General features: G+C 39.0%; 3 protein-coding genes across 3 annotated transcripts; all 3 read left to right on the forward strand.

Moving 5' to 3' along the window:
* Positions 1-52073: 52073 nt before the first annotated feature.
* LOC117373719 (uncharacterized) lies at positions 52074-53638 on the forward strand. Its single transcript, XM_033969810.2, has 4 exons — positions 52074-52126; positions 52611-52944; positions 53027-53116; positions 53276-53638. Exons 2-4 carry the CDS (start codon positions 52623-52625, stop codon positions 53551-53553), a joined length of 690 nt encoding a protein of 229 aa, XP_033825701.1. The 5' UTR covers positions 52074-52126; positions 52611-52622; the 3' UTR covers positions 53554-53638.
* Positions 53639-53931: 293 nt separating this feature from the next.
* Positions 53932-57195, forward strand: LOC117373985 (cysteine sulfinic acid decarboxylase-like). The gene is made up of 14 exons (XM_033970118.2): positions 53932-54040; positions 54113-54249; positions 54336-54462; positions 54534-54624; positions 54699-54921; positions 55087-55166; positions 55242-55296; positions 55398-55514; positions 55594-55658; positions 56005-56086; positions 56164-56363; positions 56447-56498; positions 56591-56680; positions 56760-57195. Exons 1-14 carry the CDS (start codon positions 54016-54018, stop codon positions 56931-56933), a joined length of 1518 nt encoding a protein of 505 aa, XP_033826009.1. The 5' UTR covers positions 53932-54015; the 3' UTR covers positions 56934-57195.
* A 107-nt stretch (positions 57196-57302) lies between these two features.
* LOC117373581 (zinc finger protein 281-like) lies at positions 57303-60082 on the forward strand. Its single transcript, XM_033969642.2, has 6 exons — positions 57303-57387; positions 58013-58231; positions 58322-58450; positions 58526-58652; positions 58740-58858; positions 59058-60082. The coding sequence occupies exons 2-6, from the start codon at positions 58049-58051 to the stop codon at positions 59208-59210; spliced, it is 711 nt and encodes a 236-aa protein (XP_033825533.1). The 5' UTR covers positions 57303-57387; positions 58013-58048; the 3' UTR covers positions 59211-60082.
* Positions 60083-63896: the final 3814 nt, after the last annotated feature.

The following is a 63896-nucleotide window of genomic DNA, read 5'->3' on the forward strand; positions in this document are numbered from 1 at the left end:
TGCGGCAAATTTAAACAGCCCTAGTGAATCACAGTACGATTGTGGAGAAGCAGCCACAGACCTTATGTCTGTGCTGCTGTTGGGACGGCGATCTCTGTTACTGCTGGAAGTGTTTCTACTATTGTTTTATACTGTAAACTTTAACCCAAAAATAATCCATACTGTATCTACACTACAATGTTTTTGTAATATTGTTTGCACCAGGGCTCTTCTTGTTATGACTTCATTGCACCCCAATAAATGGTGAAAAGGGATTAGCATAGTATTAGCATCTGTATTAGTATCTTCAACTAAGATCTGCTGCTCTCAGCCAATCACAACTGGTCTGAGCACCAGTGCTTCTTTCCAGTAAACTCACTGTACTTGTATTTTCAGAGTACATTAAAGTCTTGTAGAATTTATGATTGCACTGAAAGTTAGAAGTGAACAACACTACAACAGTTACTGTTCTGTACTTGTGTATTCCCAAAAGGAGCTAAAGTGGCTGTTGGAAAGTGCATGGCTTAAGACACCTCCTGGAGCCGTTGTGTTTAAACAAGGCTTTCTCTGGATTTGAGGATGAAATGGTAGGTCACTGGAAGGCCAAGTACACAGATTACTATGCAGTCCTGTGGTGAAAAGCACTGGAAGTCCGCAGCAAACACAGCTATTTTTCCACATGGCTGCTCCGCCTGTCAGGGAAAGGCTGGCTCGGATCTCCTCTTCCTTCTCTACGACCCGTTTCAAGACGCACGGCGCTGGGTTAGCTCAGTCAAGCAGAGGTCTGGGTCCTCCAGGGTCTGCATCCCAGGACCGCACTTTTAATTTCACGCTTTTTTCACATGCCCGAGGTCAGCACAATCAGACAAAATGCAGAGGAGCTTAACAGAGAGCAGAAAGGTGAGCTCGCGACACATCACACTGTCACTGGTAATTAGAAATGATGAAATATACTGCAAGGATATGCATCGATTTCTATCTGGAGTGAGGAGAGGAGAATAGTTCTTCGGTTTCACACAGACACTGGGGACTTGGCCCAAACAACCACGAGCTCAAAAGGGGCATCTCTGGAGGAGGTTCGAGGGCAACTGAGGGAACAGTTTAATATTTCACAAGTAAATAAATGAATCACATGTTAAACTGCAAAACTCATATTTAGAGAGTTATATAACAATTATATAAGATCCTTGAATCTAATACATACCTACATAATTACTTGAATTCAGAATGTAAATAAAAAATGTAAATTTGAGTTGTTTTTTTGTTTTTTGTTTTTTTAACAATTCAAATATGTTTTACTATTCAGGCTAGACCAATGTAACGGCCTGTTCACTGGCCTCTCCAAACGAGCGTCAAGGCAGCCGCAGTACATCCAGAACACTACTGCTCAGGTCCTGACTAAAACCAGGAAGTACGAGCACATGCGTCCTGTGCTCAGGTCTCTGCACTAGCTCCTGTGGCTCAGAGAATAGACTTTAAAGCAGCTCTGCTTGTGTACGAGTCTCTCCATGGCCTAGCACCAAAGCACATCTTCAACATGCTAGTGCCATATGAACCATCTCACATTCTGAGGACTCCAGCAGGAGACCTGTCCTTGAGGTCCCCATATTTAGTCCTGACTAAACACAAGGAATCGGCTTTTCATTTTTACGCAGATCTGACACAGGCTTCTTCTTTGAAAATGTTTCAATCCAGGCTCAAAATGGTTCTGTTTAACTGTGAATATGACTGAAAGGTTTTCATTCTGCACTCTAATTTTATGATGATTGTTTGCGGTTATTTATGTTTTGATTTGTTGTTTTGTGATTTTAATGTCTTTCTTATTCTGTAAAGCATTTTGAATTAATTTGTGTATGAATTGTGCTATACAAATACATTTGCCTTGTCTTGCCTTAAGGCCTAAATCAGCAAAGTCAAACTAACAGTTATTCCTTTCCTCTCATAAGACTTCCATCGCTTTTTTTTTTTTTTTTGAAGAAGAAGAAGAAGAAGAACAACAACAACAACAATTTATTATGTTTATAGTTACTAAATTAGTTCCCACACTGGTGTGTACATTCATTTTCCTAGCTCATCTTGCCTCATAATGAGAACTGGAGGTGCCATAACTAAACTGTCTGCTGCCCCCTGTAATACTGTCATAACACAACGTAACCCAACATAACCCATCAGGCTGACAGGCAGAGAGCAGGAAATCCTCTGTGCTTAGACTGAGCCCACAGACTTCAGCTGCTCGAGGAGCAGCTGAATTCACACCTCTCTATTACCAAAGAGGAGAGGGCTGCTAAAACGAGCTAGGATGAAGGAGCAGCCGGACACCATGCTTCCTTGTCCTGTCAAAATCAGCACAACACTGGTTATGTAAGTTAAGACTGTAGCCCACATTTATATATAATGGACACAAAGGGAGCCATGAGAAACAACATCCACAAGGCAAGATGAGACATGCGACTGAATCCACCACAAGGCAAGATTTTGACATATAATAATAATAATAATAATAATAATAATAATAATAATAATAATAATAATAATAATAATAATAATAATAATAATAATAATAATAATAATAATAATAATAATAATAATAATAATATCAATTTTGTACAGTAAGTGAGGCTGCGAATCTGCTCTATCAGCCCCTCTGACCATCACCAACACTCGCACACATACCACTTTCATACCAGGGAATGTAGGTGAAGTGCCATGACTAAGGACACAACGTCAATTTTTGCTACAGGTGCCTCACTGTGGCACGTGGAATTCCCAGCGATCTCCCTTCCAAGTACTATCAGGCTCAACCTTGCTTAGCTTCTGAGATCTGACAAGATCAGGCTTTGACAAGGAGGTTTGGCCACAGACCTGAAAACCTATTGCACAAATAAATCAAGTGTGCAATCCAGTTCACAATTTGGCATCACATTTCTTTTTTTTTTTTTTTCTTTTTTTCTTTTTTTTTGATCTTGTGGCACAAGATCTTGTCCCATCCTCACTGGACACTGAGCAAGCAATCTCCACCTACAGGCACTATAGTAAATCAGATCGAGTACAACTATCAAGTGATGCCCTGAAGTGGCAATTATTGGGTTTACAATTGGAGACGCACCGTGTTTGAGTGACGACTAAATTAACACATGTCCATTTCCAAGACAGGCCTTCAATTTAACTGTAATACACATTTCAAGGTGAATAATAAGTATTAACTGAACTGTCTGGCTGCTGTGGAATGCCACTGAGGTTTGAACTACAACACTGCCTTTATATGAACAATTACACTGCTAACAAGTGTTTTCAGATCTTCTTAAGATTAATCCAACATGCCTGGATTCGATTTGATTTCAATTTCATTTTGTAAAAAGTAAAAAACAAAAAAACTATAAAACAATAAAACAACAAGAAATCCTGTCTAGTTAGTATCAAAAAGCAGGGAGAAGAGTTTTCAGTCTAGTCTTCAATTGCACTAAACATAACTCCATGGTTTTGACAAGAGAACTATATTTAAAGAACAAAATAAGTCACTTTAGAATGAGAAGGAACCTAACAAAACGCTAAGATCCATGCAGAGTTTCCATTATCACTCCTGCCCTATTCTGCATATTGATTTTGCTCACTATTGTACAGTTTAAATTACAGTTGATTGGTCTGTTTGTCTTCCCTCATACTCCCTTTGTTATCTTATATAAGATCTTCAAACATACACATTCACTACTCTCAAAGCGCGTACATGTTGTGTTGTTTAAGAATCCAAATAAACCCATTGTAAAAGGTAAGAGGCTGTTGGTCCCTGGAGGTGCTAAACAACACACAGCAATTCAAAGTAAAAAGCTTCTGTAATCACTGTCTGTCTCATTTTTCTGTTTTTTCTCACACAGTCTTATGCCTTCGCTAGATTCCTGAGCACGGATGCGATCAGCCCTGAGATAAATGGTAATCTCTCTAGGCATTCCCACACATACACAGCCACACACTTACAAACATGGCTGTTGTTAATCCTGAATGTATGTGAATCTCCACGCGAGCAGTAGTATGGAAAATAGGTGTGGGCCGTGCTGTAGTGGTGCGGACCAGAAGGGTGGGGGCAGTGTAAGCGGGAGAGGAAGGAGCTTGGCTTTATTTAATCTCAGCAGAAGTGTCGATAGAGCAGAAAGTTCAGCAAGCTGGATCGCTGGTTAAGCCTCCAGTTTTACTTTAACTGTTCAGCTCTTCTGGCAGCATTTGTGTGAGTGTGTGGGAGAGGGAGGGAGGAAGAGAGGGAGAAAGAGAGAGAAAAGAGAGAGAGAGGGAGAAGGAAGGAGAGAGAGGCTAGTGAAGACATTAAACATAGTGCGACGAAGCCGGAGCCTGGCTCTGCTGCTGGAAGAGATGTATTTAATCAAGTCAGAACAAAGAAGTTGTGTAATTTCCTCCGAGGGCAGAGAGAACACTGGGAGAGACTTTTTTTGTGGAACAATACAATGGTGGTGTGTTGCATAATAGAGGCATTTTTCACTTGACAGCCGTCTCATTCACTTGTGTTTCCTCTCAGTCTGCCTTATACCATTTCAATGTATCTTTATTTTGAGCATATACTGTATTACTGAATTATAATGAGATACATAATTAAAAGGTAAATGTCATATTCAGAGAGCATAGGCATGTTGTGTTGTGTTGTTTGGCCCACAGGCTGCTATGGCACATGCAGGACATTTTATTCTACTCATTAAAACCTTTACACACTGATGCTGTGTTTTTCAGGTTCAACAGTGGGAGGAAATGCATCTAAGACTTCTGCCTCTGGCGTGGTTCAGATGTTTTGTTTGGCCACTATTTCTCAAAAGAGTGGAGCTGACCTTTCCCAAATGCTCTGAAGATGATTTCTGCTCATAACAGTAATAGATGGAGGTGGTGACCATGCGCTCATGGGCCAGTGTGTGCAGTTTAAAACAAAGCAGACGCACACACAGGGTGAGCTGGCCATCTGCTTGTTGTCTTTGGTTTCTTGCCATCCACTAGTAAATATACTTTGAGACTCTTGGGCTGCCATAAAAATACCCACATGTGGAGAACAACATGAAACATGCATTATTCTAATCCTGTGTAATACAGTCCACCAGTGTAAGAAGTGCTTGACTTGATATCTCAGCACCATGTGGCTCTAATGAAAAGTTAAGAAATAAAGTGCACAAAGGGGCGCATGCACACAATCATTTGGGTTACATCTCCATGTCCTTAACGTCCTTGCTGATTAGGTTCTGGTTTAGGTTGAATTTAACCCTGTTTTGTCCTGGTTCGTTTCATCTGTATTTGAACCCAGGCTTTGATATTGGTTACAGCTTCTTAAATCTTTTTGTTGTAAATTATTTTCTTGGATTATTTTATCTTGTGAAAAACATTTCAGTGCAAATGTAATTTCATTTCTTGAATATTATTTTTATTTAGGGCATGAATTCTAGCTTTGTTTGTTTTAAAAGTTGCAGCTGTATACCATGGAAAACTTGGACAAAATAGACAGGCGAGAGAGATTGTTTTGTAGCTAAAGGGGAATATTGACTCTTGTCTCCTCACAGTCTGCATTCACCTGCTTCATTCCCTTAGCTTCTCCATGGCTACATATTTTAACATCACCAGTAGAACTGTCACGCATTTCACTGTCCTATTGTTGTCCTATAGCTTTCCCAAATACATTCTTTCCTTTTATAGCAGTGATGCAAAGTTGGTTATGGACTTTTTATTTTTGTAAACCTTTAAAGAAGACAAGGACCACCCACTAGAACCAAAGAGTAAGCATGTTTGAATGCTGGTACAGGCACAGAGATGCTGGCTGTCTCGTCTTTGTGCAAGTACTAAAAGAATCATCAAAGCCTCAGACCTCACCTTTGTATGCAGCTGTAGAACACTATTCACCACATTGTGACCAGCACAGCTTTGCTTATTCCCACCTATAACTCTAGCTGTATACTTTTTATTAGAACAGCCCTGTACTGCATTATTGAGTGGCTGCTTTGTCAGTGATTCTTTGTGAGCAAAAGTTGCTACTGAATCCATAAACAGCATTTTCACATCTGTGAAATGGGTTTGTATTTACCAGAAACTTCTTGAATCCACTCGGAATAACAATTATGCAAATATCACTAAACTGACCCACACATGACAAGTAAAGCTATAATACAATACAATATAATATAATAATAACTGATGTAAGAATAATGCAATTGGGAAGTGCATCTGACATAAATCACCATCTTAGGTACAGTATATGTAACTTGTGGAGGAAACACTGCCTGCTCTTGTCTTGCATTTATTACACGAATTACATTTATCACACTAATACACTCATACCTTGATAAATTATTCTTTCTCTAAGTGGGGTTGCCCCTCCACAGATCTGACTTGTAACTTGGTTTGGTAGCATCAACTGTTTGCTTCCATGGAGATAACTGTGGAACATTTGAGACAAAATACTGTAATAACATCTCCATTTAAGCAACCAGGCGCCAGATCTTCCAACAGAAAAGTTACATAATGGATCTTTAAGAAAACTAATTTTTTCTTAAATGTTAATCATGTGTCCCCCCCACACACCCCAAGATAAAACTTTATTGAAGTAGGCCCATTTTATTGCCACACAAGAGAGAGAATAATAGTCAATGTAGTGTGTAAACTACTGTCTTAACCTTCCCAGCATCATGCCTTACACCCTGTCTCCTAAATCATTCAGATAGCTTCCTTCCATGCACACCTCCACCTCCCCAGTCCCTCTGCCTCCCAGTCACTAGGGTAAATGAGACTTTGATGTAAACAAACCGCAGTGAAACTCACTAAGCTCTGCCCACGCTTGGCAGAACACAAGGTATAGTCTATTGAGAGGACATTATATAGTAGTATATCATAGTATATCCTGACCAAATATGGCAGTAATTAGATAATGAATATTCACAGGGTTGCACTGGGATCTGGTTTGGGCACAGAAGAATAAAAGTAAATCAAGAATGTTGCCTGGAGATTTATCAAACAATGAGCTCAAAACATGCTTACAGGTAAATGCACAACACAGCAGAGGCAGAGTGAGGATAGATACTTTGAATTATTCTCGGGACAAGATTCTAGATTATTGTATAGAAATGGTTTATGGAGTGAGTGGGTGCGCTGGAGGAAACAATCAATCTCAAAAGTTGATCACTGTATAGTATATTTTGACCATTCTATACGTCCACATTTGAGGAGATGTTTGTTTATTGTACAACTTATGTGTTACATCACAACCATCCAGTTATTTCCACCAAAATCCTTCAAATCCCATGGCTTTTGAAACTTCATCCATTACTGCAGTCTGGGTTGTCCTGTGGGACTGGTGTGATGCACAGAAGACAAAAGCAGGGCAAACTGCCCCATGAGAGACCACAGGCCCGAGGCGTCCCGCTAATAAGTCACAAACAACACAAGAGAAGACAAAATTTCAACCATGTACTTATCCTAGTGTTTAGCAGTGTTTGTGCATCTATCTCCATGGTAATACAGCTCATATGATCTGTCATTTTGTTTGACTGTCAGTTGGATGCAGCTCCTATCTTTCAGCTAACAGTCTGTGGAAGCTTGTCGTCATAATAGAAGAGATAGATGGCCAGGGAGCTTACACACTGCTGCTGTGGCACTTGTTGTGACAGTACACTTAAATTGAACACTTGACTGACATCTCGCGTTATAGGAATATGGTGCTTTTAAAATCCACTACAACCATCTCTGTTAGCCTCATCGGTATGTAAATAGATGGATTTGTAATGAATTTGTAGTTTAATGCAGTCACCAGTTTAGTGATAGCCAGATGGAAATCACAGATGTATTTACACTTTGGACACATTTCAAGGTTGCTCTTTTAATGTACAATTTATCATCTTTAACAGGACATGCCTAAGCGGTCAGTCAGATGCTCCTCTGAAATTCCAAATACTCTTTTAAGCTTCAAGTATCACAGGGGCTTGCAAGCAGGAGCAGTGCAGAGACTTGGACATGCAAATCTGGCACATATTTATACACAAGTAAAAATAGTACAGTGATAGGCTACATTGAGTTATGCACTTCATCTCTCTATTTCGCAAAGTGGTTACGTTTTTTATAACTAATTTTATTTTGGCTCAAGGATCAGGCCTACTTTTCACAAAGAACAATAGAAAACAAAACATACAAACCAATAATAATAATAATATATATTAAAAACACACTGCTCTGTGGCTGTTGTGAGACATATTGACCTTGGTGTGGATTGTCTGTTTTGTCTGCGCCTCTCATTGGACTGGTTTCAAGGTTCAGCACTCATGATGATCTTTTGAGAAACAAGACTCTACTCCATCCACACAAACCTGGACCATCTCCCCAGGCTGAAGAAGTGTGCTCATCACCTGACAGAGAGAGGAGGGGCCATCACTCCAACATTGTGTACTCCTGTGCCAAACTAGGCCCTTGGATGACTACTGGTAGTTAATTAAAATCCATTCTTTACAATCACATGCCAATTCTACAGTGAAGGCGTTTATTGGCTCTCTAATAATGTCCCAGAGGAAGCCGCCCGAAACATGCATTGACGCTGGGCTGTGGATATTACACACCATTTTTCTTGATTGCGATTTTAGCAGCATTTATTTGAGAAATTAGGACAGTTCCATGGCTGACTTAACAGATAGCAGCACTATAAAATAAAACACTAATAATACTAATAGTCCTGTAATAGGGACATTTTCTTGTCCATTGTATTTCATATTTCTTACATAATAATCCATCTACTTTAATGTCCTGTAGGTGGAGTTTTAAGTGGGTAATTTCTCAAGCATAGCCAATTATGTGTAACGCCATCATGCAGAACACGCCTTATTGATGGAACTGCCACTGGTTTTAGCCTTTTATTAGAAACTGTTAGAATGTGAAATTATGCTTGTAGGAGGAATTTATCGTGTGAACAAAAATCTGGGCAGAATTAAACCAAAAGTTTATTTTACAATAGAATTTTGCAACTTACTTATACTATGTAGTGTTTGGTTACCACCACAAAATTGTTCACTGCCAGTGTGGAGAGAATACTTTGAAAATGTATTTAGTTACAGAATACCAAATACTGGCATTAAAATGTGTTTTGGTAGTGTATTCCATTACATGGATCAATCAGGCTACTGTATTCTAACAATTTGAATAAGTTGCATTATATCATAACATGATGTATTAAAACTTTTAGGTTTGTTTCACCATTTGGTAAAGTACTCCTGTACTCAATTTTTTCCCATGTATTTGAGTTTGTCTTTCCTCGTACAGATATATAATGTCTAAACAACTCTTGGTATCAAAGTAAGTCCACCACATGCTGCTTACATCTAATTTAAACACATTTTATTGTTTGATAGTAAGGAAATGTGTGTTAGCATGCTAGTTTACTGTCACAGCAAAACTCTACACTGATCTTTGAGAGTTGTGAAAAGAGCTTATAATTCAACTAATTCTGTTTTTCACATCTTTAAAAGTAAAATCAGAGCCTTTGAGCATGTATTTATCTCCTTCTAAAGAAGGAAAGATTGCACACACACTCTCCACAAAAGCCGTGTTTTCTTTTTGCTCACTAATACTGTGCAGTTCGAGCCTAAATTGCATCATGCAATTCTGCAATGTTTTCCTTTGATTTTTGAAGAGTAACAGTATTCTGAATACCACCAAAGGAAAGAATAACTGTTCTGGAATACAGATAGTCAAAATGAATATTCTTCATGTACTTAATTACTTCCCAACACTGTTCTGTGCATTCTTCTTTTGCCTTTTTTCTTTGCGGTAAGCCTTGTGTAATTTATTCAAACCAGCACACTAGCTTCAAAGCAGGAAATTAACATCTTTTAATTTCCCATATTAAATTTCATACATTCAACCTTGAAGTTAATTAAAAGCATTAGACACAAGTCAGCTCTCATGCTTTATGTATTGTGTAAAGATGTGACATGTTCAGACCCACACATTCAGATGAGATACAGTAGACCAGCTGGCAGCGTGTTGTTGTTTTAGACAGGTAATAATTTCAGCTAAAGTTGTCGTGTAATATATAGGTTTAAGACCTAAGCCTTGACAAGGAAGGTCTGAGTGCCGCTCTCCCCAGAGAAATGTCCCCAAAGCCTGAAAATGGCTGTTCCCTATGAGTTTTACAGGTGGCCATGGAGCAAAAAAATCAATAAATAATTTGGCTTTGTTGTAACAAGGACAATGGGAGTGAAAATCTTAAGTGAGGACAAACCAGACATTCTTCCCTTAGCTCAGAAAGTACCATTTCAAAGAGATGGTTGGATCAGATGAGCTGCTTGTGAAAATAACGTGCTTTGTGCTGAGAAATAAACATGACCCATTCTATTGCTCTTTGCACTCTATTAACAATGCATCTGGTTTGACACAATGACCATAAAGAAAGCATTATTTTAAGTAATTGCTGCAATCTTCCAGAAGTGAGCCTATTAGTGTTCACAGCCAATGCTCTGTGTGTAAATGTGCACCTCTATTCCATGACATTAACCTGTGACCTGCTGTAACCGTGGCTAATGTGTAGCACAGGCCTGTAATGCAGTGTGCGAAGGGACCATTAGTGGGTTATCTCCAACAGAGGCAACCAAGAACTGTAGTACTCACTTTCCATATACATGTAGCTATAGCTATATGATCACATAATCAAATGTATTTTAGAGGTTTGCCAAGCATACATACATGTACACATACAAACTATATATAGCACAGGTTTCTTGCAAAAGATATTTGTGATATAAATAAGATTTCTCCTGTTTAAAAAAAAAAAGTTTAAATTCAAAAATGAGTACTGGAGAGGAGGTATGAGGCATTGTTTCATGTGCTTTCTGCTACATTCAACATGGAGCAGCTCAAATGAATAAATAATACCTATATTAATTAATTAATTAATTAATTAATTAAAGATATTTATGAGTTAATGAATTGTCAGAAATAATAGCATGTTTTACAAGTAAGATAGCATCCATAAGTTTATTTGATTTTGTTTTACCAGAAGATGGCAGATGTGTAAGCCCGCCTCTGCTCAGACTCACCCGTGCTCTCTGGTCTTCTGTCAGTCACTATCTGTCTGTCTGTCTGTCTGTCTGTCTGTCTATCACTATCAGACTGCAGTAACATAGATAGCATCTAGTGGCGACATGTGAGAATACAACAGGGCAAGGCCAGTCAGTCTAATTACACGATAGCTTTAACCCTGTCCTATTTTTAGCCCTTCATAAAATCATTTGTGGGAAACTTGTCCATTCCTGTGAAACAACAAGCAAACAATACTTTTATTTCTCCATTTCTATTATGTATATGTTTACCATCTAATACCACAAAACCTAAAATACGACAACAACAGTGATATAACAGGTATAAAGTTTGATGTTAGGTGTACATTGCATACATTGCTGTCCATTTTCTAGTGTTTTTTGACCCATTCACACAGAGTGGACTGGAGTCAGAAAAGGGGCACATGTGCGGCATCCCATCTCTCTCCCTGTGTTCACCTCAAACTCTGAGCTGCTAACAACATGGTGTGCTCTCCGCTTCAAGTCTGTCCAGAGGTCTTTATGTGAAAAGTTGGCCTCCTGCAGTGCGGCACTCACTTATAGCTGAACCAGAGAAGTCTATAAAAAATGACCATCTCTAGCGAACTGTATCTCCCAAACCTTTTTTTAACACAAGTCCTTTTGGTGTTCACTTTTACATTGGTGTTGTGATGTAATTTTGGCAAAGGTTACCAGACTTTTGTTCTTCTTCAGGTGTTAAAACCTTTCTATTTTCTGTCCTGTCCTCTGCTCACTTCCTAAATGTGGCTCTTGACAGGTCTGAACTGTCAAAGCACACATCGCTGATAAAGTGCAACCCTGCCAATTTAATCTGTACAACATCTATTGATCTAGTTCTCACAAAAGAAGCTCTTTGTACCACCTCTTTACTATGGGCTCAATGGCTTCAGGCATTATAAACAATGACAAATGTAAAACAAAGCAAGGACCCTGCTTCTGACCTGTGCTGGAAAAAGTCAACCAATGCAGGTACAAGGAGCAGCATTATGAAAATCGTCTGGTCAAATCATCAAAAACTCTAAAATAAACATTGCAAATCAAAGTATGTTTCTTTCCCCTATGCTCCAATACCCAAACTTGTCGACAGCCCTGATAACCTGGATTACATAATTATTCTTATTCTTCAGAGTTAACTTTAAGAAGAGCGTGTCTGGCTGCGTGTGCCCTGTTCTAAAATAAGATTGCACCAGTCGGCGCATCTCCACAGTGAATCATCACGTTGCATGACTGTGTCCTGCTTCAGTCTCTGTGCAGCTACCAGCCAGATCTGACAGTAAGTAAAACACTTGTAATATAAAGAGTGATAAATAATAAACAATAAACAAACAAAATGTGCTGTCACGCAACGATTCACAACACCAGTCAACAAGCAGGCACATGAGGGGCCACGGTTTTACAAATTACTGACATGGCATGGAGACATTGTGCATAAAAACATAAATAAAACATGGTTGGATTTGGGTTGTGACGAGTTGGATCTGAGAGACAGATCACCTGAGAATATATTATTACATTTCAACACAAATACACACACAAAGACACAGGCATTTGGATGAAGTAATGAAGCCTTGCTCTTGCAGCTGGAATCTCAGTGGGGAGCAGAGGTGTCTCCTCTCAGTTGTTAGGGCCTGTGACATGCACTACACATAGAAAAAAATACTATAGTCAAATCTCACCAGCCGCTCATTTATGCTTCACTTATGCTGGATCCAAGCCAGTGTTTCATCTAGCGCTTCCTTGAACTCTCCCACTGTTTTGGAGACAGAGGAGGTGGAAGAGTATTTTTAGAAAGGCAGTGTGCTGTGTGTTTGTGTTTGGCTCCCTGGTGGATAAATTCCCTTACACTCTGTCTATACATGAAGAAAGCTCACTGATATGAAAATATGTGCATCTCTTAAGTGCACAAACAGAGCGGGAACAGCAGGCCATACAGCCACATACTCAAGCACAAGTGTAGTATAGGATCATTGAAACTGGACTCAATTTTACAGTTGACTTATTCACGTACAATGCATTGTTTGAAAAAACTGTGGTTTGAGATAATGAAATGCTTACTTATATATGAAATAAAATGTTGACAAAGATAGATAGATAGAGAGATAGAGAGATAGAGAGATAGAGAGATAGAGATAGAGAGATAGATAGATAGATAGATAGATAGATAGATAGATAGATAGATAGATAGATAGATAGATAGATAGATAGATAGATAGATAGATAGATAGATAGATAGATAGATAGATAGATAGATAGATAGAGAGAGAGAGAGAGAGAGAGAGAGAGAGAGAAGAGATGTAATACACAAATAATACAATTACATATTTATATTTATCACATGTATTTCTGTGTTGTCACCGTTGAATTAGAATAGTGATCAGCAGTAGAAAGGTTTTTAATGAATGCATTTAATTTTAAATTAATTAACTGAAGTAGTACTGGGTCCACTTTCTCTGCTACTTTGCAGCTTGAAAGGAAAGAAAATGAGATGTCAAATAACAAGGGTTTAGTCCTGTCCCTTCACTGCTCTGACAGGATTCATTAAAGTGTCTGTGTGTTCGTGTGAGGGAGAGAGGAAGGAAAGGCAGCTCTGCCAACTCAAAATCATTCCAGCAAATCAATGGAGTGATCCACATTTTTATTGAAATAATTGTATTAACAACAACTCCTACTCTTTATACTCGCTACCAGGTTAGGTTGAAAAGGGGATAAATGACTGTTTTATCTGTAATAATCAATTCATATTTTAGGGGCAAAAGGACAGCCATGCAATAAGTGACAGGGCTGAAGTCTTTGGAGATACTGCACATGAGCAGTGAAGCTAAGGTTGACTGGTTATTTGCTCAAATGCAGTTGGGTCATGTGTAATTCTTAATTCATCAGCATTTATATTTGATGGTTGTTATACTTTGGGAAAGGGCTGAGCAATCTTGGAAAAAGAATCTAGTTGCAATTTTTCTGACAAAAATTGCAACAGCAATTTAAAAACAAAAAAGTTAGTATAGTACATACTTTAAACATGTCCTGGAGCATTCCCATTTGAAAGAAGTCTAAAATACAAGTAGCTAAGCTAATACAGGATCGCAGGTTCTAAATTTGGGAATGTCATAAGTAAGAAGTCAGAAGTAAGTTTTAATCAGTGGTTACTATGGACATGGCTCATCTTTTTTTTTTTTTTTTCTTCAAAAACCCTCTTTGGACTCTGGAAAGGCCCTGGTGAGGGCTCTGTGTAGGTATTAGAGACCAAAATTGAGGGAGTACTTTACAACATTGTTGGTAAAAGAGACATTCTAGTAGGAAATGTTATTTCTTTGACTTGACCCGTATGTGGGTCACTTGGCGCGCAATCACTCTAAACATGTTTGTTCCTCTGAGCTAAAATGAGATTAATGAGGGCATGGCAGTATCAGAAATAATGATAAGAGATAAAATGTTTCATGAAAGAGCGAGTGCTGAACAGTGGGTGGTGATTCTCATGGGCGCGCAACTACAAAGTGACCCATTTCATAAAAGAGGGGCCTTTTAGTGCCCTGCCCCAAATCCAGTTCAGTGTGAAACCAAGGCAAATGGTCTACTAGTGATGCATTTTCTCTGTTGTGACCTATAAACCATAGCTACATACATTTATGACTGTCACCCCTCACAAGCTTCTGGACCAAGAGGACATGAACAGACAGGCGTAATTCTAAAAAATGAGTGGTGTCGCGGCCTAACATGAAACTTGCAAAGAAGAGTTTCATCATCTAACACAGCAGCTTGACTGGCTCTCACTCTCTATCATCGTCATAAAAGCATGTGATCAGGAAGGGAGAGTTAGTGAGTGATGAGGGGCAGCTTGGCAGACGCGCTCACAGCAGTCGCACTCATTTACAGGCAAACAACATGGCAGACAACCACAGGCCCTGTCTCACTACATCACACTCGCTTACATATGTGAAGGTTGGGCCCTTAGTTTCAAAGGCCATTCCTTACACAGCCGGTGTGTCTGAAAATCTTCAGAGAATTTTCAGACAGCATGAACTCCTGGTCTATTTCAAACCTAAAAACACTTTAAGGACAAAACCATGAGTCATAAACAAAGCAATGTGGTCTTCGCCATTCAGTGTAGTGAAGACTGCAGTGAGCATTATATTGGAGAAACTTAACAGCCACTCCATAAGAGAACACAGTCGTAAGAGCTGCTCGAGAGCCCAGTCTGCCATACCTCTCCATCTCAAAGCCACTAACCACTCCTTCGAATATAGTCAAGTACAGATCTTAGTGAAAGAAAAGAAATGCTTTGAGAGGAGAAGCTTTATGTTAGGAAAGACAATCCTTCTTTGAACAGGCATGAGGCCTGTTTATAACTCCATCCTCCCACCAGGGTTAGGACTAGACAGTATTCTAATAGATGTGAGAGCACCCATTAAGGGCCTGAATGATTATGCTTATTATGAAGTATGACTCAGGCACAGTTCACACTTAGTGTAGCTCATGAGGCCCAGCCTACAAACAGAAATTGTAAACAGTAGGTGTGTTAGCTCAGATAGATATAAGGCAGTGTCCACCAGTAATCTGACCAGAACTGGAGATTACTTGGATGAGCAATGAAATGTCTTCACTTCTGCAAGTTGTTGTCCAGTTGACAGATTTGATTTTTCTTTTACTATGATCTGGGTATAACACACCTCAGTCAAGTTTATAGTAAAACTTTGTAATAACTACTTGTTATTAGCCTTATAAAGCACGGGGAAAGACTTAATTCATAATGAACAAATTGTTTCTTGAGGCTTACTAACTGCTTAATGAATACACTAACCCTCACACCTAACTCTAATTACTAAGCCTGAATCATTATCATCATTAATAAACTCTTTCTTTATGCATTATTAAAGCTGATTAAGGTGTAATTATTATAAAGTGTAACCCAGGTTTATAGTTATGTATTATATGTTTTATAGCTGTCACGATATGAGTGACAAGAAAGTCCTAATGCGAGGGTTCGGGGGCAGGGCCCTGCTATGTAAGTGTCATGATCCTGGTCTGTCCTGCCTTGTTTGTTGTCCTATCTCCCTCACATGTCTAAGTCTAGAGCTGGGGCAGAGAACTGGGCTCCTCCCGTGCACACCTGGGGTTAATCGACAATCAGCTGCACCTGGGGAGAATAAGAGGAGCCAGGACCTGACACTCAGCGCCAGATCATCCACGTACCTCTGTGGTATTCCTCGCTTTCCTCTGTTCATGTTTTTACATTTTTTGATCTTGCTAAACTGGATACTTTTGCTTCCCACCAGATCCCACTCCCTGGACCTGCTCAGCTCTCCCACCTCCCGACTCAACTCTTCTCTACCCGCACGGTTCGTCCCGTCTCAGACTCTGCTCCTCACGCTCTGCCCCTGGACCACGGCCCACGCCCCGCTCCCGACTCACCGACTGACCCACGTTCACTTTTGCACTTTGTAAATAAACACTGTTAAACTTTCCCTGAGTTCTGTATCTTTGGTCCCTTGTGCCGAGGGTTACGACAGTAAGCAACTGACATCACCCAAATATAACTAATTTTTTCAGAAAATAAAATATAAATTGTATCTGAATTATATTCATAATTATATGGCCTATCTTAGCAATTCACAAAAGGCGTTTAGTAATTCTAGGTTTGTGGCGAGATGTTACTTGAGGAAAAGGTGCATCATTTGGGCTCCATTTTCTCTATTTTTATTTATTTATTTATTTATTTTTGAGTGTGGCTGATAAAAAAATAAAAAATAAAAAAAATAAAATAAAATAAAAATCTAATGTAATCTTAACCCATTCAGCTGGTACTGGTGTGGTGTATAAAAGTTTTGCGTCTCTGTGGAGTTTTCTGGCTCCAGACCTTGCTGGGAGTTAGACACATGTGGCCCTTACCTATCCACTCAAAAGCAAACCAGTGGAAACTGGCTAATGATGCTCAAAGATTCCAGCACCTTGGTCTCTAGTACATTCACTACTAGACTAATGTATGGAATGTGTTGATCTTTTTCCCAAAATGTTGTTACTTTTTGTTTTAGCTGTGCAGGGCCATATGAATCCATTAGTTATCAAGGGCAAATGTGGTTTGTTAGGGCCTGTCCAAGGTCACTAGAAACACTAGAGTAATATTTCAGTGCACATGGGGCATGAGGGATGGACTGGCTTGTTTTGAGGTCCATGGACACACGCATTAGACTGGAGCAGCAGAAGAGGTAACAAGCTTGTTAAGGAGGACGGAGACAAACGATCACAGCCACATTGTCCCAGCATTAGGAGCCAGAAGAGGTGTGGAAATGTCACCACAAATGGCTCGTGGTCACCAAATGTCACCTGCTCTCTCTGCTGCACACTCCTCCTCACACACGTTCTTTCTACACAAACACTTTACAAATATATTTGCTGTTAAAATTACAATTTATTTTTCACCATTATAGGGAAACACACTCCAAAAGTGCAATCCACCCACACATTATATTGTTTGTCCAATGTTAGACACAAAAGGGGTCTTAAGAGTCAAGAAGAGTGCAATGAGTTAAGCAATTACCCTCCAACAAGAGGAGAGAAGATGAACCATGAGTACTGCTTTAACAGTATGACAATGTGCCAATCGTGTTTTGTTTCAGTTAATAAGGCACTCGCAGGGCTGAATATTTTTCTTATGGCTTCATTCCATTTGAGAAGTGTGAGAATCACTGATCAGCTAAAGTTTTCTCTGTGTGATCAATATAAGGTCTTAACTGAGCATACAGACCACACTCATGGTACAGCAGTGATAAGATGTAGAAAAACAAGAATTCTTACTTAAGTCTTAATTAATGGATATAGTTGGGCTATAGTGCAATCAAGCTCAGTGTGGCAGGGCAAGCCACCTGCTGCATAACATTTTAAAACAGCATGTAGTACATTTTCAGACAGAGGAAAGCCTTATATTACAGTTCCCATGTTTTCCTTCACTGGAGCAGAGGAGCCGGGACAGCTGGCAGGTAAGAGACAAAAAAGGGAGATGGTCATGAAGTGAAATGGAGGGAAGAACTGATTGAATGGACTGAACAAAAATGCCTGGCCAAATAGAGGAGGAGTGATAATAAGTTTCTGCTGGAGAGTTGTAAAGCTATTTGTAACAGTTGTTTCACGCCATCAGGATGTGTGTGGCTCACACCAAACCATTAATAATGTCTTTAGGGAGCCCCCTGTCATAGAAGAGAAGAAAACATCAGAAGTTCTTTTGTGCTCTCACCACAACTAAGAGGCTACAAACATTGTTGGGTTGTTGGTTTACACAAATGGTTGTTGAGGTGGAGAAGGGAGATAAGCCAGTGAGTTATTGACTGTGTGTGTGTGTGTGTATGTGCGGGCGTGTGTGGGTGTGTGTGTGTGTGTGTGTGTGTGTGTACAATAGCAGTGACTCCATAACTTAGTTTTGTGAAATGCACGAAAAAGGCTCAAGGCGTTATATCGATACAGCTGCCTGTGATATACTGCATCAACAAATTAAGTATCACAATATATGGCTATTTTGTCACACTCCTACTGGAAAGAGCAGGGACGCAGTATCAGTGATGTTCAGAAAAGAGGCTGAGAAGCTGTGTTTTTAGGATAAGAAAAATTTAACAGCATTCAGCGATATGGCATATAGCATCAGTGCTTTTAAAATGATTTATTGAAGCTGACTGAAGCTGTTCTCTTTTGTGATGGGAGAAACACCTGTCTTCACTAGATCACATCTGCCAATCACTTTTAACCCCTGCTTTTATTTGCCCACACCTCACTGTGTATATATATATATATATATATATATATATATATATATATATATATATATATATATTTTTTTTTTTTTTTTTTTTTTTTTTTACACACACACATTAACTGCACATTATACTGTTTCAAATGGACTCATCTGCAGCAGATGGACAGGAGTTGATCGAGTCACTAGTGTCAGGTATTGATATGCAGATCGATCATGTTGATAGCTTGTGAGCTTGTTTACTGACACATAACCCTTCCAGCTCTCTGAAGGATTAGACTGTTAAAGCTTTGTTTTGAGAAAGAGGATGAGCAAACACCGATTTCAAAAGCAAATGGTTTCTATTGCATTGTACTACATAAATCATTTTGGATCGTGAAAAGTGCTCTATAATATGTTTGATTTAATATCAATGCACATTAAAGGTTTTCCTTTGCTGTCAGGATCCTTGTGTGGGGAGGATTGCCCTGATGAGGCTGTGTCCATCACAAATAACCATGTTTCTCTGCTGCTCCTCACCAACTGCATCCTGCTGGTCTTGGACCTGAGTGTGTGAGTCAGAGAGAGGTGTGAGGTGCTGGCAGATGTTATTATGCAGCATTTGCACCTATGCTAACCAGGAAAAAACATGTCCTTGATATGTGAAGGCAATTTCAGATTTAGGTCAAATGATAATTCAAGGCATGAGCAGGTTCTGCCTTCAGGCCACAGTCAGCAGGAGACATGTCAACACCAATTCAATAAATAAATAAATAAATAAATATCAAAAGTCCTGCTGGTTTACCATCAGTAAGGCAGCAGGGTTTTTTATACTTTTCCTTTCAGCATTTTACATTTCTCGTGGCTATATGGTTCTTATTTCCAGCTTAAGATAAAGTGAATAATTATGGAGACAATCAATAAGGAGTGGAGCAGGGAAAGAGGTGAGCTGGCAGATAAGCCATTGGCTTATTGACTTGTCAAGTGTCGCCATCAACCCAGCCTTTTGAGCAGTGTGTGCGCATGTGTGAGCACATGTGCCAGTGCATAATTACTCTATAGTGGGTCTGTGTATCTCTTTGTCCTTGTCTGACAACTAATTAGTTGTGCTGTCTCAGGAGTGCACTCAATAAGAGGGAAATGAGGGGATGAGAGGATGCACCTATTTTCATATTCAGCTGTGATGCTGTGGGACCTCAGGCCGCCACTTTGGATTGTGGGCAAAGCTACCATCACAATGTACTATACTTACAAATAATACTCCTCTTTGAAACGGTGCAGTCTGTGATTACTGGAGTGAGCCACAACAAGACAAAAAACAACGCTATATGATTCCCTCAACTAAGTAAGTATAATGTGTGAAGTAAAATAGCTTATTCACCTTTTCAGAGAATTACTTAATGACAGACTCAAAACCCCTTAGCATTCCGGGTCATTTTGGTGAAATTGCCTTTGTTCTGACCTCTCCAAATTAAAATAATCACCATTATTGAACCCTCAGTAGTAAATGTACAAGTTTGGGGTCTTTGTAAAGGTAACACCCTATAGTTTTACCCACAGGTGTCAGAATCACTGTAAGTTTGTCTGCTGAGCATTTATACACTTTGGAACACACATAAAAAAAAAAAAGTCTCATCCTCGCCAAAAAAAAATGTGAAAATGAAGGTGTAGAAAGCTGCAGTGGGGAGCTGGGGACAAAAATACACTATATCTCAACTGACAAGACTGTTGACCACTTACATTTCAAATTTGAGGTCAATACCTATAAAAAATGAGAGTTTTACAATCATTTTATCATGAGTAAGTCCAGGCCTCTCCAAACCTATCCGAATGAAGACATTTGGAGAACGTTTGGAAAAAGTGCAATAACTTTTGAATGTTTCAACCCACAGATCAGTGAGGGCTCTACTGAAAACTCACACTGAGAGGAATCTGTATCTGCACACCCAGCTGCTCTATTACTGTACATTTATATATCATATCAAAACACAATATAAAATGTATATTTGTATATAAAATACAGTCAAAACAAGTACTATGGGTCAAAATAAATATACATTTACAAACCACACACTGCAAATAATCAACAAACATACACACACTTCAAAATGTAAACAAACACACACTGGAAACTAAGAACACACTGGACATGATTGTACAGTGAGACAGTCATTCTGCAACAGTGGGTCCTGCAACCCGAAGGTTGGAGGATCGAGTCCCACTCCTCCCAGTCCCAGTCCTTAGTTCTGTCATTGTGTCCTTAGGCAAGACACTTCACCCAAGTGGTGTGTGTGAGATGATTGGGGGTGGTTGGGGGGCACAGATTGGCATTAGTTAATGCTAATGATTACACATGATATTTGACCCACAAATAAGTGAATAGCAGAATAAACCACGCTTACCGACCAGGAACAGCATCCAGTCCATCAGCACATAGGGTCCTCTACTCCTGAGTCCATCATGAGATCTTCACTCGGTTCCACGAACCGCTCCGGGTCCGAGATGCCTCTAGTTTAACTTGTACAAACATTCACAGTGTCCTCGGTCGCGCACTTCTTTTGTTTTGTCCGTTTCGTCATGTTTAAAACGCAAAACTGCCGCGTAAAATTACGCAACACGCGCGTAATTTTACACGCGGATCTTTATATTCAGTCTCGTCTTTTTACGCGCGCAGCAAACTCCGTCTGTTTACAGTAAACCACTGCATGTCACGCATCAGCATGTTCCGCAGTTCATGGGCTTTAAGAGGAAAACATCACTAAACATGTGTAATGTAACAGCTTGATTCTACAAGGGGGAGAGTGGGGTGTACTCTTTCAGTCATCTGTAGCTCTCATTCACTGTCTGCGGCTCCAGTAACCCACAGCCCCCACCTTATTGGCCAACTTTGGTGTCAATCACAAGCTAACAAGTTTGTTTTGCGCTGAGGAACAAAGTTGGCGCTGTCAGAAGTTTATTATGCCTGAAACTGACAAAAGAAATGCAGAGAAGTGACGGAACAGATTTCACTTTCCTGCAGCAGATTGGACATGGAGGCTCTAACTTCCTTTGTGGACATAATTTCTTGACTGGATTATATTCTCTGGACCTTTACGGAACGAATGAGACCAATTTTGTGTGAATATGTTGATGTTTGACAGAACCAGAGCGCTCAAAGTTAAGTGAAGTCCAAATCCACATTTCTGACTTCTTTGTAAAAACGGCTTTCCTGTCAGCACTGTGGTGATTAGAGGTGTAAATGGTTTACATATTCAGAAAGATGAATGCCGCAGCTTTCATTTGATGTGTAGATTGTTTGTGTGGGTGACGCAGAAATACACGTACATTGCTGTAAAGTTGTAACGCGGGCGGGCCGTCGGAATGCTAAGTGGTTAAAATACAAGTTCAGTTGTGGTGTTTAGTAACAATCAGCTGAAAAAACAAGTTTTCTTAGTTCACTTAGGATGTCATTGGACAAAGACTGCTATAATGTGTTTGGTGTGGGTTGACAAGGAGGCAGAGTGAATGAGTAGTCCATTAAACTATCATTTCAAATGCCTGGAAATGGTTGGAATATTTTTAGTTTGAACTTTTGTCTAATATGCAGGACATGTGTATTCATGTAGAATAACAATTTAACCTGTTTACTAATGTGGTAAAATGAAGATCTTGTGATGTGTCTTGACTTTGACAGGGTCATAAAGAACAACACAGAATGTCAACTGCACAGTCCTGGAGCTCATGTTTGTGTCAGCAAACCAGAAAGTTTCTCTGCTGTCCTCCCTGGAGCTGATCACATTTTCATCCACTCTAATCCAGGAGGAAAAGGTAAGAACCAGCACACCTACAGACAGAATCACTAAAATATGTTTTCCGAGTTTGGAGGCAATGAGATAGTGGGAAATGGTTGTGCCCTGAGTGTGCAATAGACTGATGGATGGCCATAGCCCCAGGCACACATACATGCTGGCTCACTCATAAACACAGCACAAATGAGAGAGGAAGAATGAGGCATGAGACAGAGCTCATGCCCCACCTGTCTCTGTGAATATGATGTGGTCACATAAAGGCAGTGGGCAGCATGAGAGCACAGTGCTTCACTGGTTGCAGTAATGAACATCAGAGACTGGAAGACAAGAACTACATGTGGTGTTATAGCAAAAAATGTTTGTGAAAACCTGATGAGTGCATCTGAAATAGAAAGAGGAGGATATCTCTGACGAAATGTGAGCGAGATGAGCCGGATCGCAACCTTGCAAATAGCTGAGAGGCTAAAACCTGCAATCTACCATTCTGTCTGATCTTTGCCCATCTATGAGTCAAAGGGAAGCGAGCTTTGAGATGCTCTGCACACATTAACCTCCCGTCTTCCTCCTCCCACACTTCTGCTCTGCCTGATCCCTCGCTCACTTCAGCCCACATTCAAACTGCTCCAATCAGCAGCCTCACAAGTGCCGTTTAGGCTCAGCTCACTCTCACAGAACATATGGCAATGCTCACAGACCAATCTACACAAATGCATTTAAATACAAAAGATACAATCATAGGGCTTAGAAGAAAAGCAATGAACCTCAATCAACAGTTTGCAAATATACTATAACAGGTGAAGCATAGGAATCATTTTGTTTGGCAAACTCAACCGTAGATATGATAATTTGTTCTCCTTATTTGTTAAATTAAAATGACTAACAATAGTTCTGTTTTGGAATAGAGATTAAGTTCATTAAAAGTGATAGTGTAGCCTTTGCTCCTGCCCAAAACCCAGATCCTGTCCTTTACAGTCACACATGAGCTTTTCACAGTCACAGGGAAGACTCTGACGGCCAGGCCCCCGAGGTCACCCCTTTATATGTTGAACCCTATAGGTCACCCTCTATATGTTGCCCCAATAGGTCGCTCCCAACCCCTATAGGTTTCCCCCTGTAGGTTTCCCCCATAGGACAACCATGACTGTCGTGAATGACCCCAAAATCAACACAACCCTGATGGAGCTCATTGTCAAAGCAAGGAGTAAGAAAAAGTTAGTAGGTAATAACAGAAGATTTATGAGATATTTTTTTCAATCCCAGATGGACTAAATTATAAATCTAACATGGCAAAAAACTGGAAAGTCAAGAAAAAAAAATCATTATGTTTCTATTTTTAATTGGGCCGTTTGAGTTTAATGAGCTCAACTTTCAAATAAAACCTTTTTTTACTCAGCAGTCATCCAGTTTCAGTGATGACGTGTATTTAAATGATGACAACTCTTAGATAAATTTAAATATTTATCCTCAACTATGTGAAAGAATGGACTTTTGAAGAAACAGAAAAGTAGCTGTTCTTGATGTCCACAGAGTCTCGCCATAACCTGAATAAAGAAATGAACTGGATACAGCCGTGTTTATGTGGACCTTAATCTGACCACTTTAGGATTTGACTGAACCCCCCACTTCATAAAATGCTGATGATCCTCCTCTGGGGCTTTTAAGATAAGAGTCTTGTTTAATGCATTACATTTTGACAGATAAGATAAGACAGATATGTAACCAGAAAGTATTAGCCTCTTGGGGCTCACAAGCATTGATTTGTCTGGAGATAAAATATCAGCTACATACAAATTTCCATTTTTAATCAAAATAAGAACTTCCATAAAAACAACCAATCAGATTGTTGTGAAATTCATCCTTGGACTGTGCTCTCAATAAACCTTTAGTGGTACAGCAAGGATTTGTCTAACATATTTTTGCGCAAAGATATGGTAGACATTTAAGCTCTCTTTTTGCAGCACCAGGTCTTTGTATCTGTTTTTCATGTGGTGATGGTCCATGACCATATGTTAGGCAGGGAGCTGTAAATGTATGGTCTTTCTATTATAGATAAGAGTCACAGAGAGACAGAGAGAAGCAGCACAGAGCATGTCCTTGATTTAGCAGCATTGATCCCTATCTGCTCTCCTGCCTCTCCCATTTGCCATGTGGAAGAGTTAGTATGTGTGTGTGTGTGTGAGTGAGTGTGAGTCTGTGTGAGTGGGGGTGTGTCGGGGTGTGTGTGTGTGGGGGGGGGTGTGTGTATGTGTGTGTGAGGGCGGACCCTATGGCTATGCAGAGCCCAAGCAGAGATAAGGTTATCACGTCACACTAACTGATATGACTGGCAAGGTGACAGGAGGCCAGTGCAGACCCCTGAGGGCCAAAGAAATCACATGCGCACACACACACACACACACACACACCCCCACACACCCACACACACACATACACACTGACCTCGGAATAAATTTCATCTTTGTTTACCTGTGTCGCATACAGTGCCAAATGTCTGCACCTCAAAGGCTTTGAGTGAGTGCATTTGAAAAGAGTTCTGCTTTTTATTTTCTGTCACTGAGAGTTATCGCTTTTGATGACAATAATACCAAGAGAAACAGACAGAAAGGGGGCGGAGAGTAAGGCAAGGAAAAAATAACGTTATATAACACAGGGATGAGGAAATGGGGTTGCCACGACAATATCTGATCAACCTAACATCGCACACATGTTGTACAAAAGTGTATAAACAAAGAACGATAAGCCAGGGACGCATCAGAAATAACAAGCCATTGGTAATTTGTAGCACTGCATATTCATTTTCGAACTAGTAACAATAAAAAAGATAATTAAACTATGATTTTGACACTAAGGAAAAAGTTTGATATGCAGTGTGGTCTTATTCAGTTTTGCAATGTATGTTGAATTGAGTAGTTTCAATAGTCTTAGTATTGAGTATTATCTGGGTTTTGATGCTTTTGACAACCCTCAGAGAAAAAGTAAATCTAAGACAAATGTAATCCATGTCACTCGGTGGTGTTGCATACACTTCACAAACTTACTTTATCCCAGTTTTTTCAAATTAAGATCTTTAGTCCAGCATTTTTTTAAACACATATACAGTCCTTCTACTGAGAGACTGTTGAACCTATAGACAGCTCTTTGTGCTAGCCCACTCCCTGCTACTTCACTGAATGCTCCGCCTTATTAAATAAAGCACATTATCAGCGCCACTCAAAAAACAAACAAACAAAAAAACACACTTTACAGTTCTCCTTAATCTCTTTTTGGTTTATTTTCTTCTTATCACTATACCTAAACCATATTCCCTGGACCTTCATTCTCGCTGTGATCTTCTTCCATTTGAAACACAGCTCAGATAAATGGCCACACATATTCTACACCTACTTTATCAGCATGTAGCAGCCAAATGAGAACCTACAGAAACGGGGGACTGAAATGAAGGCTACGGGAAACAGATGATCAAAAATGTATAGGGAACAGGGGAGGAAATAAATGAGAGAGGATGGCAAGGAGCAGGAGAGAAGACGAAGAAGCCAGCACATGGAGAGATAGATGGTTGCTGCATCCGTGTGATACATGATGGGAGCCTGTTCAGTGGAAGAACCAATCAAAGACTTACCTCTAAATGGGATAACCAATCACAGGTCGGAGCTGGCATCATCTTTTCCTATTTCAGATAAGCACAGAATGTTGTGTAATACATGGGTCGTTCAGTGTGGGTTTTCATGATTTTTTAATCTCAAAATAGGGATTAAAAGACAAGTGAATTCCCGTTCTGATGTCCCAAGATAAAAAATGGACTTGGAGTAAATTGCATTAAAAATATGATTAAAGCCTCATTAGTTCAAACATGAAAGATAGTTGAAGACTAAAGTATGGTTAGATTAACAATTTCACAAAATAAACATAAATATATTTAAAATTTGCATCATATTTTTCCCATATATATGAGCAAAAATAGGCTTGCCTGAGTACATATATTTTATTTGAGCTCTCCTGAATTCAGAATAAGTCCACTGCGTCCTGTCTGTATATAATTACAAAGCATTTTATTGTGGAATAATCAGGAAGTGCATATTAGCATGCTAGTTGTTAACTTTGGTGAATAAATAGGTTGCTCAGAAGGCATAAAGTAAGTGAGGAACAACTCTGGACCACTGCAAACTGTGTATAATTAACTAGAAATCAGCTACAGCACCTTAAGAGTTTGTTGTCAGATGCACTGATCTGAAAGTTGGCGGCTGGAATCTTGCTCTTGATGTAAACATCATGTGTGTACAGTGGTGTATGAATGTGTGTGTGAATGGGTCATTCCTTGATGTAAACCACTTTTAGTTCCTTGAAGGTGGAAAAGTATTACTTAAAAATGTGACTATTTACCATTGTACATGTTTATTTCTTAGTTGGACACAGACAGCAGAGGTGACACATATTTAAGTCTATAGGAACCATACAGTAAAAAAGGGCCAAAGCTTGCCTAATTTGTACAAAACACTTCATTGTACTGTCACCAAGATGATAAACACCTTTATTTTCTAAATGACTGTGAAAAATATGTAATTTGTCACTCAGTTTTGTAATTTTGGCATACATAGAGATTCCTTTTTAGAGCTGACCTCAACTTCCTGTAATTTTCAACTTTGTATTAATGACAGGCCCTATCCCACTAAATAAGTTGCCTTAGAATTAGAAAAACATTTAAACCTATCATAAGCACTTTAAGGTCAGCATTTCACTCTCTTCCTTCCTTTTGTAGAGATGAACTGACAACCACATGGACTGAGTGTTTATTATCTATAGTGATTTTTTTTTTTATTTGATCAGCCTTGTGAAATTGAATTGATGTTTGGGCTATTCAAAAGTTTCTAGCTAAAATCCTCTCCAAAGCAGCACCCATGAGAAAGTTGCAGAGAAACTTGAAAGACAGTTGGATTGAAGGGGTAGAGCCGCAGACATGAGAGAGGAGCGAGGACAGCGAGGATGGCGAGGACGGCGAAGATGGCGAGGAGTGCCAGTGTGACAGTCTCCGCTGAAGGTGTGAAGGTCAAAGCATCGGGATGTGCTGTAATTGTAGGAGACATTTTAATTAAAGCGTTTTGAGAAGGTTTTGGAGGGGTTACAGCCTGTGGGGGGGCATGCTGATCCTACTGTCACAGGAGCTCACAGAGACTGACGGCTGTGCGTGTTATCAATGTGCAAAGACAGACAGCGTGGGGCCCTTGGCACTGTTGTGACAAGCTCCTTTGAAATAGTCCAAAATAGATTTTTTTGTCTCTCTATCTGCTTTCTTCTTTTGTACACAACGAAACATATATTTACATAATCAAGAATATAATAAATGCATTGAACATTTATTTAGTACTGTTTGTATGTTTTTCTTATTGAAGAAATCTGGTGTTGTCAGATAATATCATACCAATATCAGATAAATACTGTCCTTATAGTGACGTCTGTGTTATGGCATGTAATATTTATAGTATTTATAAAACTGATTTCTTCTGGATTCCCGTGTTTAAAACGAGTGCATGGTCACTACAGAGATTATATTTAAATTCATGATGACACACAACATGAGTAGGACATAGACATTCCATCCTGAATATGTGTCAGGACCACACAAACCAGGCAAATTATGACTGGAAGCTGTCCACTGGTTACTGTTTTCTCACAAGGGATTCCTTAGCTTAGACTATTAGAGTCTTATTTAATAAAGACACATAAACACATTAAAGATGGAACTGTGTGACTCAAAGTAAAAGTTGAACTCAGTGAATGGTCTGCTGTGTGTTCTGTGTTCTGTGTCCAGTACTCTCCGTGTGTCCTCTGCATGTGCAGTGCATCGATCGCACATGGCCAGGGGCTGGTTATGTATTGATCCTGGAGCTTCCATAAACATGTAAAGATAACGTGTCTGTTTATGTATGTATGTATGTGTGTATGTGTGTGTGGGCCGCTGTACCTTGATGATGAAATGATTGATAGGTATAGCTCAACAAGCTCGATAAAATACCAGTGTAATTTTAACCTCATAAAATTCAAGAAGACTGGAGCCATGCACAAACAAGCTCAACAGCTCACCAGGGAAATAAAAGGGATGAGCATTTAGCCAAAACAGAGTGTCTCATTAAGAGCATCAGTCAAAACCACAGCAGACTGTCTTCTGATAGTGCTGTGTTAGCACTTGGCTGGACAAAGATAAGCACTCTGTCTGAGGACCACAAGGATGAGTCTAAACAACAGCTGAGACCACACTTAAGAGCTGTCTCCAGGTTTCGAATAAACTTTTGTTTTACAAGTCTGGGATAAAAGATTTGACTATAACATTTCCTAAAATCATATTATGCTCTTGATTCACCAAAACCAAAGGCTTTCTGGAGTTAATATAGCAATTTTACACCACTATGCACCACTATGTTTCTAAAGCCCACCTTAAAAACCTTAAACTACTGGAGGCACTATGTGAGAGCAGAAGTTAAGGCTGTTTGTATTGTTTCAAGTTATAAAGATGTGGCCAAATGTAGGACTTAAATATAGCTGGAAGGGATAGAAGCCTAATATTTAAAATAGCTCACAAAGTCTGTTTGGAGAGTCTGTAACTGATACTGAGCTGTGGTGTTTGAGGCGCAGGTGCGTTTCATAGCTGTTTGTTTGGTGTTTACCTGTTGGAGCCTTAGGTGATGGCTACATATTTAAAGAGCTGTGCACAGTAGGGAGCGCCGCTGAGAAGAGACACCATGTTCATCTGAGACGCTCGCACAGTATGACATCATTATGATAACTGCGCAGTGTGTGGTCTATGTGTGTGTGCGTATTTCAGTTCTTCCCTCTCTGTTTGTGTGTTATACCAAGGGAAATTATGCTGATTGCCTCAATGAAGCAGGCATAAATCATATCCCCACAGTAATCATCTGCAGCAGTTTATGTTTGTAATAAATCTTCTTATCATAGCTCGATATGGTGCAAATCACACACCTGTTTCACTCAGAGCAGGCCAATATTAGAGTATACATAACACAGACATACTACAACAGTGATATTTCATACTTAAGTGATCATCTTTTTGTGCTTGACAAAGTGCATGAATAGCACAAGCATATGGCTGCTGCATGGCCATTTTCAGTGTAGAGCAAAATCAATATGAAAGTGAGAGTTTGAATGTTTAAGCATCTGCTGTAAGCACATATTGATAATCTGGTCATATCAGCATTGCTAAGATAAGCAGCACCGGGAAAGTGACAGGAGGATCATCTACAATTTATGCTGTTGTGCAATGAGACATGTTTTGGATAATGGGTGTGTGAAACTTGTGATCTTAATGGGCTGTTCCTGGTCAGTTCTGCAGCATTGGGCAGTATTTTAGGGAAATATTTGGATCATTTGTAATGGTTGTGAGGAAAATACCTGTTGCCCTATGCACATTTGCACCCTTGCATGCATGTGTGTGTGTGTGTGTGTGTGTGTGGGGTGTGTGTGTGTGTGTGCGTGCGTGAGTGTGTGTGTATGTGGGGGGGGGTGCATGTGCGTGTAGGGGTGTGTGTGTGTGTGTGTGTAGCTTTGTGTGTGAGTGTGTATTCCCTGCAGCTATAACACTCTACAGTGACCCTTAGCTTCCCGGCCCCTGTCCCGCTGTGGTACATCACACTGCTCTGAACAAACTCACACCTCCCTCTGATTGTGTGACACCCGCACCTATGGCATCTGACACAGAAAGAATATAAATGGCACAGAAGTCAATGGCGAGGTCACTGTCTTCAGACCCTGCCATGTCCATCATGATCTTCAGATAAAAGTAGACCATATGTTTTAATATTATGCTATCATGTTTTATTACAGCAACAATGTTTAGCAAAGTTTGAACCAGAGATTAGTTCATTTTTTTCATTGGGTTCTGTTCAAAGTTCACATAGAATATACACTGACATTCTCATGCAACCTTGCCTTAGGTCTAATCAAATCAGTATCTTCTTCCAGGCAACCAATCAGATCAGGTCGTGTACTCCCTGGTAACATCTGTGGTTCTGACCTGTTCCTTTGCAGTGGAGAGGGAGCTCAGGGCTGTGTGAGTGTTCAGGGGCAAGGTGTTTCTCTGGCTCTTTGATGCCAATGAGCTGATGGATCTGATCCAAGTAGACTCACTGCCTGCAAAGAGACACATCTTTGGGTCCACTTGGTTCTCTGCACTGAAGGAAGTGTAGCTCATGTGAACAGGCTGTCAGATTATGTTTTGGAAAACAGGCCAAGTATGCAATGCTATGCTTGTCTGCACACGCCCTCATAGGGACTGTCATCTCTGTGAATTTTGTGTGTTTTTTTAGTTCACACTATTCACTTCAAGATGTGTTTATGATGTCGGCTGCCCTTTCTCTTGAATCTAAACACTGTGCAGCCACTAGACACTTGCTCTGTATGTGGATCACTGCTCCCTACTGTTAGACCATCACAGGATTTTAAGGAATCACTTTTATACAGTTTGAAAGCACTGCCACTCCACATAATGCCAATACACTGCTGTAGAGACAGTTGGATATGTTTGTTTAAGTTTTACTGTAGGTGTTTAAGCCTTGTCAGTAAATTAATCTGAACTCCAGTGGGCTTAAAAGAAGACTGAAAAGAGATCTGACAACATCTGTGAATACGTTATTCACCTCATTACCGACGAGGTCCCTCACAGGCAATATTCACTCATAGCTTTTAGTATGAACACATGTTGTGTGTTGTATGTTGTATGTTGTATGTTGTGCAAAGGTGAAAGCAAAGAAAAGTCATGCTGAAGACACCCAGTACTGTAAATCACCCTGAGCCCATTTTCCAAAGTTTTATGGCACCACAATAAAGTCTAGTTATTGTGGAAGCAGATAGTCCCCTAGCCGTCATCATAAACAGGTTTCTCCTTCACTGCGCTGATGAAGCCAGAAAGTGGGAGGAGAGAAAATAGCACAGGGAAAGGGGGTGATGAGGAGGGACAAACAAGATTGAGTCAAGTATTAAGAAAAGAGGAAGCGCAGCGGAGTAGACTTCACTGGAGGTCAAAGACAGGCGAGCCAAGCATCCAGGGATTACTGCAGGAAAAGAAACTCTTTTGCCCATTAAAATGACAACAAGAGCAGGACACCCCAATAGGCTTCAGTCGATCGCCTTGAGAGCACGACAAGGTGGCACATTCACAACTGTGTAAATGTTCATTACAAAGCATTGTTCCTCCTTCTGCCCACCTGTCTCACTTCGGCAATCCAGTTTACAAGGTTATGTAATGGATTAATGTTAACAAGAAACTGTCCAAACATTTATGACAGCCACAACCAATGCATATAAACAGATATAAGGCCAACATAAGTCCACATGAGCTGAGACAAGTGCATTCTCTTAAAGTAAAGAGTTTTCTCCAGCTCACAATCTCGAACAACAGGAAAGCATGTAACGATTAAAAGTAAAAATGATATCTGAATCCAAAGTGAGTCTATCGGAGGTGCAGTGAAGGTCTTCTGCATTAGCAATCGATTTCTCTGTCCTTAAGACGTTTGCAGTGCTGTTTGAGACCACAAATTATCGGGATGAAAACAGCATTTGGATTGACTGACAGATTTGCCTTGTGCACTCACCTGTAAAAAAGTCCATCCTTTATCCCATAGCCCCAGACCGTACTCTGAGGTGTGGAAGGAGGCAATTGAATTAGCCCCACCCTCTCGCCCCATCCCAAGTGATGTGGGACTGGATTCCATTACACAAACTCTATCTACGGCAGACAGCGGCCTATCTAAACCTCATATCCCTGACAAGAGTCCATACATCAGCCACAGCCTAATACACTTAATAGACAGCACCCTCACTCATATAAATACAATGGATATATGTTCTAATCTTTGAGCTGCTAACCGCTAATGTTTTGTCTCCGCCAAAAAATACATTTCATAGAGCTTGTACCAGACGTTGTATTATAAAAGAACTCATTTGTGCACAGTGTCAAGTCTATCTATACTCTCTTTTTCTTCATTCCTATATTTCTAAGGCTCCTCTGTTTCTATCCAACCATACAAGCCCTCCCCTCTCCTCCATTGCCATGTGAACACATCAAAGGCTGGGGCTGAGGCTGACTCCTCACTGAAGAAGTTGACCTTGGACACTCACTAACAACCAGCAAAAAGAAGGAAGCAGCCGGCCAGAGAGGCTGGGGGATAAAGGCAAACAAAACAGTCTGTGTTTTTAGGTGACAATCCTGACCTAGACATTAGGCATTGGATAACTATAAGAGTACTGCACTGTACAATCTGTGTGAGCAATGAGAACTGAGTTGGGAGTTGCATCTGATTTTGAAAAGAGGTTAACAGTATTATAATGCCAAATCTGAAGAGGGCACTTGAAAGTCATAGAAACTGGGAATATTTTCATATGAATAGACCCATTGTTATTTCAATCATGCCTCACTCTCAAAGAAGCCCTTCTTGCATCTGTGTTGCATCATTAACAAATAACTAAACAACTGAACACAGATATTACACAATGTTTATGGCAACACACACAATGTTTTTGTTACAACCTTGAGCACTACAGTCAGTTATTATCAGGAGTTATAACTCTTCAGTGGCAGCTGTATTAGGATATTTGTATAAATACAATATGGTGCAGCAGTGCAGTGCTTCACATGCTCTGGAGTGACTTTGTGAGCACTGTGGACAATCTCCTCTATGTCCTTCCTTTTTCCTCCTTCCCTGCTGTCAGTGACTCCTCATTGGGGACCACATTAAAACTCAATCAATTACACACACACACAAACACACACACACAAGTGTCTGTCTATGTCATCCCTGGGCTTAATGCCAGCGTCATCCTCTCCCAGTCTCTCACCGCGGTCTTGTCCTCATCGCTCTCATTGTGATCCGGTGGCCTTGTTGGCCCCGCATTCAATTTATCTGTCATCCAGATGCATCCCTCCACACACGCCACACACAAACGCACACACATGCCACACACATGCACATAGATAGATTTTCTGTCAGGACAGTTTGAGACCAATCAGACACTGCTATTGGACCATGCCCAGATGTGGACTAAAGGCCACTAGGGGACTTTCCACACAATAAAGGAGTAGCTTAAATCCTCACATTCTCTGCTGTCACATGCCTGAAACAAGTCTGCAGAAAACAAATGAAGACACATAAAAGCAGTGAAGCTTGTTCTCCCAAGATGTGGGTTTAAGCAGTGTGCAGGTGTAACAGTAGAAGTGGTCTTCTGTAGTGTGTGCTCACAGGCGCCATCCTGGTGTCACACTATATGCCTATTTACTGCCCCAAAGGAACTGAACAATGTCCAGCTTCCACAGATGAGCAGCACCCAGCAAGAGAGTGAAAGACCAAGGGAGACAGAGGAGCCGCCTACAACAGCACACAAGGCACTGATGGGCAAGAAGCCTCCAATCTCTGCCTCACATTTCACGGTAGTGTTAATTTAATCACTTTTTATCAATTTTGATAGTGCATTTTTTTTTATTTAGGACAACATATATATTACAGTAATATTATTATGTTTCTGGGGTTCGTGAGTTTCTACTAACCCCTTTTTTGTCACTACCTGTAATTTTCCACTTCTTCCCAGGTCCACCCCCCTGGTTTGCCCCTGTGCCGCTGGAGGTTTTGACGCTCTAATTAAAAAACTGTGCAGATGACATTTGCTGCTAAATGAGCCTGCCGTCCTTGTGTCTCCATTAGCGTTGCCGTGTGTGTGTTTGTGTGTGTATGTGGGTGTGTGTGTGTATACAAGCAGCGGAGAGGTGCAGCAGCATCCCAGCCCTGCTCTGGGTGTGGGCTGGAGGTGCTGATTGCCGTTTGACCATGTGGCTATTTTAAGGCCCTGTATCATTTGTGGTGATTGATTGTGATAATGAATTTGCCGTAGGTGGATGAGTGTGGTAATTAATTTGCTACAGCTTGATGATTAAGGGTTGCTGGTGCCCCATTGTGACCAGCACTGTTTGGCCGATTAGCTCTTTTGACGCCACATTCGTTTATTGTAACAGCACACCTCTGTTCACAGCTGGAGCCAAGAGCATCACTCAAAAGAAGTGACCTCAACAAGAAAAAAACACTGTGACAGTTCATTCACATTTCAAAAGTTATTCAATAAAATACGATGTGCTAAAATGCCTCCAACTAGTTACAGTCACTGATTATAAAAATAGAATATTAAAAGTATATTTCTCTTTTCCCTATTTATATATTACTGAGAAACAGAGGAGCTGGGTTTTTCCTACAGTATTTTGATTGTTCATTAGTTAATATAGTTTTGTGTAAGACTTTTGCTTATATTTTGGCTGCTTTTTATTTTGACATTTTGTGGGGGGAATATGCCAAACTTCTAATATCCAGCATTGTGCCTTGGAAATGTACAAACTATCCATTAATTGGTTATGGGTTCATATTTTGTCTCAACTGAAAAAAATGTAATGGACACCTGATGTATGATCAAGAAACCCAACTCAGAGCATGATGCGCTTCAGGATTTAATATAAAATCTCCATATATTGGAACACTTTTTGAAGACACTAAATATTGCTATTTCTATCCTTCATTTGCCTGATATTCCCCACGGTCTCGGTGAGATTGGTGAGGTGAAGAACTCTTCCATTCAGCCAAATGAGACTTGCAGCTCAAATGAGAACGAATGGCTTCCCTAACAGGGATATTATTAAACACACAGCCCGGGTGTTTCCGATGCATTAGTGGCACTGATATGAAGTTGTTCAGCTGACTGGCGGAAACAATGAACTCTGGCTAACATTATTAATCAGAATCATAAATCTATTTCTCAGCTGGTCCATCAAATAATGTGGTAGGGAAAGCCAAGCATGAATTCCCATTAAAACGTAAATTTTCACAACTGTACAAAAGGGCAACTTTTTTCTAACCTTCACTTCACATGGGTTAAGAATGGACCACTCAGGTGATGATTACTGAAACTTTCTATGGAGTTTGATCCATAGAAAATGTAAAGCCTGTACTAACTTGTACTAATTCTATTGAGCAACCCAATAACATGAGGCATATACACAAGATGCAGATGTCAGGCACTCCACCAGAAAAGTTGCACAGTGCACCTTTGACAAAGGCACAAAAATGCCTTGACTAGTGCTGTGTTCCTTATGTGCATGCAAATGTATGTGTATGTATGTATGTATGTATGTATGTATGTATGTATGTATGTATGTATGTATGTATGTATGTATGTATGTATGTATGTATGTATGTGTATATATGTGTATCTGTATGTGTATATGTATGCATTGTATATGTATGTGTATGTGTACTATCATACTAATGTGGCCATTTCTTGTATGAGTAAGAACACTGTTCAGTATTTTGTTTGGTCATGAAAAGACAACATTTATAAAAGAAAATTACACATGAATATTCACTGACTTGCACAAGTAATTATGATTAATGGGTAGTAAAATCACGTGTAATCTCGCAGGCCGGTTAAACTGTTGAACTCCTTCACACACAGCGCACTCTGGCTTCAGCGCTTAATGGAGCTTTCATATGGGTTATTGATCGGACCGACCACAGCTAGATTAATTTATTCTTCCAATCAAGCTTTAATTAATAGCAGGACACTGGTAAGACCCCTATTAAAACCCCAGTCATTACTCACAGTGTGATACATGAAAGAATTCAATATGGAAAATACTGCTGAAATGCTCCTGTCCAACTTCACAACACACAGTTTTTGGCCCCATCATTTGAGTTATCTGAGAGCTATTGTTTTTGAGATGATTGATTATTTCAGAAATTAATTATCCTTCACTGAGACATTTGAATTCAAACTGTGGCATCTGAATGCTGCATGTCAATATGTATGATTAGTTGGAAGTAACAGTTGCCTCAATCGCCTTCAGACCATGAGGAGACTGAGGATCAGAAATGTGGCTGCATCAACTGGAATAGTCTTATAAGTTGCCACATCAGCATGTGGCTGTCTGGCTGATTTGTTATGAACAGTCAAAGAGCAGTCAAATTAAAAAGTAATGAAAACGAAATGTAGTGTAGAGTTGAAAAGTGTTGTTGAAACCCCAAGAAAATTGTAAAAAATTGTCGCCTAGATTTGAAATCAGTTTTAGCTTATCAAGGAAAAAATGTATTACGGAAGTCTGACCATGCATTCTGTATAAATGGAAAAAGACTAATGAGCGTATTTTGCAAACAGTTACAAGGGACTTAAACCAGCAGGGAAATACCGAGCTGAAGTCAAACTGACAGCTAAGTCAGAAACATGATAGTGATGAAACATGCCAGACTCCATTCCTCACTCCATAAATCTCTCATGTTCATGCTCAGAATGACGAGACCGAAAGTGGAAATTGGACCATTAGGAGACAGGAAGTAAACAGCACTGCACAGAAGCGTTCTGTCCTATGGAGAGAGGAGGGAGGAGGGAGGAATTAACAATTAGCGTCCATAATGAGATCAGGGTTATCAGAACGCTCGCCGGTCACGGATGATGAAAAGAACACTAATTCAGTTTGTCTGGTCCTGTCTTCCGCTGGGCCGTGGTTCCCGATGAAGAATAAAGAGGAGCGAACGAGCCGGCGCTAATGTTCAGATTAACAATAACTCCTATCAGACATGTCATTGCCTATATTAGCTATAATAACTATACGCTTAATGGAGCTGAACCCTTTGTTGCTGTCTCATTCGTGCATGTCAAAAGCTCCTGGCCACAACTCGGCTCTAGCTTGTTCCCTGATAAGGCTGCTGTTCGTTGTTCTTAAATTTGTAATATGTTTAATTTTCCATTCATAGAAACATAACAAAGCCATATTTCCAGAAGATGTCCATGTAATCCCTCAGCGGTCCAGGTCTGATCCATAGTAAAAGCCGAAGTTAAATCTGTCAACTGGACAAAAAAGTTGTATGAATGAAGACGTAACAATATCTGTTTACAGTTTCAATGTAGTTAGCTCCTCCCTGCAGATACATATAAGGCAGTGTCCACCAGCAATCTGACCAGAACTTAAGAATTGGATGAGCAGCGAAACATCTTCACCCCTACAACTTTTTGTTCACTTGACAGATTTAACTTTGGCTTTTACTATATTTACAGAAGTTTGATTTGTATTCTTGTTCTATAATACCTTCTGTACACTATAATGAAGATTTTCTTGGGATTGTCCATTTTTAGGTTTGTACGAGCAAAAATCCTATTTCTGATTCCATTGTGTTCAGAAGGGGAGTGTTCAGAATTTTAAACCTCAATATTGCAGAACTACCAGATATACAGATAACGCAGATATAACCATATAATTCTAAGAGGACAGTTAGTAATTTTGTCATCTGAAACAACAACTCCAAAGTACTATTATTGACTGAGGAGTGACCAAAGTTTCTCCCTCTTCCCTCTGTTCAGTAGGTGGCTGGTTGGATGGTCTTGCCCCTGTGTTAACAAACTGCTCAGCCTGAGCCTGGGCTGCACCTCAGCTGGAGCTAAATGAGTGTAAACAGCCCTGACTGAGCCTGAGACGGATGAGTGGCGTCACTGCAGGAGGGGGACAGGAGATAGATGGAGACACAGAAGAAGGAGGCACATCCAGGCTCTGTGCGGAGTTCACAGTGACAGCTTTGAATCTAACCCAAGGGCTAACTAATCAACCCAACATGCTCATTTGGCTTCATCTATGCCATCTGTGTTTCTTAGAGGTGCATTTCCTCGTACTTTGCCACGCCCAGCTCTCAGAAACCCATTCCTTTCATCAGTGTACCCCAATCATTAAGACTGATTAGGAGACATCTCAGTGTGAAAGGACCTCCACTCAGCCCATCTATCACAGGGAGTCGCAGGTGCAGAGCCAGCCCGAACAGGACCACACGTGCGAGGCCAACTCACAAACAACCATGTGCACAAGCGTCATCCATCACCCCCTGGAGCGCCTCTGTCTGAAGCCTCTGTGATTAGTTGTCCTGCCCGGCTGAATTATGATGTTAATAAGTCACCATTAGTTTCTATGTCCTCACCCACTTCAAGCCAATGTGTACTCTCAGGTCAACACACAAACACACAGCTAGTCTTGGTCAAGCAAGTTAGTGAAGTACTTCCCAACAGTACTTTAGCCAACTAAATAATGTGTGTCATCGATTGTGTGCCATCACTAGATTTCAAAGCTTTTGTCATGAGCTATGGCTTTAAAGCATATTCGGTTTTCCAAGTATGGTCATTAAATCAGGTCCAAAAGAAGACCAAAATGCCCTTGACTAAATCATGACTTACCTGGATGGTACATTATGTTAATGCTGGGCACTTTCCATTTGTTTATTAACCCCTGTTTCTTAATACCAACATGGAAACAAAGCTTTAGATGTATGAATGTATGAATATCATAGTAACATAATTGGAATCCTGCTGTCCTTACACACTGCTGTCTGTGGTGTTGAAGTGACGTACCTGATCATGGCTCTATGCAGGCTCAGAAAAAAAGAGGGCAGGAGAGATCTTGTAATTTGGGAAACATGTGGCCCTCAAAGGGCTCTTTAGGGTAGTATTGAGCAAAGCAACAGATCACTAAAGTGAGACAAAATCCCTGAATTAATCACAACAAAACTAAATGTGATATTACATGCAGATATCAGACCATAAAAACTGCTTTATTGCTGCCTGCTCCTTTGTACCTAACTCACTTGGCAATAAAATTGTATATTTGACAAATAATTTGAAAACAGTCTGAACAAAAGTATTAATATTAATATGTTACAATTTTTCACTGGAATGCACAGCTTGTGACTGTTGTGCACAGCTTGTGAGTCACTACTTACTGTGTATAGCTATTATATTAATTCTGAGACATATGTGTAATAGCATTAAGTACAAGAATAATTTTGACACGTCACATATCCATATTGTTCGATATCCATCCATATCCATATATCCATCCCTTCTTCTTGGCATAGAGCCAGGTATAACAATGGTTCTCACTATCTTCAAGCATAATAATATCCATTAAAAGCTTGGTTACAACCTAGTACCACCATCAGACTATCATCATCAGTTACTGGCAGTTACTTAATGCAAATTGCATTCTGAGTGTCTGAAAATATCGATTGTCCTCTATCTCTAGTTTACTATACAGTAAACTCTAAAGAATAAGTCACTTGAATGGTCGCTGTCCGTGGTGCTGAAGTGACTGTTTAGAATGCATTGCAATTCTTTTGTCTTTTTTTTTTTTCTTTGCTGTTTTTTGATACCCAACCCACTCAAAATACACACGGTATTGAGCAATCCACTTTCAGTGTGAGAGAAAAGAATAGCATAATGTAGATGAGGCAGGAATAACAGCGGGAGATGTCTATGTTAACATACATTATGTACATTATATGCCATGACTTCCTTGTCAATGTCCACTGCCATTGTTGTGTCACAGAATCTGGGCAGATAATTCAGTCTCACAAAAGCAGATTCATGTACCACAGGACTAAAGCAAAACTAAATCCAGACTATACCAGGTCTAAAACAACACTCTAAGGTTGTTTCGTTTACCTGTTTCTCATACCGAACCCTTTTTATCCATTTTTATCATATTTTTCATTTAGCAAATAATATTGTAAATGTTGGAATGTTTTGATTTATTCAAGTTTCAATTCAACTTTTAAGAATGCCTGAATTGTGCTGCTCTCACATGCCGCTGTCCATGGTGCTGAAGGGACTACAGGTGGTATATGGTGATTATTTCTGTATAGATTCTAATTTAAGAGTCAAGAAATATTATTATAACGGAATTAAAAGTGTCTCACAATGAATGGAAAAGGATTTAAGTGAGTGCACAGCAGAAAAATATTACATTAATACATTGTATGTATTGCTTTGTCTTTGTACCAGATTTATATCAGATGCCATTTCTGAGTCCTCAGGTTCTAGTAGGAGACTTTCCCTGTTGAGTAATATAAGGCTGACAATGGGTACACTACACACTCAACACAAATCCACTTTACCATCAGAGCAGAGCAGTTTTCCATTCTGGATGTTTTTTTATCATGTATTTACTTAAATGTTACAGTGTTCATCATTACCATTGAAAGAGTTTACAAGCTTTAGCTGAGTCCTGTTCCAGTATAAAGAGCCTATAATTGTCTGTCTAAAAGACAAATATTGATATTTAATCCAGTCACATTTTTGTGGTCTTTCTGCAGTGAGCCTTTTCTCCATGAATTTGGATTCAACCATCGGCCTTAAACATGAACAGGGGCTCAGTCTTCACTGACTGCACATCTAACACATAGTTCTTATTTTTCTGAAGATGTTGATGTGAACATAATGTAAATTTTATACAGCGTAAAATAAATATACCTGACTGAAAAGACACTGTTCTAACACCTCACTGTCTGTGGTGCTGAAACTAAATAAAGGGTATGTTATGCATTATGCATTCTACATTTTGGTTAATTTCATTTTAAAGAGTCAAATACAAGACACATTTCTGAACTATAATTACTAAATACATACAGTATGAGAATTATTGAATGTGCACTTTTTATGGATAGGTTCTGGGTCTGGAATAACAATAATAGCATATAGTTGTAGGTTATGTATTGTATTTAACATGATACCTATGCCATGCTTCTTTCAAGTGGTCAGCATGAGAGCATTTCTTACATTCCCATGTAAGAACAATCAGATCGACACCACCAGGCACACAGAGGCCTCTCGTCAATAAGGAGCAGGATGCAGACAGATATGGCTATTAGAGGCTGTAAATATGCAAGTATACTGGCTGAGGTGTTAGGATTGAATAACTGATTAGAATGGATCAATGTTCATATGTATCATTGTTATTTGATAAGCTACAGCCACATGTGAAGATAGCCCTGGAGAAAATCCATAGGGGAGGCTATTGATTAGTATATCTTAGGGAAGGTTGTGCTGATGACAACTAAATATGTGTCACTGAGATGTAAAGAATAATCCAGCCCAGCAGTTCAGATCAATAAGTGTTTCACAAATGATTTATGGGGTCACCAATGATAACTTCACTAATTACTTATAAATCTGTACAATCGTGGTTATTAATTAAAACATATATCAATCATGAAACCAATCTGTAATCACTACATTTCATCCCACATCTGCTCCAAAAACATAAACAATGGCATAAGCTTTGGTCACAGAAAACTACTTGAATCCATAGCACAATATTTCTTTTAGTCTTCTTGTTGTTTTTATATGCCCAATGAGCCTCTATATAAAGTAGCAGTGATGAAATTAAAAACAATATGTCCAGTGGCAGTTGAGAAAGCACACAGTGCTTTTGTGAAAGACCAGATGGAGTTTTCATCAAAATGGCTCCTTTATAAATGTCCCATCAAGAGATCTGACCATGTGTGTACAGATAATTTGTCATCTGCCATCTGGGGAATCAAATAATAGTATGTTTTTAAATGGGCTTTTGAGGACAAGATTGTAACATTTTTCAGTAAACTTTCTTGTGCTTTATTGTTTAACACACACATGCACATGTTTTTACTTCAGACACTGCTTTACTGCTTCTTTAATAATGAAAATGTTGATTTATTCTAACCCTAGTTTCATGTTGTTAAAACTATTTAAGTAACCCCATTAAAACTGGCCTGGCCATACATGTCTTTGTCCATGGTGCTGAAGTGAATTTACACAGCAATAGCACATACGAAGACTGTTGATCGTAATATGTATTGCTTTTCTCAGGGGTTGCAAAGAAACATGCGTTTAAGTGCTACATTCACAAAATCCAAACTGCAACTGGACTGTCACTCAAAAATAAGCCAAAAACCTTGATACCACTGACAAAGCCCATACTGTATAACCACTACAAAAGCAAGTGGATCTGGATCTGGCTATGAAAGTGCATTTGGCAGTCTCAGGTTCTTCAGACTGTGTGTATGTGTCTGTGTGTGTGAGTGCAGCAAATGGAGCGCGTGTATGTGTGTGCGCGTGTGACTGTGTGCGCGTGTGTGAGTGCAGCAAATGGAGCATGTGTGCGTGTTTGCAGAGGGGCACGACAGGGTTGACCATTTTTTCTCCTCTGTAACTTCATTAAAGAAATATAAAATGGCAGGCCATTAGGGCAAACGCATTCCCTGGCTTCTTATTGAGAGATGCTCTTAGAACAATCAAATTCTCAGCTCTTTCTGCAGCCCTCACACACAGGAAGAGGGCCCAGACTTCGGAATAAGAATAATAAAATGTATATGTGATAAGATTGGATTTCTTTGGGTGGGCCCACACATACAGTGATAAAGTAGCTGCTCCAACATTCACCCCAGCCTTTATTAAACAAAACAGAAGGACCAGCGCGATTGGAGATTGCTCATTTCTCTTGTGCAGCAGAAGCCGATGTCTTTCTATCTACCTCCTCTGTGTGAGTTATTAGTGATGAGAGGAAGTCATTCTCTGTGTGTGGTTATTAGTATTGATCTGAGCGTCGTTCAACAGCAATTTCCTGCTGATTTCCCTCGTAGGCCCTCCCTCCTGTACTTTATAACCTTTAATAGTCCCACCCTCACACATCCATCTCTGCATCACACGGCTCCATGGTGAAGTTGGCACGTAGTGCTTTGTCTCTGCATGCCACTGATTTAATGGATATTGTAGCTACATACACACATGCATACAGCTGACTGACCACTCAACTATAAATCTCAAGTCGACTCAGGCCACAGTTTTTTATTGACCAATAAAGAGCACACACACTTCATTCCTGCTGTTTGCACACACATCCATTATTAAGCCATCACTGTTTACCGTGAGCTCTGTCTGCATATGAAACAATGTACAAATGATGCTTTGCTCCCTGCTGACCCATCTGTGTAACTTCCAGGTCACACAATTAATATGAAAGGACAAAATAATATCACAAAGTAGACACAATGGGAGTTTGCATATTCTCCCTGTGTTTGTGTTACTTCAGTTTTCCCTTAAAAACATGTACAATAGGGCACACAGTGATGAAGATTCAGAGTCTCATTGGGACTCACAGGGTAAATTAAAGTCAAATGACATGACATTTTGTGTTGAATACATACAAGACTCATGTAATGTAAATATATCCCTGTTTAAAATAACTTGTTAGTTTATTGAGAAATTAAGGAAGAATAAATCAATCAATCTGTGTCTTTGATATGATATAACTAGTGTTTGTAACAGTTTAATTCTAAATAGTGGAACTTAAATGCCCTTTGCCAACACTGGACTGACTGAGGTAAAAGGTGTTAGGTGGATGAACTTCCCAATACTCATGTGTGCAGTGAACACTCATGCCTCAGCTGCATGCCTCTACTCTGCAGTACCAAGCCATCTTAAATAGGCAGACCTGGACACAGCAACAGCTTGACAGACCAGACAAGAGATACAGTGTCACACAGTGATTCTTTTTTTTTCTTTTCTGTTTAACGCTTATACAGCCTTACTAGAAGCATTTTTGAGGCCTCTGCTGCTCTTTACATGTAAATTCACCAAAGCCTCATTATCTTGTCTGTCTGTCATCAGTATGTGTCCCTATGGTAAAGAGCTGACTCTCAGAGGGCATGGGCCACTTCACAGTCTATTTTCAGCCCAAAGGCTAAGCACTATAAATCCATATCTGTAAAATCCAGCGCTCTGACCCAAACCTTTAGCTGTGACCTTAATCCTGTTGACAATCTTATAGATCATTTTCTTTAGCATTTTAAGCGCTATCGGCATGTGTGTCCTCTGTGACCATGTCTATTACTGCTGGCTAATAGAGCAGCCGCTGGTAATGAAGACACACTACACAGCTGTAAGCAGATCGGGTACAGGATGTAAACAAGGTCAAGAGGAAAACAGAAACAACATAATGGACATAAAAAGAAAAGACAAAGTTAGTGACATAGGGTTGGCTGCATTCAGTATTATCATCTGAAACGGTCTCAAGGAAGTCAGACCATTGTAAGATAAGGATAAAAAATATGAATATCACGCACTTAAAAAAAACAACCCTCCAAACCCCAACCTTTTTTTCATAAGGTGCTAAACCTCTGATCTCATTCAGGGTGTTTACTACATCAATTTGCATTATATTTTTATAGTAAACAGTCACATTTTTATAAAGTGCTTTTCCACCTTCAAGGCACTCAAAGCACTTTACATCACGGAACCGCTCACCCATTCACACACATATTTAATATTCATACAACAGTGTGCGTAGACACTGGGGGCAAAGAGGGTCAGGTGTCTTGCCCAAAGACACAACAACAGCATTCTAGAAATGCACCGCCAACCTGTGGCAGATTTGACTGCTCTAATGACATTTCTGTTGAGAATGGGATTCAAACAGCCAACCTTCGGATCAGAGGACAAACACTCTCTCAGCTTAGCTGCAGTCACCCCTAGAACACTGGGGAATAGTGTTGTGATAATGAAGAAATTTAAAAAGATGTCATATATTTTTCCCCTGGGCCTGGACCCCGCATGGTTTAGTGTTTTTTATCATTGTGCGATATGCAGGTTTTGTGGCTCCATGGGAGGGCCATTTCTTTCCATAAATACAAAGTCCTGCGAGTGATCATATTTGACCATACCACGTGTTTATCAGTACACTAGAATAAAGATCCGTCTTAAATGCATGCCTGTCTCCTTTACACAGCATCATAACAAAGCATAGCTCCATTTAAAAGAGATTATTGAGCACTGCTGTTGGGCATACAAATGTTTTACCTGTGTGAGTCATCTGCTGCTGTGTGTCAATCCAAGCTTTGTACTGCTCAGTGACTACAGCACACTTAAAATAGAGTCCACTTTCTGAGGGGCGGAGGTAAGAGCACTTGAGCTGAATGCTCTGACATAAAGGGGTTTTGTTTTCCACAGTAAAAAGCTCAAATAAAATGTCTGTGAGTTATTGAATGGAAGTTAAAAGGATGTTTAGGGGTACGAGTGTGCAATGCAGTGAGGTAACCTTTACATTATCCCGAAAATTAACTTAGATATATTTTGAATCAATATTTTTGCATCAGTCAGACTTGAGAATTGAGACTTGACTTGATAAAATGGACTAAGACTCAACTTGGACTTGAAGGTCACTGACTTGAGACTTGGCTCCGACTTGAGCCCTGTGACTTGAGATGACTTGATGCTTCTCCTCAAAAAAAAATTTAAAAAAAAAATTAAAAGATGTATAAAAAAAAAACACTTTCCTCTATACAGTTGATACTTTCTCCCCATGTGTCTATATATGATACATGGGGAGATATGACAATAACTGAAATACTGTGATATTGTATTGTCAGATGCTTCACAATAATATTGGAGGCTGGATTACAAGATACATTGATTATAACGTCATTGTTTTGTTGAAGCAACAGTTAAAAAACAGAGGGAACTACATTGATAATGATCTTTTGCTTTGCTGTTTAAATTCAGTCTTAATTATTAGGATTATAACAGCATGAACATGAGATTTGGAAACTGTTACATCCTTATTTGTTACCATGAGTTTTTAAAAATAGTTTAATTTAGTTTTAATGCATATAAATTACAAAATTCAACCTGTATTCTGTACTTGTTTTTTTAAGACTTGAAATTACTTGAGCTCGGCACAGAGGACTTGGACTCGATTTAGATTTGTGGACCACTGACTGGGGACTTGACTTGAACTTGCCTGTCTGTGACTTGGGACTTGACTCAAACTTGAGGCCAAATACTTGCAACTTACTTGAGATGTGCAGAAGAACAACTTGGTCCCACATCTGCCAACTATTATTTTTAAGTGGACTGAAAAGTTAAAAAGTACTTTTGTTTAATTTGAGAGGTTATTTTTTTCTCCATGTTCCTGGTAACATTCTGATTAAAGCTTTTGAATTTAAGCTTTGGCTTTGAGCAACCAAATATAAGTACAAAATATTCATAAGAAAAATTAAGAAATGGATTTGTATTACTACTGTTGACCAAAATATATATTATTTTTGAATCAATATCACTACATTTAACACTTTAACAACATTTGTGTGAAATACTTTTACTTTTTACTCTTAATGTACATTTTTAAACAAGTTCTTTAATACTTTTACTCAAGTAGTTTTCTGGGGGTTTTTTGTTGTTGTTTTTTTTGTTTTTTTATGTGATACTTTTACTTTTACTTGAGTAACTTTTTGCCTTTGTATCTGTAGTTTTATTTAAGTGACAAAATGGAGTACTTCATCCACCACTGCTGCTGTCCCAGAGGGCTGAGATGGTTTCAATAAATAATGTGTATGTGCAATATTCTTTTGATGAAATGATCTCTGCAGTAATCAGATTATTGAAAAAACCTCTGATGTAACTAATCTGATTTCTTGTTCACACCTCAGGTGTTGGATAAGGAATTTTAAAAATGAAAGAGAAAAAGTTAAACAATGGTTTTCCAAATAGTTGCTCTTAACTGACTGAGTGACATGTGTCACTAATAGTTTTTGATGATGAGATTTCTTTCGGTTTATGGTTTAGGTCTGATTATTGGGTTATCTGATTATTCTAGCTAATTTTTAGTGGCCATGTATATAAGATAACCATTTGTTCATGATTTGTAGTACATTTTAAAAACCTTTGACACATTTGACACATTGACAATTAAAACAAAATTAGCCTGGTATGTAGATATTTTAGGAAAAAATCAGCCACACCAAATTGCATATGACAGGTTGAAATGTAAATACACAGTGGCACACGCTCCAGTTATCAGACTCTATTCAGTCATATATTTCTGTAAGTGAAGTGGGATAAGGAACATGGACATTTCTACTATCCAGTGAAAAAGTTGTAGTTCATCTTTACCTTGTACAATGCTTTTGATGTGATGGCAGCCCCGTGTAGTGCAGAGGTTTACAGTGTGTTGCTGTATCTCCCTGTTGCTTCTTCACTCCTCCCTAAGAGTGAATGATACTCGCTTACACGCTAATCTGCCCTGGATATTAATTACAGTCTCCATTAAGATTTAATAAATACTTCCCAGGTGGGCCTGCCGTGGAGCAAACCCAGAGCCTTATCAAATATTAGGCCTTTAATTGGCCTTTCACTCCCATAAATGGCTTTTTAATTAGCGTGCAGTTATCTTAGCGGCACCACACCACAGGGCCACAGTGAGGGGAGCGAGCAGATGTGGTGGTTGTGCTGACTGAGGGCATCTTAATGACCTGAGGTAGGCCGCATCATTGTATTACACAATATCCCTCTCACCAGCGCCAAGAGAGCGATATGCAATCTGTGAGGAGCAGGAGCAGTCCCATTGTCAAGAGTGTAACATGTAAATAAAACACTCAAAGAGCAACTATTTAAAATGTACGTTAACCTTAGTCATTAATTAATAAACATCTTGCAATATAAGAGTAATGTCAAAGTCATATTTGAACAAAACAAAATATATACACATATACACATTTTCAATAAAAGAAATTACTTGCCTTCGTCATCTGTTGGTTCGTCCAATAAATGCATTTTTAAAAATTGCATAAAAAACCTCTTTATGGAGGAGGGATGGAGGAGGTCTAGTTTAGCTTTCATAATGCAGTATACAAGTTATGAAAGGAGCAAACAACTATTTGTTGAGTTTCAGATAACAGAATATTCTATAAGGTTCCGTTGAGATATGGGATAACAAGTTCTAATGCACAGGTAAAGTTTGAATATCAAATCCATGTGTGGTTTCTATTCCTATCCTTAGTCTCACTAGAGCATGTGTAACTTGTAGCAGACAGACTTCAGCCATTGGAGCTGCTGGGTGTGATGCAACTCTCAAACGTGAATCAGTGCGATATCCGGACACACACCAATTATGGCGCTCACACGTGGAGTCGGAGTTTGTGCACACTCTGCCGTGAGCGCGGTGAGACGCAGCGGGACTCAGCCTCAGAGTGACGGCTGCCACCAACACTTACATCACCAACACTGCTCTCTCAAACTGTTTTCACACAAGTGCAAATCACTCACAGAATGGACTTAACTAGGGGGAGACAAGCAGGACTGAACAGGCGAAAAACAAATACCAACGTCAGAGTTAACAGTTCAATTCAATTGTTAAAAAGATGTAAATCATTTCTATATGTAGCAGTACACTAGTGATGTAGTATGTTTTCTTCTAGAATGTTTTCTCATGTAAAGGCTTAAAAGTTCATTTTTAATTATGGGCTCACTCTATCTCTCACTCTACTTATTCTGCGGAACGTGTTAAGTATTATGAATTTCATTACCCATATTCCCATCAGTAATGTGTGACATTAGGTAGATAATAATTTAGACTTGTGACACGTGTGCTGCCATTGTGTTGAGATATATATATATATATATATATATATATATATATATATATATATATATATATATATATATATATATATATATATATATATATATATATATATATATATATATATAAAACACATATATATTGGCAAGTAATTTAATATTTTGTGTTCCCCTTTTTAAGATCCTCAGCTGCAAATAAGGCAGATGAGCAGACACAGACAAAAATCCTACTGTATTTGCAGGCTGAGTAAAAGGGTGAGAGCTCCCTCTACGGGTCATTTTGGGATTTGATTCCATATGGTTGATTTAGAATAGGTCTGGCTGCACAAAATCACTGAGGGAGAAAAAAACTTATGGAATAACTCTTACAACTATTCATTGTTGAACAACAACAATGGAAAAATACATTGATAGACTTTATAATGCACTTTGCAGCCTAATCGCTGATGCATTTCATTCAAAGGTGTCATTCTATGGAGCAATAGAAAATCAAAACCTCAGAGTGTTCTTTATTACAAAAAAAATGTTGTATGGCAGAGTTATTGTTCTCGTGTAAATTATACCATATTATTGTTATTGTGTAATGTCATTAAATTGTAAATGTAAATCAACTGGTATCTGAGATACAGCTTTTGAGTGAAAAGCAGGCAGATATAAGTTCCTGCTTCTTGTTCCTTTTCTTTCACATTTTTAACTGAATGTAACACAATTTCCTTCATATCTTGAATGAAGGAAAAAAGAAGAAAGCATTAACTTGACCCTCAATTGTGCCCTGCCCCAACCCACAGCTGTTAGAGCACACCGTGCCTGTGCTTACTTTTCCATAGTTTTTTTTTTTTTTTTTTTCTCTGTACCCATAATGCAGTATGGGAGCAGGTGTACTCTGTCCATCAAATCAACTACATGCATTAGTCTTCAAAGAAGGAAAATGCCTTTAATTCAACTCTGTTTCCTGCATTTCAGTACTCAGGAGTGCACACACACACACACACACACACACAGGCATTTTTAAATAATTTAAACCACTATAAATGTTAATGGGCACCTCAATTACATTAGTGGCAGGACCTATAAGTCTTCCCAAACTGCCTCCCCCCATAATGAACAATAGCTTCATGTATATTTGATTTTAGAAAATGTGTGTCATGCAGAATTATAATAGATTGCCACATTATACTTGAAAATGCAGTCTTGGCAGATTTTAGCAAGGGCATTTTATTAATTTTGTATTTTTTTTTTTTTTGTATTATTTTTTATATTTATATATTTTGATTTATTGTTTCCAATCTGAACGTCCTGTACAGTTTTAACACCTCATTTGGCAACTCTCTCTCTCACCTCCATGACACACTGTGGTATTTCATTTGTCTATATATAATTCATTCTAGATAAATAGCTGGATCTCTTTGTTTCACTCAATCCGCCTTTACACACAGAGGTGTACACTGTAGGGCTTAAAGGCAACACAGGCAAATATGGTGATGCATCCATGGTACTGGTGACTGGGTCCAAATGCCTATGTTTTGAGCTATGTTAGTTTTACAACTGAAAGGAATGTTGTATTCAACCATTTAACAACATGCAATTTACAGCTCCTTCAGTCAAGCAGCAGATATCCAAACTCTGGCTCCAATAAACCCAGAGGATTATATCTGCCATGGTATAAACTGTATGCTAAATCAATACATAAATCATTGCGTGGTGACAGACTGAGGATTAGTGCTTCACATTTCTTACTTCAGTAAATGTTTATCCGTGTGTCCCATAAGATTGTGTGAAGCACCTGATAACCATGCTAACTGAAAAGTGCTTTTACAAATCTTAAATACATCATTGCAGAAGAGGGTTGTTTTTTTGGAGTTCATCTTCATAGATTCTGCTGGTATTATTTGTTTCATATACTTATACACATATACCCCCCCACACTTTTTATTTGTTGTTCTTCACTGAACATGCAGCAGCCCACGCTTATTTCATACACCTCAATTACATTATTACACCTTCCTGATGTGCTGTGTGAAGAAGCCACCACTCCACCTATGTGCTGTAGGCAGGATACTTTGTAACTTAGTAATCACATATACTTACTACTCGCTTTTACTAAGAACCTAACTCAGGCACATCTGTCTATGGATAACAGGAGAATATGGGAGAGAGTCCACAGGAACACTGGCGGACATGAAGACACCACTATACTGTTATGATAAATCCATAAACACTGGTGCCTCATGCTTAGGTCTCAATACCTCACATTACGTTACATGCAAATCTATGTTTTCATGAATCTCCTCAGCATCTCAGTCTTAAAATGCATATGTACACATTTCCAAAAAGAGGAATCCTCTTCTCTCTGGGCACTGTGCATTACTGTGGCTACCCTCACCCAATATGTGCAATGTACAACATATAAAGACTGTGTTAAATCAGCTGCAAGTTGAGTTCACAGCATGTATCATTTTTCACTCACAAACAATGGATACTCATGTGTTCAGTGATAGTGTTTTGAAATTAGTCAGACAAGACATGTGTACATTAATATGCACAAGAAACATACTTAGTAATTAAAATTTGGAAACAGTTCAATTGTCCTATACACTGCTCACATATCTTAGTTTCTCTGCTTGTGTGTCTCTCTGTTTCTCTCTCTCTCTCTCTCTCACACACACACACACACCCACACACCCCTACACACACACTCACACGCACACACACACACACACACAGTCCAAGGCAGCTACTGCAGCATCAGTGCTCCAGAGGGTGCTCTCTCACTAAGCAAATATCTGTCTTGGAATAAGATATTGATTTGTCATTTCCCTGAGATGAACTGAGCACACATGCAGAGCTTAAATGTGATGTCTGTTCCCTCCTTTTTTATTGGCACCACCAGCCACGGCTTCAGTTTTGGGGGAAAATGAGAGACTACAACATCCCTTATTCTACATATTAAATTTAATAGCATTTCTCCTCAGTGTGAACATATGCACATATTTGTTCTACATACACAACAAAATGATTAACTATTCAGACCTGCTTAGGAGTGTGATTTCGCATTTTGGTTAAAAAGATATAGGCTATTCTTTGCTAGACACATAAATAATAATCTTAATAATGTTTTTTTAATCATTTTATTTGGAACCATGTACCATGCATGGCCACCAGATGTCACCAGATCTGCACACCTAAAACTGTGGACGTGCAGTAAAACCTCCAGTCCAGGCGTGGCTCCAAAATATCATCTCCATTGATTCATCCCGGAACTGGGAGGAAAATCTAGAGGATCACAAGTCCCTCACTAGACACGTGTATTTTTATTTTATTTGTAATTGGTAAGAATCGCATTTTGTCTTTGTTTCTAATTTAGATTAGAGCCCTATACTATTAGGCTATTGAAACAAGCATTACATTAATATGACTGATCCAAGATTGAGTCGTTCGAGTTGTTCTAAATATACCCTTCTTTCACTTTCTCTCTGCAAACTAATTTATATTCAACACTTATATCCTATCCGGGTTGTTCATCCTTTATTCCCAAAGAAGGTCTTCGGATGTATCTAATAGAAAAACCGTAGTGTAATAACCCTCATGCTCCTTTTGGCGAGTGTGTTGATTAAATAATAATAATACAAAATAAAAACAAAAGTATTATTATTATTATTATTATTATTATTGATGATAATAATAATAATAATAATAATAATAATAATAATAATACAATTGTTAATTGCTTGGATGGCCTTTGCATACATAAACAATCTTTGTATTTATAGTGAGAAAGTAGTTCAAGTGCAAGTTCACATCACTATGTTTTAGGTGGCAGTCTACATGGCAGTGAATTATGACAAAGGTTCTTCAGGCGAGCTGCTTAGAGGTGTAAAGGCCCAGCTCATCTCCATCCTTAGTAGCCAGGCAGACTTTGTACTTCAGCATGCAGATTCTCGATCACTGGTCACTCCTCAAGGCTATCGGCAAATCAAAAGCTGCCGTATCCCAGATGAAAAGATGCGGGACCTTTTGGATCATATCATAGAGAGAGGGCCAAAGGCGGCACAGGGCCTACTGGAGTTACTGAAGGATCAAGAACTGCAAGAAACATTCCCCAAGTTGAATTTTATCAAGTCTATGCCAGTTGACATTTTGTGCTTAGGTAAAGTAATACCATTTTACATGGACATTTGATTATTACAGTATATGTACATTAAAATGTGTATGTATTTTTGGTCAACAAGGAGAAAGAAAAACAAGGAAAAGAACCAGGAAGCAGAAAAAGACATCTGAAATGCATGAGGTTGTTCCACCCAAAAAGACCTTCACCACAGGTAAGGTTATTTTTTTCCTTGCATAGGGCATATTGTTCTGGCCGTTGACTCAAATGCGGATAAAACACACAATAAAAGTGGACATTGCTTTGTAAGTCATTTCCAACAAAATGTAGTGAGAAACAGCATCCTTATTGTGTCCTGATTCCTTGTACACAGTGTTGGTGACAGAGAAGCAGCTGATGTCTGTAGCCCGGGCTATAGGACAGGCCTGGAGAGAGGTGGCCATCATGGCTCTTGAGATCCCATCTGTGAGACTGGAGCAGATTGTAGCGGACAACCCAAACTGTCAGGTGAACCAAGTGTTTGTCGCTTTGCGCTATTGGAAGAACATCCAGGGGAACAAAGCCACTGCCACCTACCTCCACTCACTGCTGTGTCAAAAGGATCTTGCCCTGTCACAAGACGTCTTCAACTTTCTGTTGGAGAACAAGTAATGTTAGGGCACATTATTTTATAATAGGACTTTCAACAATGTTTTTGTTTTTATATGTATATAACTTTTATTAAATGTTGTCTTTACATAATCTGCACATTGTAACAAAAAAAAGTTTTTTAAATGTAATTTTATTACAACTTTTGTATCTTCATTTAATATGTTTGTAAAATATGTCCAATAAATTGGATTTTGTAAGTTGTTGGGTTGTATTGTAAATCTGTTTTTATCGATCTAGATATTGCATATATATATATATATATATATATATATATACATATATAATGTATGTGTGTATATGTACACACACACACACTTTCATCCATTTTCCAAGTAGTACGCTGGCTTAACTGCTATTGTACTTCCTCTTACAGGAACAAAGGTTAACTTCACTCTGTTGCCTTGAATACAACGCTGTACTTTGACCTTACCGACATTTAAGAACTGAAGAAAAGGCAAAAAGATGACCTGCATTCATTCAAATAAATGTATGTATATTAAGAATAGAAACATTTTGAAATTATGATTATTATTTTGTATTTGTTTTGTTTCATTTGCAGCACATGAAGATTCTTGCCATGTACTTGATTTAAATGAGCCAATTATTGACCATGCAGAAGGACAACTCTTCTTGAATGAAGCGTTCAAAATTTTAATGGAAGAGGTTCTCTGCAAAGGCACAGATGCCAAACAAAAGGTAGTAGAACAATAATGCTGTTCTGTTTTTGTCTTTTTTTTTTTTTTTTTCTTAGAGGCTAAATCAATATTGGTTTAATGCCACAGGTTTGTAGGTATGAGGAGCCAGAGGTGCTGGCTAAGATTTTGGACCTGGAGTTAAGGGAGGCAGGAGAGCCTCATGAGAAGCTGCTACAGAGAGTTAGAGATGTTGCTACTTACAGTGTTAAAACCTGTAAGTCTTTTAAAATAAATTGGGGGAAAAGCTTTTTTTTTTTTTAAATCACTGTATATATTTTTTTCCAGGTCACCCACGTTTTTTTAACCAACAGTTTTCTGGCGTTGACTACCACTCTTTGGCAGGGCGATTTCTTTCTGAGAGCCTTAACACTAATCTGTAAGAACAGATGCAAAAACAATTTAAATGTTTTAAGGTCCATATCATCATTTATGTTAATCAAATGTTTATAGTTTTACATATGAGGTGGCACCTGTGTTTGTGCTAATGGAGAATGAGGTCCTGAGAGCATTGCGTTTCCTTGTGGGGTGGACTGAAGGAGATGGGCTCTTCTGTCCTGGGGGCTCCACCTCGAACATGTTTGCCATGAATCTGGCACGGTACCAACTGTATCCGGATGTCAAAACCAAGGGGCTGTGGAGCTTGCCACAACTTGTTTTATTTACATCTCCAGAAGTAAGACTGCAGTGTGTGTGTGTGCGTGTGTGTGTGTGTGTGTGTGTGTGTGTGTGTGTGTGTGCGTGCGTGTGCGTGTGCGTGCGCATACATACTGCATTTGTATTGGTCATTGCAGTGAATGTAATGAGCCTTACAACAATCTGAACAAATTTGTTTTCTCAGAGTCACTACTCTGTGAAGAAAGGAGCGGCTTTTCTGGGAATCGGCACTGATAATGTCATCCTTGTGGACGTGGATGATGGGTAGCATTATATTCTGTTTATACTGTCATAAAATGCTTTGTTGTTGTTTGTTCTACTTATTCTCTCCAATGACAGAGGCCATATGATTCCAGAGGACTTAGAAGAAAAGATAAAGTCTGCTATAGCCCAAGTGAGCATTCTTACTTATATTAAGTTTTCCAGTTATATCTCACTCCCCTGTTAGTATTGCTGTAGTGAATGTAAATTGGGCATTCATTTTGATTCCACAAGGGGGCAGTGCCATTTCTTGTGAGCTGCACTTCTGGAACCACTGTCCAAGGTGCTTTTGACCCTCTTGATCGCATCGCTGATGTTTGTGAAAAGCACAATTTGTGGATGCATGTCGATGTGAGTGTAGTTTTCTTTATTTTATATTTATTGCGTGATGCTTAACTGTAGAAAGCCTAAGGACATTGCTCTTTTTCAGGCTGCATGGGGTGGAAGCGTGCTTTTTTCAAAGCAGCACAGACACCTGATGAAAGGAGTTGAGAGGTACTTCGTGTCTGAAATATGCATGTTTATGACATGGTAGATGTAGTAATAGTAAATAGTGATAATAGATCATTATGTGTATGTTGTTGTAATCTGACTGGATTTGTGTTTGCCTTGCATAAATATTGAAGTTACTGCATTTATTATATATCTCTTTACACTGTCCATAATGCTCTTAGTAAATCAAACTTCTTCTCTGTTGGAGAGTTACAAAGTGTTACATGGGTTTACTTGGGGGCATTCTGTTTAGTGAGACTTGCATGAATTAATATTTTTAAGTTTTATTAAGAACTGCACTTTTTAAGTTTTATTTGATCTGTGATGCATTTTGTGTGTTTCTATCAAGAGCAAATTCAGTGGCCTGGAATCCCCACAAAATGCTCACAGCTGGTCTTCAGTGCTCTGTTTTGCTTCTACAAGACACTACGGTGTGGTCTCAAAATATCAATTCAAATTTTGATGCAACGCCTCAAAGTCTGTCATGCTTTTCTTGCTTCTCCAACAGAATTTGTTAAAGAAGTGCCATAGTGCCCATGCCTCCTACCTCTTTCAGCAAGATAAGTTTTATGATGTGGATCTCGATATAGGGGATAAATCTTTGCAATGCAGTCGTAAGGTAGATTGCCTTAAGTTGTGGTTAATGTGGAAAGCTGTGGGTTCCAGTGGATTGGCAGAGCGAGTCAACAAGGCTTTTTCTAATGTTAGGTAAAGTTTATAATGTAATAATAATATTATAGAGCAAGCAAAGACATGCACATGGACTTTTTATAATCAAACATAACCTATAGATATCTGACGGAGAAGATGAAGAAAACAGAGGGATTCAAAATTTTGAATGAGGTAATTTTAAGTAGTAAAAACACAGTTCTGTGTAAAATAGAATGTTGTCATTGTGCCTACAAAGTTTTATTTATGTATTTATTCTTAAACAGCCTGAATTTGTGAATCTATGCTTTTGGTACATACCTCCCAGTCTGAGGGGAAAGGAACTAAATGAAGATTATCAAGACCGCCTAGCAAAGGTTTGTTTATAACAAATAACATATAATACATATGCATTTCAAAACATGATTACATGCTTTTTTACTTTTTTTATTTTAGGTGGCACCAGTCATAAAAGAGCGCATGATGAGACAGGGCTCAATGATGGTTGGGTACCAACCTCTGGGAAACAAGGTCAACTTTTTCCGTGTGACTGTGTTCTCCCCACTAGTTTCCACGAAAGATTTGGACTTTTTTCTGGATGAAATTGAACGACTTGGGAGAGATTTGTAGCTGAAAGAACAGTTGACTATTTCTCATTTAGACATTTTTGCCTAAAACATTTATTTTGATGTTAGTTGTAATTAGTTGATTCTAGGAATAATTTGTATTAATAGAGTTTATTAATTCTGACAACTACTGACATCTAATTTTGACTTTTGTAGGCTACAATATAGGCAATTAGAGCAGTAATAACGTGCTTTAGCCTCATAACCTATAATTGAACTACTAGTTAACATATGCACATTGCTTCTTTGATTATATAAAAATGTACAAATCTATAATAAAGATCTTTGATCAGACTCAGATGGGGTCGTTTTCCTCAGGTTACAGGATCTGGCGGTTGACCAATAACCAGCTTCTCTGGTAAATACTTCCGGTAGCGTTTCCGGTCTGTGTTTGTAAACTGGAAAGATATTTGGAAGTGCGGCAAGAAACCAAATAACCAAAAGTCGAATAAAAAAAGGTACGTGCAGTCGATCGTTGCTTGATGGAGATCATTTTGCAGATTTGATCAAAGGCTCACTACAGTCCATGTGCGGGGCGTGTGTGTTTTTTTGTGCTCGGAGCTGTGCGCGCACGCCCTGCTGTTGTTGTGCTGTTCATGTGGGGGGTGGGGGTCCAGGCTCAAAAGAGTTGTCTGGGACCCGTTTGGCAGAAATTTGAACAATTCTTTATGCACAGTTTTTCTTCATCACACAATCAGCTATCAAAGATGACACCAGTCAGTGCTAACTATTTATTAATACCCCAGTATCATCAAATTCTTCGTCAATTTGTTGCTTATGATCTATTTTTTCTATCCAAACCTCCTGAATGAAACAGTAGTTCGAGGCTACTCCTTGTTTATTTTAGTAAAGCAGCATAAAACATCTTTTGGAGCTTCCAGAGTGATTGTATCTCGTATCAATAGGGACAAATATCTGAACTACGCACATTAATTAACATTTGTGAAGATTTGTAGAAGATTTTTTATTCATTTATTTACATTAGGGTAATTGGTATAAACTAATACCAAACTGGATTTCTCTGTGGTCGTATGAAGACAAAATACTCTTTAAATGTCATAAAAACTACCTATTTGTTTCCAGACTGGTTTGCTGGGCTGTGAAGTGGTGTAGTCCAGCATGGCACTAATGCAGGCCAACAGTATGCCAGGGCAGAAGATGATGTCACCTTTGGGCCAAGGGCGAAGAGACTGTCCCGAGTCCGACCTGCAGCTCTGTCAAAACCACAGACACCAAGTGCAGCACGGACAGCCTCAGCACAACCATGTTAGCCATCTATCAGCAGGGGTCGGTCCTCCTCTGGTGAGTCTTGTCTGCTTTTACATACAATAGTGGCTTTAAATGGCTATTTATCATAAAACTTTATCATCCTCTGTGCTTTTTCTGTCAAAGCTGGTTGGAAAAGATGGGCGGTATTGTTCTTCTATTTTGAATGAAGACATGTTGGCAAACCAGAATATGCAGCCCAAAAAGAAGCACAGAAAGTCTCCTTCACCCACCAAAATAAAAGCAGAAGAACAGGTAAAAAAAAAAAAAGGATATCAAAGTAGAATTTAAACATTGAGCTCTCACACACTTCTCTTAAATGTATTCCAGCGTTTTATGGCACCACTTGAGGATGATGACTTGTCTCTAAAAGTTCAGAAGAATTTTATCTGTGACCATTGTTACGGAGCCTTCAGGAGCAGCTATCACCTTAAGAGACATATATTGACCCATACAGGTGAATGAGCTCTTTACCATTTTCAGTATAGTACTTTTTTGTTATGTCTTAATGTACCACATTTGAACAACTTGTGCTTTTTGACAGGAGAAAAGCCATTTGCCTGTGATTCGTGTGAAATGCGTTTTATCCAACGTTATCATCTGGATAGACACAAACGCGTTCACAGTGGCGAAAAACCGTACCAATGTGATCGCTGCCGCCAGGTTTGTTGTACAAATTTAGTGTACTGTCTCATATGTCCCATGTGTAATGAAACGTATTACTTCTATAATGTAACTTAGCATTATACAGTTAGTTGACAACATTTATAAACACAGTTTGTGAGAAGAATCAGAAGTGTATGTGAAATTTTACTATTCATTATTTTTCTTTTCAAAACAATGTCCTTTTCTGTCTTTTCAGAACTTCTCACGGACAGATCGGCTGCTGAGGCATAGACGTTTATGTACGGCAGGAATCGTTAAAGAAGAAAACCAGTCTTACTCACAGGCAGCCTCCTCACACACTGCTCCCTGGGGCCCTTTACAGTCAGCCAACAGTCGTCTAACTGTGTGACCTGTTGCCCTCCTCTAACACGGACCCAGTACAACACTGCAGAAAGGCCAAGGTTTGAAAAACTCTCAAACATTGAAATGGCCAATCTAATGCCGCTTACTGATCCTCCAACTTAGAGAGCATTTGATGAGTCATTTGTTTTGTAACATTGATGGCGTGAGAGAATGGCATTCATCAACTTTTACATGGACATCTAAAGACTCTTTTTAACTCTTTTACAAAGAAGTGCTCTCAAGTCCTACAAAGTAAGGTTGTAGAGAGCACTTACAGAAGTAGAGGCTCATTTAAGGATTTTTTTTTTTTACGGTTGTTTATTTTAGTAGTTACATTCAACATGCTGTTACATCTTTGTCTATTTGAAGGCTAGTCCAGACCAAATCATCATTTGCTACATATCAAGGTCTCCCGTTGGCACAAAAATCCAACAAACTCAACCATGATCAACCATGCAGCTGAGAGTATGTTCTTTCCAAACACGCAAACTGGTAAGCAAGGGAACACCAGAAGTGACTCCTTCAACACTATGACTACGAAGCATAGAAGCTTCCAGCGAGAGAGAAATTTGTTGTCTCTCCAAACTCCAAGGAAACTCATGTTACTGGAACTTTACACCAGCCTTCAATGGTCACTCATGTCTGGAGTGCCCTTTTACTTCCAAAAAATGTATACATTAATTAATCATAAGCAATATTGATATACAAATCAAATGTTCCACATGAACGTTCTCTAGTTCTAATGCTTATGGTGAATTAGTTTTGTTGTACTGGATAGCAGATTGTATGTGGTTTGATAAACAATGGGCTGCAAATGTGACAGTTGCGCTAGCAGGAAAAATGTATAGCCTGTTAGACATAAATCAGAATTGTGGGAAAGTGTTAGATTATGTCCAGTGTAGTCGTAGAATATAGGCCCTCTTATATATACTCCTTAATATTTTTAATATATTTTAAGTCTTAAGTAGGCATCATTAAGGGGCCTAAACACAGTTTAGTTTTATATTTTGCCAAAGTTTTTGCAGGAATACTTCTTTTATCTCTCTCTTCTCTCTTCTGTCTCTCTCATTCTCTCTCATAGCTGAAGTGAAGCATTTAGACTAATATTTAGTTCATGACAATTAAAAAGTTGTGTAGAGCCACAAGTCTAAATAAACATTCTAATATATTGCTTAGTATTGTTGTGAATTTACACTGGTATAACGCACTGTGGAGTATTTTAAAATGCAGCGAAATAAATGCAATTCTGCAAATGCGTCAGCAGATGGCATCAATGTCTACAGAGTTAAATAAACCTAAAGGCTATAAAATGTGCATTATGTGCCTTGCAATGCTCTCCTTACAATAACTACTTTACAAGAGACTCGCATTTACTGAATAGATCATGTAATGGATCATCGTCAACATCTGACTCAAATATTATTTTCAATTGTTTTTAGATTGTGTAAGACAATACAAGAGGGCATATACATTTTTAAATGTGTGTGTATATATATATATATATATATATATATATATATATATATATATATATATATATATATATATATATATATATATATAATTTAATAGCATAATTGAAAACAAAAGTAGCTGTATAAATAAGAAACTTCCGTTTTCATTACACGTTCCTTCAGTGCCTCGTTTCAACCACCAGAGGGAGATACAGCATGTTTTTGTATTTGCAAAACAAAAAGATGGGAAACGAATCTAAATCCGTTTATCAAAAGTAGGAAAGGTCATACCACATACTACATAATAATATCTTTGGACATATAAATTACTATTGAGGAGATAATTAGATAATTGATGCCTTGTCACCCCCCTCTTTATAGGTATGCCACAGGAGTTGTACATTTGTCCTATAGGTATGCAACATAAGTTGAGTGTAAGGCAGTGCAGAACATACCCTTTAGAACCTTTCTCTTTGCTATTGACCATTCTTTAATTAAAGCATTAGGTTAGGCAGGATGAGATCAGCCTGAAGGCTGCTGGGAGTGTGCTCTTTCTCCCAAGGGAGACATCCCCTTCCTGTGCCGCCTGATTTACTGCACCCACAGGCCCTCGGCACTTAACAATGGACCTGCTTAAGTGAGGTAGATGGGAGGAGATCAGAGAAGAGAGATAACACTCCATCTTCATACACAAAGTGCTGAAATCATGGAGGTTCGAAATCATCTCTGAGAGACAGTCATGGAGTGGTGCAGAGGTAAAGTGTAAGAGGCAGCCTGCCTCACTTGAACTGGGAGGACTGATAGCCAGGTCTCTCTTCTCACCTCTGCTGTCACACAAGAAAAGAATGGCCCCCTCCAACAAAAAATCTCCCCAGCCATGTGTAAATCTGCCCTGACTGCTCAGACTGCTGCTTGGTCAACATTTGGGCAGTTCAGAGGTTTACAAAAACACGTTCCCTGTGCTAGCAACATTCGACCTCCTGCAAATGTTTGGATGCCCTCTGATCAAATACATCTCGAGCTGGTGGTGCATGATTGAAGCCCTCTGGACAAAAGGTGCTGCTATCTCCTCTCCCCGAGGTGTGCAGGGCCCTTTTCATTTCAGCTCTGATTAATAAAGGAATCACTGGTTGGGTGAAAGTAGTGATGTGCCTGGCCCTACATCCATCACCCCAGTGACAGCCCACCTCTCTGTGTTAATTAGCAGTGATATTTAAGCTGTCCAAGATGTTCTGTGGCCGTCAGCACGTTGCTGCGGCTGCTGCTGATCATTAACATTTTAATTCTGGTTTCTGTGCTGGGCCTGGTTTCATGCAAAGTACCATCAAAAAACTCCCATCAAAGGGGCAACCCAATCAGTTTATTTTGTAGAACTGTTAAAAGACAAAAATATATATGACTAGCATGAATACAGAGACAAAGTCTCATGTTGTGTTTTCAGGGTGATTTGTGTATTTGTGCCATGCCATATTAGTATTTAACCTCCTGAACAGTTGGTATTCTATTAAACATGAAGACTTCAACTACTAATGATTACCAAATATTACAATTCTCTAACATGAGGGCTATTATGCAAATATAAATTATGTATGTGGTTCACTTGATGAGAGTATGGTTATCAGGTACCAGTAACAATTTTATTTTATTGAATAATAAAAATGCATGAGTCTTATATAGAGCTTTAGACACACCAGGCCACTTAACAATTTGGTCTATTATTTATGCACTTTATTCATTGTATGGCTGCCATTCTGCGCCTATGGCCAATGCTCTTGACCATAACAATCAGTCACACTATGATACAAGGGCAATGTGGGTGCCTGCAGGGACATAATGATAGTATATGCTCTGTCAAGGATTTGAACAACCCACCATCTGGTTGGTGGGCAAATGGTTAAGCCCCTACACCACAGAAAGGTGATATTAAGTGACAAATTAATGCTAGAATTATGTACAATGTCACATATTTGTAGTTCAGCTTTAATTTATCTTTGATCTTTAATGCAAATTGTATACATTGGTAAAGTTTTCTATGTTGTGCTGTGGCACCAACATATTAACCACTAAGGGAAATGTAGATGAAAGATGGTCTGTAATTTCTCACTTCAAGGTGTCTCCCATGCAAACGTGTGCCAGCACATTTCTAATTAGTGTCACACAATAAGATAAATTGGCCTGCTGTGCCATTCCCAGGACTCAAGGTTTAACACAGATGAGAAGAGGAGCCAGAACTGTCACCTAGTTGCTGCTAACAAGGGAACAGGTGAAGTTTGGATTTGGCCTACTTTCATGGCAAATCATGAATATTCATAGTTTCAGTGCAGTTCTTCTACAGTGAAGTCACGTTTATGTAAACATTTTAGGTGTCTGGGTTTTGTCAGGCAAAAATAAGAGACAATCAGGTCATTACTCTTTCTGTTAAATATGCAGTATCTTAGTGTATTACAGAACAAGGTCTCTGTTTGTTTGGATAGGTTAATTTAAAGATTTATGTGGCCCAGCAGTGGCCCTCATCCCCCTGACAAAATGAACACTGTGGCAGCCTGCTGCTTGGGTCAGATCAGTAGGTAAAAGTGGTGTTTTGCGTTTAACATGTCAGGGCCTTGCAAGCATGTATTAATCATTGTCCTGTTGGGACATGTTAGAAAGAACTCAATGTATCATTTTTAATTTTGTTTTCTGAATATCTCCAAACTGACTATTCAAATTATCCTAAAAGATAAAAAAAAAAAGAATGAAAAAAGAATATATATATATATATATATATATATATATATATATATATATATATATATATATATATATATATATATATATATATATATATATATTAGTTGTTGTGTAGCTTTCAGGGACTATTTAGCTTGAGGATTTACTTAGACTAGTCCAAATTTTACATTTATGTGGTAAACCCTGCGAACTGAGGAAACTGACTGAGTCAAAAGTGAGGCGCTTGTCACAATGGCATGACCAATTCATATGTGACCATATCACCACTCTATGTAAGTATCATTTTCAGTGACAAGGACTGTGTAAAACCTGTTTTGTCTCTTGCATGGCATGCTGTTAGAGGACACATTGCATGACCTCAAGATATGAAGTTCACCAGAAGGTCTAAGATTACGTAATCTCTCCTGACAAGGCAAATCCAGGTCTTCTGCAGTGCTTATTTTCTGATAAATATCCAGCAAAGCAGATGATCGTATGTGCGACGTGAGAGTGTTATATCAGAAGGAAGA

This window comes from Periophthalmus magnuspinnatus, chromosome 7, assembly GCF_009829125.3.
Source record: "Periophthalmus magnuspinnatus isolate fPerMag1 chromosome 7, fPerMag1.2.pri, whole genome shotgun sequence".
NCBI lineage: Eukaryota > Metazoa > Chordata > Actinopteri > Gobiiformes > Gobiidae > Periophthalmus > Periophthalmus magnuspinnatus.

Excerpts from the sequence above, each read along its gene's own strand:
- LOC117373581 (XM_033969642.2), top strand. The coding sequence starts at position 58,049 with ATGGCACTAATGCAGGCCAACAGTATGCCAGGGCAGAAGATGATGTCA. Across the intron at positions 58,232-58,321 it reads CAGGGGTCGGTCCTCCTCTG|CTGGTTGGAAAAGATGGGCG; the intron begins GTGAGTCTTGTC and ends TTTCTGTCAAAG. Across the intron at positions 58,653-58,739 it reads ACATATATTGACCCATACAG|GAGAAAAGCCATTTGCCTGT; the intron begins GTGAATGAGCTC and ends GCTTTTTGACAG.
- LOC117373719 (XM_033969810.2), top strand. The coding sequence starts at position 52,623 with ATGGCAGTGAATTATGACAAAGGTTCTTCAGGCGAGCTGCTTAGAGGT. Across the intron at positions 52,945-53,026 it reads AGTTGACATTTTGTGCTTAG|GAGAAAGAAAAACAAGGAAA; the intron begins GTAAAGTAATAC and ends TTGGTCAACAAG. Across the intron at positions 53,117-53,275 it reads CAAAAAGACCTTCACCACAG|TGTTGGTGACAGAGAAGCAG; the intron begins GTAAGGTTATTT and ends CCTTGTACACAG.
- LOC117373985 (XM_033970118.2), top strand. The coding sequence starts at position 54,016 with ATGACCTGCATTCATTCAAATAAAT. Across the intron at positions 54,250-54,335 it reads GCACAGATGCCAAACAAAAG|GTTTGTAGGTATGAGGAGCC; the intron begins GTAGTAGAACAA and ends TTAATGCCACAG. Across the intron at positions 56,681-56,759 it reads ATCAAGACCGCCTAGCAAAG|GTGGCACCAGTCATAAAAGA; the intron begins GTTTGTTTATAA and ends TTTTTATTTTAG.